We start from the raw sequence: 72,089 nt of genomic DNA, 5'->3' as shown, positions 1-72,089 counted from the left end.
ATTCTAACACTTTATACAACGATCCTTTTGTAATGTCACTGCACCAAAGTCTCAAAGACTATTGCCAATGATATTACAAAGTCCTCTATCGGAGATTGTTACAAGACAATTCCTTAAATATGATGTCTCTCACTCAAAGTACATTCCTTTGAACATCCTTTTGCATAAAGGTTTCTAATCTAGTCATAGATTTTCAATATTTACTTCCCAATATAGACACGCTTCCATATTTTCCATATGACAACTAATTTCTTAATAGAATCTTATCTATTCGTAATGATGTCGATATTGTCCATCCAATATGGAAACATTTCCATAATTTCCAATACTATACTTCCAACTACCTACAAGCGACCAATCCTCGTCGAACTTTGGATTGTCCTTTGATAGTTGTTTAATTATTTTAGTCAAAACTGATTCTAGTCACTTTTCCCTCTAAATGCGCTAGACATTTGGAAAATTTTAGAATGGTCAAACATTAAATCATTTGCAATCGATCCTATACCCGAAGCGTATGGGACACGACGCATAATGTTTTATTTGCTATGTTCTCAAAATTCGAATTGTGAAGAGGAATACCGTAATCATAATCGAAATTTTAAGAACACACTATGTACCCTTGACTAAGTTTATTAACATTTCTCAACCTAATCCTTTAGATTTGAAATGAAGCATAATATTCTCTCCCTTAATTATAGCAAAATAACCTTTCAACTCTTACAACTTTCCAAAGTATGACTCTTGTTTTCTATAATTAATATTGCCAACTATGCAATACTTGCCTTAATAATCATACAATCATAACATTTACGCTCCCACTATCATGATGATTATTATAAAACATAACACTTATGCTCCCACTAGCTTCGACATGTATTCATAAACATGTTAACTTTCAGAAAAACAATACTTATTGAATTTCTTAAGTTCATGTTTCTAATACTTAGTGCTTTGATAATCTTTTATCAAGACTTCTTGAACTTATACACTTTTGCCTTAGATAGTTCATATGTGTGTCTTAACAATTAAGACTAATTGTCAAACCTCACAATTCAAATTATGGAAAGGGATGCCGTAACCATGATCGAATTCGAGAATGCAATTTTACAATCACTATCTTTTAAAATCTTGCTTAGTGAAAGCATTTTCTCACAATCATTTTCATGAAGGAGGAAATCTTATGACACTTAGATTTAAACGGTGTATGTGTTCCTATCCATGTGAATTTGTTAAAATCCAAAGTTTACGACAAATTCAAACTCATATGGATCGAACTTTCTTAATCTTGATTTCTTCCAAGTAGTTAAGTAGCTCACCTTTTCCTATCAATGTACTTTCCATTGATCAAGGTCCTTGCCTTTTATGCATTCAAATGAGAACTCATAGGACTCACATGCATAATTAACTCGATTGGATTGGCACAGAAACAAAATAATGTCTTCACGATAGGTTGTAAACCTCAACTCGTGTGCAAGTGATGATCGATAAGGCTTATTTGATTTGTTCTTGAAACTTTTCAAGACTATTAAGACTCCCACTGACTCCTTGACATATACGATTCTCTTATCAAAACATTTCTTGACAAACAAATATTCAAGAGTTAGTGTAGCTTATATCAAAACAAAACACTTCATAATTTTGGTCTTAGTTGGTCTTTGTCTTATCCAAGACATCACAACTTTCCACAATTGATGAATGTTATAAACCTTCTTAATACTATTCACTCAATGTCACAATCTTGACTTTAAGACTTGTTTTGGAACGAAGTATGATTGACTTCTTGATTTGACCATTTCTTCAATCTTTGATTCCTCTTCTTGGACATACAATTGTACCAAGACTCACTTAGAGGATCAATTGAGATATGGTTCTTAATCATTAAGACCTATCATAACGCATAAAAGCTACTCTCCCTTCTTCTTAGAATGGAGAAACTCTTATCTTTCTGCCTACTTGATTCTTCTTATTCGTTTTGCTATTGATCTAAACCCTTTAATCAATTCAAAATTACACTTAATCTTGTAAGTGTAATCATATTTACTAAGCCTTTAGTAAATCATGACGAATATCTTTGTTACTCTTATGGTGAACTTGATCAACGCACAACTTCGTGTACTCGATCTCCTAGTCCTTCACTTGACACTTTGTCAATGAGTTAGTCTAATTTCCAAATACGTAATTTCTCATTCATCGTGCATCCACGTTGCATGATTCCAAGTTTCTGTCCAATTGAAACTTGGGCGATGAGAAACTCTCCCTATTTGGTAAATTCTCGACATTTCCATAAATAACATAACTAAGAATCATATCCATTCATTGTAGAAATATGCAAACATCAATTTTCACATAACGATTTCATTGCAAGGAAGTAAACAAACAAAATTTATTTTATTTATAAAAGCAGCGGAAAAGCATTTGTCCTTACAATGCACAATCTATTGAAAACTATGTAAAAACATTTCTAACAACTCTATCATAACTATCTAAGCTCAAAATCCAATCTTCAAGTCCATGCGATCAAGATCCATCTCTTGTGATTAGATTCATCTTGCTCTCTTATCAAGCTTCCTTTCTTTTCACCGATCCTTCAAAACATTCAAATGCAATCTTATCACATCATGTATTAAGAATCAATGAATAGGAACTTAATGGAGTTAGATAGTGGATTCTTACCTAAAGCGTAGTCATACTTTTGACTCTCCCATCTCTTAGATCTCTTAGGTAAATAGGGCAACTTCGTCTCCAATGCCCCTTCTCTTGGCAATAAAAGCAAATTGACTCCTTTGGAACAACACATGGAACTACTTCAGACATCTCCTTTCTCTTATGATCAAACTTTTCGATCATTGCATGTCTTTCATTGCCATTGTCTATATCCATAGAGGTCTTGAAGGCAGATTCACCAATCAACTTTGCTTTTCTATTGCGCCAAACCATTGTTGATTCAGCAGCAATAAGCATGTAGGTGAGATCTATAAGTGTTACGTCATGGTTCATCATATAGTACTCTCTTACGAACTCACTATACGAGTTAGGAAGTGACTGAAGAACCCAATCAACAGCCATCGCTTCACCGACAACGAATCCCATCATTCTTAATCTATCAATGTGTGACTTCATCCCTAAGACGTATGCACACACCGACTTGCCCTCTTTATGTTCACTTGCCAAAAGGGCTTTGAGTGATATTGAACCTTTCAATTTTACAATCTTGTGGGTTAGGGAGAATAATTAGGGAAGGAGGAGGAAGTGAAGCATGATTTCTTGTTCCTCGATCGAATCGTGGAATATCATCTTCATGTGGAATGCTTGTTCCACAGGACTTGAGAAGACCATAGTTGTCGAACTTTGACATCGGGAGAAAAACGAATTCAAGTTAGTTGATTGATTGAGTCCTTGGTAAATCACCCAAATGAAATTCCAAGGCTAGGACCCAACACAATATCCTACAACTCGGGAGAGGGATGCCGTAACCCAAATTGCAGAACATTTGAAGGTAAGTGAATGACGATTCACTAGTTTCCACCATGAAAAACGAAAAAGAAATTTAAGTTTTAAATCTATGAAAACTCCTAGATCCTTTGAGATTCATTGAACATTTCAATGGCATGTTTAAATCTCGATATGCCCCTCTAGTTTGCGACTGGGATGCCGAGGATCACAAAGCGGGTGTGAATAACCATGCAAACTACATGGTGCCCTCACATGTTACAATCACCTATTCGATGTGCCGGTAAACCACACACACTCCACCGAACTATGACAAACATTGAGTCACCCTTTTCTACCTTTGCTTAGAACCATTTAATGTGCCGGTAAACCACACACGCTCCACTAACTTTTTCGCAAGGGCACAAAGTGTAATTTCATGGAATTGCATCAATTCACTTTTGCCTAAGTAACTAAGATTGGGAATTTGAAAAACATTTAGTTACTTTGTATTTCATTATACTTATAATGGAAGGTTTCGTCCTATCCTACCCGTTCGGCTAACGACCCTCCACTAGTCAAGAGTGCGGTAGGTAAGAGTGGATACCCATTCAATCGCCATTTTATAGGCAATTTCCTTAAACACCCCTTATAGACCAGCTTCGTGAATGAGGCCTACTAACGGTAAGACTGACTTTTACTCATATATATATATATATATATATATATATATATATATATATATATATATATATAATGTTAGACCTTTAATGTTATATATATAGTATAGGGTGTATTTCACACTTTTAAAATACTATATGGTTAACTTTAACAATTACACTTTTAATTCAATTAAATGGTTAACCTAAACTTTTATGGATTTATTAAACCTCTTTTAATTATGCTCCTTAATTAATTAATAAAACCATAAGGGTGTGATTTGAACTTTTCAAAACATTACTAGAGTTTTAGAATTTAACATTTCTAATTAAACCTTTTAATCAACCTTTAAATTCCAAAACTTGAGGGCAGGTTTTGAAACCTTTTTCAAAACATTAGGGTTTTAACTATTTAAATTTCAAAACTCCAAAACTTTTGGGTTCAAATTTAAACTATAAAACCTAAAGGGGAAAATATGAAACTTTTCATAACAACAAGGATCAAATAACAAATAATCTAAACTAACATTTAGTTACATAATTATCCATATTTGATTTGTTTAATGATTTCTTGCAAAACAATTTATCAATTTACTCAAAATAATTAATCAATTATCTTATAAGGAAACAATTATCTTGTTAATTGCTAATTATCTTTAATTAGATCAAGAATATATTCATATATATCATAAAATCGGATTTATATTGATCTAACATGATAAGGTAACTATCCATATGCAAAAACAGCAAGAAATCCCGAGATAAGCATTATCTGACGAGTTGACTCGTCGAGTCAGGCATGGACTCGTCGAGTCTGCATGGACTCGGCGAGTCCAGCCTCCACAATCCAAAAAATCGAATTTTCCAGTTATACAATGCATCAATACAATTGAAACCAAGCTAGGCTCTGATACCACTGATGGGTTTCGGTCATAAGAAATCCTATGTGCTCACACAAACCCTAATGCTTGGATCTAGGTTTCTCTATTGTACATGATTTGAATCCAAGACTATAAACCCTAATTCTAACATATGGAAATCGGCATTAACATATAATTAGGTTTAAGAACATACCTTGATTGTTATATAGCAATAACAATCACAACTCCACCTTGGATTGACTTTGGAATGCTTAAAGTCACAAGTATCACTCCTCTAATGGTTTACAAACACCATAAGCAAATGGTGAAGGTATAAAGAGAGAGGTGAGAGGTTAGAATTTGTATCTAGGACCTCTTGGGAAGGGATACACGAATTCATGACCCTAGGGCTGTTTATATAGGTGTAGAGATAGGGTTTCAGTCATTATCCTTATCTAGTTGATTATCCATTAAGCAACCAATAAGATAATCCTTGAATCCTTATCATACTCGAATTCTAAGGCATTTCAACCTTAAATTCGTCCACCATATAAATAAGATAATCCTTACCTTATTTTGTAACTATCAAATAATTATAAATCAGCCCCTCTAGTTTAATTAATTACATTTGATCACAAAACTAATTCTTAATTAATTATTGACCAATATTAATTAAACAAATATGATTTCTCCTTTAATATATTATTCTTATAACATATTAATAAATCATATTATCCTCTCTCTCTTTATTCCTTTCTCCAATCAAGTTGCTTTGGTGAAGGCAACCCAAAAGGACCATGCACCATCGGGTCAAGTACATACCAAAATAGTTATAGACTTAGACACTAATCCAACATCAAAAACATAAGGAGTTATATTTACAAGGATAAAAATATTAGGCAAATGAAATATGTAAAATACCTATCTATAAACATTATTTTCAAAGTAAATCATACTAACAAAATAATTTTGCAACAAAGATGGATATGATTCCGTAAAGAAATATTTTCTTCATTATGTGGATTTTTGTTTCCCAGTAAAAATAAATCTAGGAGTAGTTATTATTTAAACTTTTTTTTGTATAATTGATATCTCGGTATATGTTCGTATTATAATCCACTAAAAAGTTATGTTGTTTTGAGGAAATTAGTGGACAGGGTACCAATAAGATGTTAGCGAGTAACTGATGTTTGAGACTATAAATGGACTTAGTGGAATCAAAATGACTAATTCTTCCTGTCGGAATGCAGTCATTCAAATAGACTGAATGAGTCACAGGCTCACCCAAAATGGACTCTATATGGAAAAAGATATGCATGTTTAAATTTGGATGTTGAAATAAGCATTAGTTAAGGAAAGTACATTGCTTTACTGTGCATTTTAAAAGTAAAACACGAATTTGTACTTATAAGATTTATTTTTATAATAACAATAATAGACTTATTTATCACATTGGATAAGCTTTTAAGGGTGTATGTATACCAACATAGTTGTAACACCTATCACCCGAAGACATACGAATAGAGTGATGGGAAAGATTCAATCCGTTAAAAGAAATGTTTCAAGCATATGCTTTAGATTTTTTTGGTCAACTAGGATGTTTTTCATAGTTGGTTAAACTTACTTGTGGATCGAAATATAAGAAATATATGCATATTTAGAGTTGAAGTTGAACTACGTTGAATTTACTAAAAGTCTATAGCTTTAATGTGCATTTTAAAAGGAAAAACAAGATCATGTAAAGTTAGTCACCATCATATTTTCTCGTAAAAATCAATTATTCGTACATATAAATACATAAAATTTCTTCTTTGAAATAAAATTTTCGTATAAGATAATTAATTATTATGTCCTTCGTCATCACATTGAAAATAAATATTTTGATCTACTTTGGGTCGATCCAGTTCAAAGTGTCTCCATAATAATACCTATTAAAACATCGACATGAATGAACAAACCATTTCGAAAAATATTCGTTTCACAAATATCAAATACGTCATAAATGCAAAGTTTTATGTTTTGAAAGATTAGGAATATATACATATATATATATATATATATATATATATATATATATATATATATATATATATATATATAGATATAGATATAGATATACACACACTACTTTCATAGTAATTCTAATTAAAATACATTTGCTAGCATAGATGGAGAATATTTTGAAGAAAACGACTTTCGTCATTATGTTGATTTATGCTTCTGGTTAATTTCTCTTTTCTTGAAATAATAATCCTGAACACATACACACACATGCACACATACACACACACACAGATATATGTATGTATATATATATATATATACGTGTGTGTGTGTGTTTGTGTGTGTGTGGATATATTGTTTATCAATACTAAATTTTTGAGATGTTAATTACATGATATTGTCTTTGTTATAATAGGTATGATGACCTTCCCACAAGTAGTGTATGGTTGTAGTAGAGATTTTGATTGTGACTTTATGGATCCTCCTTGTCCATTTGATACACATGTTGTATGCATTTGGAAAAGTTGTTATTGTATTGGGTTTGCTCAAGTGAGACCATCGTCTATTCCTACTGAAGAGCATATCGTTGTTAAATCCGAGGACGTACCGTATTAATCCTAGGGTTTATGCTTTGCCACTTTATGAATTTCAGGAATACCACATATCTAAATGTGTTGAGGTGTTGAAGTGATGTATGAATATAATAGATGCATGATATTGTTTAATATCAAATAAAACCAATCCTACCTTCTTACATTACATGTTATGTAAGATTGATACTTAGTCTGTAATAACAAACTTCATTGATCCTGATAGACGAATACCTTATTATAAATATAACCACTTTAGTAATATTATAAATATAACCACTTTAGTAACAATACATCCAATATTGATTATAAAATTTGTCCAAATATACAGGATACATTTGCAGATGTTACACCCCCAAACGATCTTTATCAATTCATCGGAGTCACGTAACTTTATTTCTATCCCTAAACATACCACCTTGGAATCAACTAAGTTAACACATAAGGATATAAAGAGTGAGATGGACATTTGAAAAAATAAAAATGGCTACTCTTTTTAATTAATTATGTATAACACGTAATATGATGGTCTTAGTTACTTTTAGTTATTTGAATGAAGTTTCATAACTAAGACTATTACCATGATTTAATAACTTTCGATCATATAAGACCATCACATTTTGAAACACACATCTATTGATTTAATGAATTTAGACCATTTTAAACACTTTTAAAATAAACAAAAATACTATTTTGTATAATTCATTCCGAAAGTTTCAATTTTGTTCCAAATAATTAATGTTTCAAAATATTATAATAGGAGGTTGACAAGTATAATATCATCACAAAAGATAAGAAAGGCCTACATGATAGTGGTATAGTGATGTTAAAATTTTAATATGATCACTACTTGCGCTAGAATACATGTCGAGATAATGGTTAGACATTGATAATGTCTAGTGAGTAAAATTAACACTTCCACGTCTAAAAGATCATGAACAATCATAATCTTTCAAAATAATCATAATCTTTCAAAATCAAGCTCTTTAAAGCACTTTGAAATGTTTTAACTCTTGGAAAATAATCATAATCTTTCAAAATCAAGTCCTTTAAAGCACACATGCTCTTTTATTCAAAGTAATTTACTTGACTTAGTGAACCACATATAACTGTATGGCATGTCTAGTACACCATACAAAACTTTGCTCACTTTATTCACATTGACATGGACATTGTAGCACGGATGCAAGTCATTTTTCGTCCTACATGGATGCACAAATTATTCAGGAAAAACCTCTAGTACTTATATATATATATATATATATATATATATATATATATATATATATATATATCTATACACACACACACACACATACATGCGCGCGCACGCATACACTAATGCATTACAATATGTTATTTGAAATAAAATATTCTTATATCATAATAAGTTGTTATCTTAGTCACCATATTAAAGAAAAGATATGTTACTATGTACTTTAACATAATCATGCTCAATGTTTCTATATAATAACTATTTATTAGTACATCAAAAATAATAGAAGAACTGTTTCTAGAAACCTTCATTTTACAATTAGCAAATAGGTCAAAAACATAAGGAGTTATATTTACAAGGATAAAAATATTAGGCAAATGAAATATGTAAAATACCTATCTATAAACATTATTTTCAAAGTAAATCATACTAACAAAATAATTTTGCAACAAAGATGGATATGATTCCGTAAAGAAATATTTTCTTCATTATGTGGATTTTTGTTTCCCAGTAAAAATAAATCTAGGAGTATTTATTATTTAAACCTTTTTTTTATAATTGATATCTCCGTATATGTTTGTATTATAATCCACTACAAAGTTCTGTTCTTTTGAGGAAATTAGTTGACATGGTACCAATAAGATGTTAGCGAGTAACTAATGTTTGAGACTATAAATGGACTTAGTGGAATCAAAATGACTAATTCTTCCTGTCGGAATGCAGCCATTCAAATAGACCGAATGAGTCACAGGCTCACCCAAAATGGACTCTATATGGAAAAAGATATGCATGTTTAAATTTGGATGTTGAAATAAGCATTAGTTAAGGAAAGTACATTGCTTTAATGTGCATTTTAAAAGTAAAACACGAATTTGTACTCATAAGATTTATTTTTATAATAACAATAATAGACTTATTTATCACATTGGATAAGCTTTTAAGGGTGTATGTGTACCAACATAGTTGTAACACCTATCACCCGAAGACATACGAATAGAGTGAAGGGAAAGATTCAAACCGTTAAAAGAAATGTTTCGTGCATATGCTGTAGATTTTTTTGGACAACTAGGATGTTTTTCATAGTTGGTTAAACTTACTTGTGGATCGAAATATAAGAAATATATGCATATTTAGAGTTGAAGTTGAACTACGTTGAATTTACTAAAAGTCTATAGCTTTAATGTGCATTTTAAAAGGAAAAACAAGATCATGTAAAGTTAGTCACCATCATATTTTGCTCGTAAAAATCAATTATTCGTACATATAAATACATAAAATTTCTTCTTTGAAATAAAATTTTCGTATAAGATAATTAATTATTATGTCCTTCATCATCACATTGAAAATAAATATTTTGATCTACTTTGGGTCGATCCAGTTCAAAGTGTCTCCATAATAATACCTATTAAAACATCGACATGAATGAAAGAACCGTTTCGAGAAATATTCGTTTCACAAATATCAAATACGTCATAAATGCAAAGTTTTATGTTTTGAAAGATTAGGAATATATATATATATATATATATATATATATATATATATATATATATATATACACACACACACACGCGCTACTTTCATAGTAATTCTCATTAAAATACATTTGCTAGCATAGATGGAGAATATTTTGAAGAAAACGACTTTCATCATTATGTTGATTTATGTTTCTGGTTAATTTCTCTTTTCTTGAAATAATAATCCTGAACACACACACACACACACACACAAACACACATGCACACATACACACAAACACACACACACACACACATATATATATATATATATATATATATATATATATGTGTGTGTGTGTGTGTGTGGATATATTGTTTATCAATACTAAATTTCTGAGATGTTAATTACATGATATTGTCTTTGTTATAATAGGTATGATGACCTTCCCACAAGTAGTGTATGGTTGTAGTAGAGATTTTGATTGTGACTTTATGGATCCTCCTTGTCCGTTTGATACACATGCTGTATGCATTTGGAAAAGTTGTTATTGTATTGGGTTTGCTCAAGCGAGACCACCGTCTATTCCTACTGAAGAGCATATCGTTGTTAAATCCGAGGACGTACCGTATTAATCCTAGGGTTTATGCTTTGCCACTTTATGAATTTCAGGAATACCACATATCTAAATGTGTTGAAGTGTTGAAGTGATGTATGAATATAATAGATGCATGATATTGTTTAATATCAAATAAAACCTATCCTACCTTCTTACATTACATGTTATGTAAGATTGATACTTAGTCTGTAATAACAAACTTCATTGATCCTGATAGACGAACACCTTATTATAAATATAACCACTTTAGTAACAATACATCCAATATTGATTATAAAATTTGTCCAAATATATCGGATACATTTGCAGATGTTACACCCCCAAACGATCTTTATCAATTCATCGGAGTCACGTAACTTTATTTCTATCCCTAAACATACCACCTTGGAATCAACTAAGTTAACACATAAGGATATAAAGAGTGAGATGGACATTTGAAAAAATAAAAATGTCTTCTCTTTTTAATTAATTATGTATAACACGTAATATGATGGTCTTAGTTACTTTTAGTTATTTGAATGAAGTTTCATAACTAAGACTATTACCATGATTTAATAACTTTCGATCATATAAGACCATCACATTTTGAAACACACATCTATTGATTTAATGAATTTAGACCATTTTAAACACTTTTAAAATAAACAAAAATACTATTCGCATGGCAGCACGATCACTCGTAGTCTTGGGCAGTCTCCGTCTTGGAGTTCATTGTAGAACCCATACCAGGTTCATCAATCACAGTCTTGGGTGTACAAGTCGTATATAAATAAGCTTGAAACTATGGTCTTTGGACTGAACTTGACGTACTGCACGAGTGGTACTTCGGGGCGGTTTGCTGAGTTTTTCTTCGAAAAGGATGAGAAACATGAGGTGCTCTATGCACGACTACTTTGGTGTTCTTGAATGACGGCTTTGCTGGAAAGACGATTTCGGAGGAAGAGATGTACGTATGAAGTTGTTTTTGTGAGGATCAAATTGAATCAAGTCGTATGATAATGTTGGAATCATAAGGAAACTTAAAGACATTAGGTTTGAACATAAGTTGTTAGTGCACTCATTCTCACCGGTAACCGTCTTGACGGTAAATGTTTCATTTATTAGGCGAGGGCTATGTTTACAAAGATATTTGAATGAATGACTAATAAAACTTTCTTGACACTAGATTCGAAAAGGATGCGAGCATAAGAATTGTCGGGAAGAAATGTACCCGCGACGATGGTGGGATCAGCTGCTGCCTCCTCTTGCTTCATAGCTAAAACCATCTCGGTGTTGTTGACGTTGTTGGTGGTTGTTGCTTTTGGGCAGTTTCGCTTGAAATGCCCGATTTCTCCACAACCAAAACAGGCCCGATCAGTACTCGATCCGGAAGCTTGGTTGATTAGTTGAACTGGTGTTTTGCAGTTTCGAGCGGTGTGGCCCTTTTTTCACATCTTTTGCAGATCTTCTTGAGGCACGGGCCAGGGGTATAATGGTGATATCTGCACTTGTTGCACCAAGGGATATTACCAGCATACCTAGTGGTAGGTGCTTGAGCTGTAGACGCAGCAACAAGAGTAGTTGTAGCTTGAACTGCCACAGTTTCATGCCTCTTGGAGGGTCCTTGGGAACTCTGACCCTTTTGCTTTTACCAAATAACCTTCTTACTCTTATCACCTTCATTTTGATGCTCCTGAACATTTCCATGGTTTTGGGGGTAGGTGTTACTTCTTGGTCCACCGAACCTGCAAGGGTATAATAGCGTCATTGTAGTCGTCACTACGGCAGAGACAGCCAACTGGAACATCACAGGGTCGAATTGAGAAGGAGGTGGCGACGGGGGGTTGTTGTTACTTGAACTGTGTTCTTTCCTTGAAGACATTTCGATCTAAAATGATTAGGAATATAAAGGATGGTAAGTCCTCTGCATTAAATCAATAGATATGAAACAAGGGATATCTCTTTAAGACAGGCATATAATTCTATTAAGCGATAAAGCAGAAATGAATTATCAAGGCAGATAAACTTTCGCTAAAGGAATGATCGAGGGGCAATGCCTGAATGAGGATTTTCTACAACAAAGTTAAATCTAGAAATACTCCCATAGTATTTCATGATTCGCTGCGATGACGACTTGTTGTTTGGGATATTTGGGTAAGTTTTAGGCATGTTGAACACCACCGTCACTCCCAGGCACATGTTGGCCGTCTCTCGGATGAATATAGTTGATCAGGCTATATTGACCCTAGACACGACTACACAACTGCCCAGGTTTAACTGCAGCATACAACACCTGTTTACTTATGTTTTGTTCTACTTGTACTTACAGATCTCGACGGTTAGGTATACTTGTATGTTTTTGAAAATACTTATATTTTGAAGTATACTTTTAGTTCAGAGCACTTAGGCCCCTTAATGTTTATAGTCTTATACCATGTAAGGTTTGGTATACTTAGTTCACTATAAATAAGGGCTCTGATACCAATCTGTCAGACCCCGAAACCTAGGGCGGAAACGTTCCAGGGCGGAGGTGACTTCATGTGAATTTCATAACCAATGTACATAGTAAGCGAAGTAAAACACAAAACATTACATTACATAGATTCATTACATCAGTTTGAAAGTAAAGTAATACAAGTTTCATAGATACATAAGTTTAAACAAAAGAAAGACGTGACTTCCATACGCTCCGTCTTCAAAAGAACGTGGGATACCTGTCTAAGGAGAACCTGAGAATACAAGCATTTTAAAAATCAACATAAAGCTGGTGAGTTTATAAGCGGTTTGTTTTATGAAAATGAACTAGATTCCTTTTTGTTTTCTGAAAAGGTGGTTATCCAAGAAAATCTCATATTTTCTTAAAAGTAATGTTTAGTTTTCTGTTATGTTACACAATTCTGAGAATTTAGACCAAATGGTTGATTGTTCATCATCTCTGGACCCTATCCCATGTTTATCTTTTATTTCCAAAAAAAATTTCCCATCTAAATCAAGGCCTATAAACTATTACTGATAAAGCTAAACTCCAAACACCACCAAAATCGCTAACAAATACAAGTGGAACAACCTTTCAACACCACCTAACAACCCAATAGCTTTTATGGCTTGAACTTCATGGGATCATCCCTAACCTTTGGATCCACACCCATCTTAGCCACCATGGATTTAATGGTGGCACCCTCTAGAATTGTAAACCCTAAAAGTTTAGGTTCCGAGAAAAATCGAGGAATTTTTTGTTTTTAAAGGTGAAACAGATTGAAAGGTCCCTATAGTTTGTAAAATTACATGAAAGGTCCTCCTGCCGTTAAATCTAACATTTCAATTGTTAGATTTTTATGAAAAAGACTATATTGCCCTTGTACCAATATTGCAATACACTACAAACCTCAATAACCATTCGTGTAATTTTATAAATTTGAAATTTTATGTATATATAATTATACATATAAATTCCGAATATATATAAATTATATATATATATATATATATATATATATATATATATATATATATATATATATTCAACAACTTGATAATTTTTTTTTATCTTTTTGGCATTTTATTTTCTATTTTTGTTTTATTTTTAGTTATTTATGGTTTTTAAATGTTTTTATTTATTTTTATTCAAGTAAATAAACTTAAGTTTGATAAACCATGTTGAAACCTTTTTTTTCTTAATTATGAAATGAAATGTTAATGTTTTTTTTTTCTTTTTTTTGCTATTACGTTTTTTTTTTTTTTTTTACTTTAATGTTCTATAATTAATATCATTATCAAGTTTATGTTTGCATTTATCATTATCATTATTTCACCTTTTGTTGTTTTTTTATATATATTTAGTTATTTATTATTCTTCTTATTTTTATTTTTTTTATTCAAGTAATGAAAAATAGAAAAACAAAAAAACAAAAACTCAAACCCAAAGTTGTAAAATACTCTAATATATTAATACATTTTACACTTTTCATATTTTTTGGTTATTTTCGTATTTTTTTTATTAATTTTGGTTATTTATAGTTTTCGTAACTTTTTATTATTTTGATTTATGTAAATAAAAAAGTTATGTTTATTTTGTTTATTTATATTTGTAAATATAACTATTTTATTCACGCGAATCAAAATAAAAAAATTTAAAAAAAAAAATTTACAAAATCCATAAATAACCAAATTTATAAATAAATAAATAAATAAATAAATAAAACTCAAACTCAAACACCAAAATTGTAATATACTCTAATATATTCATTCATTTTACACTTTTTGGAAAATATTAAAAAAAAAATTATCAAGTTGATGAAAAATAAAACGACACAACGAAAAAAAATAAAAATATGAAATAATTAAAAAATAATATGAAAAAAATTAAAAAAATAATACTAAAAAATTATAAAAATTTACGAAAAAACCAAAAAAAGATGAAAATGTAAAATGTATTAATATATTATAGTATATTAGAATTTGGTTTTTGAGTTTTTGTTTTTTGTTTTTCTATTATTCATTACTTGAATCAACATAAATAAAAACAAAAACAATAGAAGAATAATAAATAATTAAAATTATATTAAAAATAGAAAAAAAAAATCAAATAATGATAATGATAAATGCAAACATAAAGTTGCTAACGATATTAACTATTAAGCGTAAAAAAAACATAAACATTAATGGAATAAAATTAAAAAATAAAAAATAAAAAAAAAATAAAAAAAACATTTACGCTTCAATTCACAATAAGAAAAATTAAAGAATAAATAATTTCGACATGGTTTATCTAATTTAAGTTTATTTTCTTGATTCAAAATAAATAAAAATATAACAAAAACCATAAATAACTAAAACTATAAAATAAAAATAGAAAATAAAATGTCAAAAAGATAAATAAATAAATAAATATATATATATATATATATATATATATATATATATATATATATATTAAAACCCATCGTGCCTAAAAACAGTACACTTTATCCGTTTCAGATTTTAACCACATTAATTTGTATCCATTACCTCTTTTCGTCCTTCTAGATTTCGAACATCCGTCTTCCCCAATCGTATATTCCCACCGCCAACGGTTTTCATATGTTTCACCAAATCTTCGAACTCATCTACCAAGATGTGGCAACCAGACACCTTCTCACCACCGCCATCATCGATCGTCACTCATACCATCGTCGCCGCCGACCCATCTCCAGTGCGTCAATTGAAAACCCTTGTCGGCTTCCAATTTCCTGATGCGCAGTGCTGACAAATGAAGTTTTTTTTTGCTTATATAACCCTCGAGATTTTGTTTCCCACATATTCAACCACATCGGAGAAGTACAATCGATGAAAAGTTTTCTAAAGACTTTCTGGTATCTCATTTTCCGTTCATCTGTCTTGCGTCGTATGTGACTTTCAATTTGATTTTGAAATTCCTCTCTATTTTTTAGCCCCTTCAGCTTATGTCGATTAATTTATCCACATATGTTTGATTCATCTGTTCACAAATACAAAGGATTAGAAGGTAGTATTGACGCTCATGTTTATTTAGTTTCTAATGAAATTTGAATGCATCATGATTTATTCAAATTGTATTGGCAGATCAATTCTATTAGTCAAATTATTGGGATTCATTCAATTATGCATTCATCATATCATGTAATCAAGTAAATTTCTCATCTTTACATACCTTCTTAGTTTTCTTTCTTCAATAGTGTTTTTATACTATTAAACCAATTTATGTATCTATTTATAATGGATTTAAAATTCGAAGTTATATAATGGTTTAGAGTTGATGTTTCCAAAAATCACATACATTTCCTGTTTTTATGTTTATCACAAAACAATCTCCATTTAATGGTAATATATTACCTCAAACAATAATAAATTAAATTTGAACTTCGGTCTTTAAACTATTTTAAATCTTTTTTCACTGAATTTGCTTTATTATGTATTCAGTCGTACAATGAGAAAGCCAACTTATGCCTTTTGTTTTTGTATGAAGTTAAAAAAATGGTGTTTTAAGTGTATGTAATCCATCCTTTCGATTAGCAAACATTTAGGATTTGGAATCCCTATTTTTGTATGTGATTTTATAAAGGAATTTTTAAATTTCGTTTGAATATGAACAAAACTAGGAACGAAACTCAAACGAGTGGATGAAACCGTAAATGAAGGAATGAAATTGAACAATCGAGGGTGAAATTATTTGGTGGATCATGGATTATAGAATTTAGAATTTGAAGAACCTACCTTAATGATAATCTAAGTTCAAGATGCAGGTCTGTCCAAGTTCAAACACTATAGACTTGAAAATGATGGTGGTTTGTTGAAGAGATTACAACTCTCGCATTTATGGAAGCACATATGCTTTGTATGAGATTGTGTGGATGCCATTGTGGACCCTCTCTGTATGGTATACCAATGAAATGGATAGAAAAAGTTTTTGTTTATGGGTATGTTTTATAATTCATTTTTTTTTTACTTCGGATATGATGATGCTATCACTAATTAATTTTGTTTTTATTAATGTATTTAAAATTCATCATTTGGTGGCTACTAGGATCTTTCTACATATGTTCACGGGAAGTTACTACAAAGGGAAAGGTAATTCTTCAGTTTCTACATGCTTAATGACTTGATAAGGCTTCAACACATGAACATGTGTTAAATTTTTGTTGGTTTTGAGTTATAAATGGCCTGATTATTGTTGGTGACAATGTGCAGGGTGGTGCCAAAAAGATGCTAATTTCAACTTCATTAGTTGGTACCCATATGTTTTTGTAGGAGTAAATGAGACTACATACAAGCTTTAGTATTTTGTAACCTCATCTCCCTACCTTAAAATAAGAACACTAGGCTGAATGTAAAATTGATGGTAAATTACATCAATACCCTCCTACAAAGTGATTTCTATTACAACAAAACCAATATCTATGATCGTAATTTTTTGTTGGGCACTATTATCTGTTTATTTTCCAGATTAGCAACTTATTGCTACCCCCATACCTATCTTCAATGGTTTTCTCAACACTTGATAGGTCTTACGCACACGAGCAGGTAAAGTTTCAAATTATGTTGATTTTTAGGTGTAAATGTCGTTTGTGCCCTTTTACCACTTTTTGTTGTTGGCAATGTGCAGGTTGTGTGAATATTTTTTTTTTCTTTCAATTTTGTTGTTTTATGGAAACATTTAAAAAAGAAAAAAAGTTAAAGTTGCCGATTGAAACAACAATAGTATTGAGGTAAAAGGCATGGCTAATAGTTCTACTCTTATGTTCTATTGTAACTTTTGTTTCTGCATGTTTACTTATATTTTATTTAGTTTTATTTGTATTTTGTAGGATCGAGTTGAGCCAGAGTAAACTCCAGAATCTAAAAGGGGTATCAAGTCATATGCAATTCTTTCCCGACCTGTTAATGAAATTGTTATAGAACAGGTTCTTACTTCTACCCAATTATACACGAATAATTGCTTTTAAAATCTATCCAGTTATAAAATTGTACATTTACTTTTTCCATTAATGCTACACTTTGCTTTGGAAAATCTCCCAAATTATAGCACTGGACTTTTTATTTTTTGTTTTTTTTATTATAAACACATTGGACTTTGGAAACCCGATTATAATATTATGCTTTCCGTTTTTATTCCCTCTTATTATTGGGTCATTGGGCTTTGGAAAAACTACCAAATGGTAGCATTGTGATATTAATTTTATATTATGAAAGACATTCTGCTTTGAAAAATCTACCCAACCATAGCAACGTACTTCCATTTTTTACAAGTTAAGTCATTTTTCTTTGAAAATAATTATCTAATTATAGCATTGTACTTCCATCTTTTTTCTTATTAGCTCATTGTACTTCAAAAATCTACGAAATTGCTTTGATGAAAATTCTTTTGTTATTAGATAACATTGACATAATTAAACATATTTATTTGAAGTACAATCCTCTAATAAGATGGAAAGTAGGTTGCTATGATAAACAAATCAATATAACAAATTCCCTTTCTTGCATTTAACATTTAAACCAATTTTAGAATTGTTGGAGATTTTTTAAAGAAACAATTTTTTTTTTAATTTTTTTATATTAACATACCTTTACAATTTCATGTTTACCGGATAATCAAGTTGAGTCTCGGGCAGTTGGCGATGTTTCATAAGGCAACATCTAATAAGCTTTTGCTTCAACAAAAGCAATATGTAATTTATAGAAGCATTTATTAGCATAAAAAAGTTAACATGAATTTAATTTTATAGAAAGCACTGGCTGAGTCCTTCAATTCAATTGAATTTTGTGGTTTTGGTTTCAAAAAGAGTTAGCGTTGCAATTTTACTCATTGTTTTAAAGTTTATTAAAAATTTTGAACCCTGTTACAAATATAACAAATGTGTTTGGGGGTGTGGGTATGTGGTCATTAGGACCAAAAGTGATTAGGACCAAAAGTGTTAGGAAACTTCAAAAGAACTAAAATGGCCGCACAAAACTTTTTCGAACCAAAACCCTTCGGACTAAACAAATACGTCTTCTAAAAAAATTGATCTTAAACTTATAGATTAAAAAAACTCTATACGAAAACAAAACAAACGTCGTCATCCGGTACCTTTGTCCCATGCATAGCATGATTCAACTACTAGTTAAATATAAAATGCGAAATTTATAATTTATATGTATACATAAAGTTTCAAATTTATAAAATTACATGAATGGTCTTTGAGGTTTGTAATGTGTTACAATATTGGTACAAGGGTAAAATAATCTTTTCCATTAAAATCTAACAGCTAAAAAATTAGATTTAACGGTAGGAGGACCTTTCATGTAATTTTACAAACCACAAGGACCAATCGCGTAACTTTTTACTAGAAAATCCTCGAAGTGCGATATTTTGTAAACCACGGGAACCAATTGTGATATTTTGTCTTATTTGTTTTACCATAGATATTTAAATTAAATTAAATGTTTAAGAAATTAGGAAAAAAAAAACAAAAAACAAATTAAAACCACATATTAATCTTTTCAAGTTTAGCAGAAAATAATTTTATAATGAAACTAGCAACGCATCAAAAAAATATCCTGTTTTGACCCTGGAAAAAATACATACAGGACCATTTTTGTAGTTTTGTTTTTTTCTTTTATAATTTATTGATTTTTTAAGAAAACCAATAAATCAATAAAGATTTTTTTTTTTTTTTTTTAAATCAATAAATCAATTATAGATCTTTGAATACGATATTATAACATTTTAGAATAAAATTTAACGAATTGATCTGCTGACAATCTCAACGTCTACAGACGTTCACAAATCACAAATTTTTCCCCCAAAATCCTCCAACACGTCGCCACCGGATCACCACCGTAGTCAAACCCTAGCCACTGCGCCGCAATTCCAACCCTCACCACTTCCACCACATCACCAGAAAGACGTAGAGACAAAGCATTTGCACAAGCACGCAGTTTTGAAAAACAAACATGAGGCCACCGAAGAAGACGATCCACGTGATATCGTCATGGATACAGCGGCAACCGCCAAAGGTGAAAGCTTTTCTCGCCGTAGTCGCAGGCATGGTGGCCTTGGTGTTGCTACGCGCGATTGTGCACGATCACGACAATCTCTTTATTGCTGCCGAAGCTGTTCACTCCATTGGAATCACCGTCCTTATATATAAACTCTCTAAGGAAAAAACTTGTGCTGGTTAGTTATTTAACAAATTGATCTAAGCATCGTTTACTTGTTTAATGCAATTCCGTATAATTCCCTCCTTTCTTAGTTCTCCATATCAATGACATTATGGAATTACCTCGGTTTTCGTTTCATCATAAATTATTGCTTTTGTATTTCAAAATTGAAGTGGATTCCAAAAACTCCTGGATAATAATTTAACACTTACATTCCCCTTTGTAAGTTGCAACTAACTATCCCTACAAATTGAATGCCATTGTTTTATGTCTTCGATTTTTCATAACGATAATAATAGTCTAAAATATATGATAAATTGACACACGATTGCAGGCATATCACTGAAAACACAAGAGCTAACAGCAATGTTTTTAGCTGTTAGACTTTATTGTAGTTTTGTGATGGAATATGACATACACACCCTGCTTGATTTGTCAACATTTGCTGCAACTTTGTGGGTTATCTTTATGATCCGTTTTAGACTCAAATCAAGCTACATGGAGGACAAAGACAACTTTGCAATGTACTATGTGGTAAGCCCTTAATTAAATTCTTTGGGGAAAATTACCTATTTGCCCATTACCTTTATATACCAAATTTCTTTTGTAGGCTGTTCCTTGCGCCATATTAGCTTTGTTAATTCATCCATCAACATCACATCATATCATAAACCGGATATTTTGGGCATTTTGTGTTTATCTTGAAGCTGTTTCTGTTCTACCTCAACTTAGAGTCATGCAAAACACAAAGGTTTATAATCATAATTCATAATATATATAACAATATAACATCTTCCCTTTTTTTCTTATTTTTATATGACTCTTTTTGGCAGATTGTTGAACCATTCACTGCTCATTATGTATTCGCTCTTGGTGTCGCAAGGTTCTTAAGCTGTGCTCATTGGGTTCTCCAGGTTTGACTTTGACTTTTTTTTTATTATTGTTTTTCATTTGATTTACATTATTTTTTTTTTTTTTTTTTTTTTTTTTTTTTTTTTTTTTTTTTTTTTTTTCCATTTGACAGGTTTTGGATAGTCGTGGGCATCTGCTTACTGCCTTAGGTTATGGTTTATGGCCTTCAATGGTTTTAATATCAGAAATTGTCCAAACTTTTATATTAGCCGACTTCTGTTACTACTATGTGCAAAGGTACATGTATACTTCATGCTTATTAGGGGTAAATACGTCAAAACAATTTATTACCATGTGATAACGTTTGTGTTTGTTTTTGTTATGTTTTTCAGTGTTTTTGGTGGACAACTTGTTTTACGTCTACCTTCTGGAGTTGTGTAGGCCAAGAATCGTATTGTTGATCTGTTTTTTAAAGATTTTTATTTTTTCACTTTTTCATTTTCATTTTTATATATGTTTAAATTTTGTGATTAGGGTTTTTGTTTTTGTGAATTGGTGGATGTTGTAAATTTGGTGACGTGGATGTGGTCGTGGTTTAAATTATAACTCCTGCGATTTTAACTAAATTATATGGTGTTTGACTAGTCAACAAAAAATGAATATAAGTTTGTTGCTATTATCAGTAAAAAAAAAATTAAATATAAAGAAAGATGTGTATGAAAGACTATTTCTTTAACACCAAGTGTGAAGTATTTTTATATTAACTATCATTTTGTATGTATATATGGCAACATTTCAAGTAAAAGAACTGTTTTGACTTTCAATTTCCAAACGATACTTTATTTATTTTTATTGGAATTGAACTCAAAACCTTTGAGTTTGAGGCTCAAAACAAAGAGCGTTATTAAACGGTCAAGTTCTTTGTAAGAATACCTTCAAAAGTAACACCAGGCCCAAAAGCCAAAATAAGGCCCAAATCAGGCCCACCATCTTTCCCTTCTTTCTTCCTCTTCAAACCCTCTTCAATCAAATACTCCAACACATACACAATCGTATTACTACTTGCATTTCCATAATCCGCCAAAGCCTTTCTACTTGCATTCAATTTATCCGGCAATAAATCAAGTTTTTTCTCTAACTTGTTCAATATAGCCGGCCCACCAGGATGCACGGCCCAAAACAAATCATTATATGCCATCTCATTAGGCCCATAATAGCCCATTAACTTGTCACAAAACCCCTTCACATTATCCTCAATGATTTCAGGAAGATCTCTATCTAATCTAAAGCTAATCCCCTCTTCACTTAGCCTCCCATCAATAACCTTTTCGGTGTCGGGCAGGAAATTCTGTATCGCAGTATGCAACTCAAACAACGGGCTTTCCGGCCCAGTGGGGTCAGACCCGATCAACATCGCACCCGCACCATCTCCAAAAAGTGCAACCCCAACTAGGTCATACGGGCGGTTCACATTTGGTGGTTTGTACCCGACAATAGTAGTTTCAGCTGTTGCAAGCAGGACCCGACTTCCCGGGTTGTTTTCGGCTATATCTTTAGCAACTCGTAGTCCTGCTACACCGCCTGAGCAGCCCGAGAAGTAAAGTAGGACCCGGTTGGTGTTTGGGCTTAGCCCAAGCCCTTTGGCTAAGTAAATATCGCCACCTGGGAGTCGGGCCTCGCTAGAGGAAACATACACCAAGTGGGTGATATCAGAAATGGGTCGGGCCCATTTTTTGATGCATGCTTGTGAGGCTTCGATTGCCATTTGTGTAACCGCCTTGTTGGCAATCTCTAGTCTTTGTCTGACTGTCGGTAAGCCTTCGAGTGCTAACTCGGGGTATTTCTCGAGTATCTCTTGTGACATAACCACATATCTTGTTTTCACACATGTAGTTTTACCTATTAAAAAAAAAAACACAAAATGAAGATAGTTTATTTAAAAAACAAAAAGGGAAAGAACGAAGTTTATTACATAGTCGAGAGAGCTTCTGTTTGAGTTCCGGGTCATCACAATTGGTATCCTTAAAATAGCCTTCAACAAGTAGATCTTGCATAACAAGTTGGTGAGGGAATGCTTTCCCAAGAGCCAAGATGTTGGCTTTTCCGACACTTGATTTGGTTGTCATCTCCACTTTTTTTTGTATTTAAGCAAAAGGATGAGATGAAAAGTTTATTATTGATGTTGGTTTATATACACACATTGGTTGCGTGTTTTATGGCAAGAATCTTGACAAAATCACTCAAAGGGAGAGCAAGAAGGGAAGTTATGGTTTTCTTTTTAGGAGATGTAAAAGGGTTAGTTGAAGTGCAAGAAAGTCATGAAAAAAATGCACTAAAGAAGTAAGTATTTAGCGGGTGGCTTGTTATTAGGATCTAGTTTCAAGGAGTGTCTTTGGTGTGAACTCTAGCCACTAGTCACTTTTTACAGACAAATCAACATCAGTAACTATCTGTCAGTGTCTCAGTGTCAGTCTCAGTCCCAATCAGATGCACGACAAACATTATACAATACAAGATTCATAAGCGAAAACTTAAAAGCATAAATAAAGGTTACAAGGTCGACAAAAACTTATAGAAAGTTGTATTTTTTCCAAGTATTTGATTTATGGAATATTGTCTTGAAAGACAATTCCTATACGCATTTGCCAACATCAATGTGGACACATGTCGTCATATCATTCGTTCAATACAAATCAATTGTGTTACAAAAAGTCGATTTTACCCCATCCAAACATGATGGTGAAGACGGTTTCAAAGTTCTGAGATGGATTTTCCGCTGATGTAATCAACCACTCGAGCCACTGATTCACCGAGTGCGACCGTGACAGCTGTCAAATTTTGCAAAAATTCTTCGGAAGTTGGTTTATCTCCATCAACAATATCAGTGACAGCTTTTATAAAAATTGCAGGAACTTTTAGAAGATCTGCCACGTAAGCAACAGCAGCACCCTGAAAACACCCAAATAGTTTGTTTTCATAAATACTAAACATCATTTATTCAGACAACACTTTATCTCAAAAAAAAAAAAAGGTTACCTCCATGTCTTTGACTGTTGCATCATTTGCAATTATGGAAGATTCATCCATTGGAGTCATATCCAAGGAATCTCCAGTTGACAGTTTGCCAACCTGGAATTTACAAGAAATATTATCTCAGATATTTCAAAATGTCAAAAAAAATGTTGTTTGATAATTTTATTTTTTTAATGTCTACCTTAAGGTTGAGGTCCTTTAACAGATTTGGTGTTGAGCAACCTTTTCGCAAACCAACTCCATACAGATCAAAAACCTGCATTATTACACAGAAATTATCAAAATAAAACAAAAGGCAAAAGGATTTTTCTAGAATAATTATATCTTATGAAATTGTTAGATGAAAAATACAAAAAAAGGGTGAGTCATATAAGTGAATATTACTGGGATTGGTATCCTTCTATCATGAAAGGCAACTGCTGATGCAGCATACACATCACCAATACATGCTCCTTTTGCCTGAAATTTTTATAAAGTCAAATAATAATCTCAAAAATAAATTAGGAAAAAGAAAAAAAAAATACTTACTTTAAAGCCACCAGCAGTGCCAGCATTTATAATAAGGTCTGGCTTTAAGGCTTGAATAGCAGCGTAAGTCACAAGAGATGCAGAAACAGTGCCAACACTGTCAACTCCTGAGAAATAATAATAATAATAATAAATTAATAAAATTTATTTACATTCAGACATTTATAAAGACTGACTGAACAACAAAAACTCACCTAAAGTAGCATCTTTCCCTGGCCATATGATGTTTACATTCAGACCTTTGTAAGAGCCATGAAAGCGGACCCAAGGTGTTCCTTTTGGGAACCTGTGTGATTAAATTTGATAATTAAACTTCTCATTTCAATTAATCGAATCAAGCTTTCTGCCCCATGTCATTCAACCCTGACATATTTTCATCAGATGCAGAACTGATTGGCCTTTTGATTTTTTAGGGCCAAAATAATCAGACACTAGGATACTGTGTTGCTACAACAAATCTGGATAAATGTAAAATTAGGTATAGTTCGTTGAAGGTCACAAGGATCAATTCGATCACGCATCCAAAATTGATTAAGGCGTCTTAGCAGAACTGGTCGTTGAACGTCGCGAAACCCATGCCCCTTAATCACAGCATGATAACTTAAAGCAACTAACCTCATAAACTAGAATAAGCATTTCTCCTTTTCTTGAGAGACATAATCGACTACTTACAGGAACGCAAAACATGATTCTACATATAATGAATAAGTAATCGAGAATTGAAAAGAAGGAGCAAAAACTCACGGAGAATTTAGGTCCTCCGTCAGCTTAAAAGTGTCCACAAGAGGAAGTGCTTCCGTTTGCATAGCTGCTCGAGTTTCCATTTAACAAAATCATAATCATGACCTACTACTTCACACAGACACAACAAGTACATAAATATATGTGTAGAGAGAAAGGTAAAGTACCGATGATGATAACGATAGTAGAAATATGGTTATCGGAGGAGGAGATAGCTGAAATGGTCTCCTGGTTGCTGCCCTTCTCATTTTCAGCATGATTAAGATCCATCGTCGTCGTCGGCAGCGGCGGCTCGGCGGTTATTTTCTCTCCCTAATAATCCGACAGAGGAGAGAGAGAGAGGAAATTGGAGGAGCGAATCGGGTAGAGACGTCTTGTATAAAAAGATTACATTATAAATGGCAAATTGAACAGGTTATTCCATTCATATTTGTTTAGTAAAAAAAATGTCAATTTTAAAGTTTAATGTGAAAGCATCTTCAATTTTTTTCTTTTTTTCTAGCTTAAAAGAGAAAGAAAGCTCGTTTATCATTTATTATTAACAAAATTATATAAATGGTGTTGGAAAATAGTAAGTTGACTAGTATTCTTGTCGTTTGTTCAATGTAGGCTCGAAAAGAACATTATGTGACTTTATAAGGTTGTTAAAAAAATGTGTTAAGCTTACATGTGTATCTAAAAATGCTGGTGGACGTGAGGTTTCACAAAATGGCACGATTCATGTCACTTTCCACTTCACATGCTACATTGAGTTGTCTTGGTTGGAGTTGATTATGTGTTAACTTGGTAGATAAGCCTCAAGGATCTTTTAAAAACCCCGGAAAACGATGCCTTATACTATGGTTTTTATCCGATCAACCGCATGACACATGTGCCAAGCCAACAAATGGTTGTTGTCATCACAGTTTCACATTTTGGGAGGCTCCTAGGTCTAGGAGTATAAATACGGCCTTCAAAGAGTTGTATTCCACACACCAAAAATCGAGATCTCATTTTTTTTTTTTTTTTTTTTACAAATTTGCAAGCAGGCTATTTCAAAATCTCAAAATATATATATATATATATATATATATATATATATATATATATATATATATATATATATATATATATATATATATATATATATATATATATATATATATAGGGTCGGTCCAAGTCGATTTAAACTCGTGTCAAAATTAAAAATGACGCCCTTTTTTTGACCTTCAAATTGGATGGAATACATTATGACAATTTAAAAAAACGAGCAAATAATCCCAATTTTTCTTTCATTATTAAACCACACGGTGTAAGTTTAAACCCCGTTGTATAAAAAGGACTATATTCAACCACATTTTTCATGTTTTACACCAATTTTTTTTTTATCTATAATACCCAAAATCCCCATTTTGACTTTTACAACCAATATAAGTAGATCATAATATGAGAATATATAAACCAAGTGAAAGTGGACACAATTGTTATGAAAATGTACAAATGTAGTGAAAGTGGACAAACACAAGCCACATCATGTGCCAAATGGAGTAAAGCGTATTATCGTATGCATGTATAAAAAACATGGTTCTAAAAAACATATTATGGCGCGCCTCCAGGCGTGTCATGACGCGAGGTGTGGTGTAGCCATTACGAAAACGTCCATGGCGAGTTTGTGAAGTGTGGCGTCCAAATAACGTGTCAAGACGCGCCTTATCGCGTTATGGCACGAGCTTTTTTCAAGGCGCGGGATTTTTTTGTTTTTTGTTTTTTTTTTGTTTTTTTTTATCGGGCCTAAAATAAATGAGTTTTTGTTAACCTTTTTCTATTAGATATTAGTATAACACTTCTAAAAACTTCATATATTTGATAAAATTCAATAATTATATGATTTATATCTTTTAATGTATATAATATAGTCCCGCCTTGAAAAACGTCATTGCTCGCCAAGCCTTGTCATGGCTTAACTTTTACCTTGCCGTCAAGGCACATCTTACATTATTTAGAACCTTGATAAAAACCCGCCAGTCAGAGTCAACAGCAAACCAAAATTAAATAGCATGAAACGATTAAACTTTAATCAATGAAGCACCCTCCAAACAAATAGAAAAACAATGCGACAGTTTTCCGGCTTCGTGCTAACCCATTTAAGCTTCTGTTTTCTTGAAAATGGTTGTGAAGCCATGTATTAGAAGGAGACAACAAATATTCATGATTGTTTACGGAAAACTAAAGTGTCCTCTCTTGAAAGGTGTTGACATCATCTATTAAGAGGCAAAAAAAAAATCTCTAACTACGATGTTGGGCCTTTAGTAGCATTCTATTAGATTAATAAGTAAAATTTATAAAAATGAAAAGTACAAAAAAATCCATAACTATAATGTTGGGGGTTTAGCCTTCTATTAGATTAATGAGTAAAATTTATAGAAAAATTTTAAAGGTATAAAATCAAAGGTTCGAACACGAGACCTTACACATCTCAACTAAGACGCATCAATAATTTCAATCAAAGTTACTTTTGGTTATGTGTTGTACATTATATATTATATTATATTATATATATACACACACTGATCGTAATTTGCACGAGCTCAAGATTTGGCGAGGCCAAGGGCACCCATCCAGTTTGCCTTGACTCCATGGCCAGCCCTGTTTCTATAGTTGTTAAAACGAAAGAAAAAATGTATTAATCCTAAGATTTTACTGTGAAACATACATCCACATAGGTCATGTCAACATAAAACCAAAATTATGCATAGAACCACAGAACCACCTTATGAACCTTTAGATCAAATTAAGAGAAATAAGAGTAGGATGGTAAAATAATAATTTTATTAAAAAAGGAAAGGGTCAATTATATCATTTGTCCCGCATGCATGTGTCAAAATGCACGTTTAGTCCTATTTTCAAAACTTAACTTAGATCGTCCTTTGTTTGATTTAACCTTGCATGCCTCATCCTTAAAAGACAGTTTTGTTGGGAACTTAGTCTGTGCCAAATTTTAAATGACCATAATACCCTTATGTTTTTATTTTTCAATTAATTTAATGTTTATATTATGATATTCAATTAAGAAAAATAATAAATGCCTCCTCCCCCTTCACACCCATTTCACTATGTTGGGTAAACTGTGACATCCTAAATTTCACGGCTATATAAGACCGATTTGTTTATGTTTTATTTTAAAATTAAGGTATTCTTTTGAAGAATAATATTACGGAATTTGTTCCCAGAAAAACATGATAAATATATTATCAAATCATTTCCGAAGAAATGTATTTTATTTGTATTAAAAGATTGAGATGTCATCGTCAATACCGAAACATAAGCATAAACAGACCTTACATTCATTTAAGCTAATGATTCACATCTCCTTTACTCTCTCAGTGTAATGTATCTTCGCATCGATACCTATGATACAAATAAGTTGAGTGAAAACCTGGTGAGTACACATAGATTTCATCAATCCCACAATGTTGTATCATATATATATATATATATATATATATATATATATATATATATATATATATATTAGAACTCGTAATATACAATTTCACCTCATATAAACAATTTTACCACACCCCGTTGATCCTCATAATGACACGATTCATACTCCCCGATCTAAATTTAATAACTTTACCTAATGCATACTCTCGGATCAGGTTTGTGTTAATCCATGCTCTCGGATCAATGACAAATGACTATGTCCACTACATGCTCTCGGACTAGGGACAAATGATAATGTCTAATCCATAGTCTCTGATTAATAACAAATAATTATGTCCTCCCATACTCTCGGACTAAGGACGAATGACTATATCTAATTTGTGCTCTCGGATTAATGACAAATTTTAAAGTTCGACCCTCCGTGTATATCTCACCCGTACTCATAAGGAGATATTACCCGATATTCATCCCAATTAATTTAGATTTATTCTGTATCCTAAATCATCATGTATTATCATATATGCAAACGACTCAACAAGTTATGGACAATAGTCTACGCCTTAAAGTTTCTATTGAAGCCATTCAATGGCTCACGTTTCAGGGATGTGCTTTAAGAGGTCATGATGAACAACCTAACTCAAGAAATCAGGGAATTTCCTTGAATTAATAAAGTTCCTTGCTTCTTATAACAAGACTGTTGTTGATGTTGTGTTAGAAAATGCTTCTCAAAATGCAAAGTACACATCACCAGATATCCAAAAAGAAATATTACATGTTTTAGCTACAAATGTACAAAAAGCAATTCGTGATGAAATCGGGATGTCAAAATTTTGTTTAATAGTTGACGAGTCTCAAGATGAATCTAAGAAATAGCAAATGGCTATTGTTGTGAGATTTGTCGACCAAGATGGGCATGTCAAAAAAAGATTTTTGGACTTAATTCATGTTCCTTGAAAAATGAGATATTATGTTCTTTATCTTATCATAAACTTAGTGTTCAAGATATTCGGGGTCAAGGATATGATGGGGCTAGTAACATGCATGGAGAATGGAATGGGTTGCAAGCTTTATTATTAAAGGAATGTGCATACGCTTATTATATACATTGTTTTGCCCATCAACTACAATTGGCTCTACTTGCAGCATCTAAAGATGCGACTGAGGTACATAACTTCTTTAAGACCTTAAACTTTGTAGTTAATGTCATATCTTCTTCTTCCAAACGTAATGATCAATTGCAAGATGCTCAAATTGCTGAAATTTCTCATTTAACTGAAGCTGGAGAAATTAAGAGTGGAAAAGGCATAAATCAAATACAAACATTGCAGAGGCCTGGAGATACTAGGTGGAGTTCTCATTTCAAATCAATTTACAGTTTGATAAGATTGTTTGGTCCGTCTTTTGTAGTATTGAATGATATTGCTATAAAAGGTTCTACATTTTCTCAAAGAGGTGATGCGGTATATGCACTTACACATGCAATATCATTCAATTTTGTCATTGTTATACACATGATGAAAGAAATAATGGGGATAACTGACAAGCTTTGCCAAACTTTACAACAAAAATCTATTGATATTGTTAATGCTCTATCCTTGGTTTCTACAGCAAAAAAATTTATTCAAAAGTTGAGAGATGAAGGTTGGCAATCGCTTTTGGACCAAGTGGTTTGTTTTTGTGAGAAAAATAGCATTCCTGTCCCTAACATGAATGAAACTTATAGATATGTAATTCATTAACGTCGTGACAAAGACAATACGACTACAGAACATCACTATCGGGTTGAACTATTCATTGCTGGTATTGATAGTCAGTTGCAAGAGTTGAATTCTAGATTTAATGAGTCTGAAACAGAGCTTCTCCGTCTTAGTGTTATGCTAGATCCAAGAAAATCCTTAAATGTTGAGGATATATGTAAATTGGCAACATCATATTATCCAATGGACTTTACGGAGCATGAAAGGAAGTTGTTGAAACTTGAGTTACAACATTATGAACTAGATGTCCAAAATCACCCACAATTGAAAAAAATTTCTACAATTTCTGAGTTGTGTAGAGGCCTACATGAAACAGGAAAGTCAGGTACTTATCCTTTGCTTGATAGATTGATTCGTCTTATATTGACTCTCCCTGTTTCTACCGTGACATCTGAAAGAGCATTTTCAGCAATGAAAATTGTGAAAACATGACTCCGAAATACCATGAATGATAATTTTCTTAAAAGTTGTTTGCTTGTTAACATCGAGAGAGAGATTGCTCATACATTTCCTACAAATGATATTATAGACGATTTTTATTCCATTAAACAAAGACGAGCACAACTTAAAGTGCCTAAGGTACTATTTCCTATGTTTATATATTTTTTTAATTTTCTAAAATGAACCATATATATCTATGTTAAAATGACTTATTTCAATACTTGCAGGTTAATAGATGAATATAAGTCGCTGCATTGAAGATTGAGGTTAATGGAGACAAATTTTAGTTAGTTGAAATATTTGAAGATTGAGGTTAATGGAAACAAATTTTTAATTCTTTGTGTTTTTTTTTTTTTTTTAAATTTAGACCTATTATTTTATTCGGGTATAACATTATACTTTAATATATTATTACATTGTGAGCCCCCCTTAATCTTAAATCCTGGCTCCGCCCCGTGGAAAGTGGACGTGTTCTTCATTTGTGACTCGTGAAAATAACAACATGTATTTTTTTTATCTGATTAACGAACCACAAATGCAGATTAGTCACATATGAATACGGAAGGAATACAATAATACAGATATTACGAATACGGATGGAAATCAAATTTCATTAATAATAAAATATCATTATATATATATATATATATATATATATATATATATATATATATATATATATATATATATATATATATAAGGGTTGGCGGGTTGACCCGCGAATCCAAACAGATAACCCAACCCAAAACCATCTATTTGCGGGTTGGATCAGTGTCGGGTTATGAGTTGGATCGAAAGTTGTCACCCCTTGACACAACGTGGGAGGATCCCAGTGGCAGAGACACTTGGAAATAGAAGGATCGTTATTCAATTTGTTGGGCGTGTTGGGTGTGGCTGTTTTTCTCGTGTGACTTAGTTTGTGGAACATGCTCTAGTAGGGTGTAATATGGTGTTAAGGTTAGAGATTTAGTGTTAAACTTTGTTCGAACCGAAGAAATTAATAAAAAGATATGCATTACCATCCACAAAGATGATTGTTTTAGATGATGTTATGTGAGATATTCATTACCATAAGCTATTATCTACTATAGTGTTTATGAATGAAAAGAAAAACAAGGTGTTCAACAATATCTGCCACAGTTTAGATAAATGTTATCTCACAACCTTCACTTTGTATAAACATAGGATAATAAAGGGTATTATAAAGGGTATACATAAGTGTTTATGCACTTATTCCAGCTTTTGCTAGTTATAATATTTTTATTTGTTTATATATTTCGTTATTTCCAAAAAATATAATGATTATGTTTGTACTAGTGTTTGTTTGGTTAAGAAATTGTGGTCGAATCAAATTTAAAATGATATTCCTTAGGAAATTTAATTTAAAATGATATTCCCTTAGGAAATTTATGAGAAAATTGCAAATTTAATAAAAAAACACTAATTACTTGGTAGAAAATAACCAAAAAAATTGAAATTGCAAATATAACCATCAAAATTGCAGATTAGAATGCTCCATCTACGATTTGACCATCTCATCTGCGAATGTACAAGTGGTTAAAACGCAAATTTGTTTTAGCCACTTGTATATTCTCAGATATATATATATTTTTAATTTTATTTATTTATATATATATATATATATATATATATATATATATATATATATATATATATATATATTGTGTATATATAAGGAAGAATCAGGCTAAAATTTGTCACACCCCAAAACCGGAACGGCGGAAACGTTCTGGGGTGGATGACGTCATGTCAAGTATCACAACATATGCAGTATAGTAATCAAAGTACAACAACCATTGCATTAATAATAATAGTTTTACATAGCTTACATTACAATACATCAAAGTAATACAGGTAATGATATAAATGCAGCTTGGTACTAAATTGCCTTCATCAAAAGCTCCGGGGATGTACCTATCTAATGGTGACCTGAGAATACAAGTTATTTGAAAAGCGAGTATCAGCATTTTTACAAATGCTGGTGAGTTCATAAGTATTTAGTGTCATTTTATCTAAATAACTTTATAAAAGTAGTAGTTTTAGAATATACAGTGTATTAGAGTCATTTCCAGAAAATCCTATATTTTCTTTATTAAAAGCAATCTTCTACCAAGACTGGACGGAGTTATGTGGTAAAAAGTAGTTTTCCCTTAAACATTATCCTTATCAAAATACATAATTTGATTATTAAAGAAAGCAGGAGAAATCAGGGAAAATAACATATGCCTCAGCAGTGAAGACTGCTGACTAAGGCAATAGAATTCATAGACTCCAAGAGAGTATAGAACAAACGACACGCCTGGCTCAGTCTAACAAAAGGAGACACAGACCCCAGACGGTACCAAATGAAATGTACAACTAACAAGGTCTAAAACAGAGAATACAAACCCCAGACATTATTAAATGAAAGATGCAACTACTAAGGTCTAAAATAGAGAATACAGACCCCAGGCGGTATCAAATGAAAGATATAACTAGTAAGGTCTAAAACAGAGAATACAGACCCCAGATAGTATCAAATGAAAGATACAGTGTAACGCCCGTAGATCCGGGCTAGTCAATTTAGAGATAATAGGGGTCGAAAATGACTTTTCGACAAGATATTATTTAGAATAAATAATTTGAACCAAGTTGTAGTATATGTCACAAGGTGTCCGTACATATAAAGAACGCCGAAATCCGAGTTATAACGAAGAAGTTATGACTCATCGAAGTTTCGCGACGGAACCGGCACGACACCGGGAAGCGTAAAAAGTGAATTTATGATAGAGTGAGATTTAGACTTAGTGATCTAAACAAAATTCGTAGAATATGTTAAACCGAGAAAATCCATAAAAAGAACACCCAAATCTGACTTTGTATGAAGAAGTTATGATTTTTCGAAGTTTCGGATTAGCAGTGTACAGCCCGAAACTCGAATTTTAGTTCGAGCAGCTTTTGGCTTATTCGACCTAAATAAGAGTTGAAGATCTCATTAATAGGAACTCAACGGTAAAAAGACAGACGAAAACGGAGTCCGTATGAAGGAGTTACGGATTCTTCGCGGTCATTTAACAATCTAAACGCCTCGTACTGTTAAATTTAAGATCGGTTGAGAATTAGCCAATGGAGTCAAAATGAAAGTTGTAGATATTATTTTTACCTACGCGTGGATATAAAGACCGTCAAAAATGGAGGTCGTATGTGAAAGTTACGGATTTTAGAAGTCGGAAGTGTGCTGTGCGAAAATGGGTGATGTGGCACAATCTTGGCCATTGCTTTCTCCCCAAGTCTTGTCACTAGATGGTGACATGTGGCACCAAGTTTAGCCATTTTCACCCTATAAATACCACCTCTCCCACCCTCATTTTCTTCACACATTTCCCATTCTTTCTTTTCTTTACTCTCTCTCTCTCTCTCTATAACCTCTCTCTAGCCCCGAAATCCCCCGAAAAAGCCTAGGGAACCTCCCTAGCACGAGGCGGAAGCCCCGGAGTGCTCGACGGCTCCGAGAAGAAGAGCTTTTCTGCTCGGAAACGCTGCTCCAAGCAAAGCCTGGTTTTCTATAAAACCCGCTGTAAGTGAGCTACGCCTACGCTATTTTTAATATAGTTTTTATTTAATTTTATTAACGTTATTAAGAACATATAATAAATACTTGGGTTATTATTATGGGTTATATAAGTATTTTTTAACGCTTATATAATAGTAATAATAGCTAGACTATTAATTAGTCTCGGTGAATAATAGACTAAAATCTATTGGTGATAATACTAGGTTTCGTCGAAGGAAATTATTTTAAAGTAAACGAAGCGCTGTCCGAGTACCGAGTCACCACCTTCTCAGGTGAGTGCATGGTCCCTTTCATCTTACACATAGATATGAAGTATTTATTATATAATTTACGTGTTGTGAGTGCATGGTCCCTTTTATCTTACATATAGATATGAAGTATTTATTATATAATTTACGTGTTGTGAGTGCATAGTCTCTTTCATCTTACACATAGATATGAAGTATTTTAATATAAATTACGTGCTATGTGTACATATTGTCTGAATACTTGCTGTCTATGCTGAGTGATAGATTTTTATACATGTTTTAAATGATTTAAACTGTATACGTATTTTATATCTACAAAACGTGTTAGGAAAAACATGGGTAGATGAAATAGTTGTTTTGTGATAACACGATGGGAGACATCAGTGTTGTCAGTGATCCAGTCATCAAGTGGAGTATAGATGACGACTATGGATGATACTAGACGGTCCAGTGGAACGATAGCAGTTTCGTAACATGTAGGTATTTTTGAAGTAGGTGCTCATTAGGTATTTTTGAACTGAGTGTGTTCACTACGTATCTTTGAACTGAGTGTGTTCACTAGGTATTTTGAACTAAGTGTGTTCACTAGTTACTTTTGAACTAAGTGTTTACCAGATGTTTCGGACTACGTGTTCACCATATATATTCTATAAGCCTTGGTAATGATGGACTTCGTGTCGATTCCTTAGGATGATCCTTAGGACTAAATAAACGAGGAATAACTGATTCTTAGGGTGGATCCTTAAGACTAAAGAAGATAATGGGGATGGGTAATTGGGTTGATTGTTTGATTGTTTAAACATAATAATTATATTATTGTGGGTTGAAAACCCTATGTACTCACCAGGTTTCCCAACCTGACCCACTCAGTTTATTTATATCACAGGTGTTGATACGAAGTCACTTTACACTGAGAGATTTAAAGAGATGTAGATCACTAGTGTAAATAAATGTAAGTTCTGTTTATGCTTATGTTCCTGTATTGACGATGACATCCCAAACGTTTTAAAATGAATAAAGTACGTTTCTTCGGAAATGTTTTAATAACGTATTTATCATGTTTTTCTGGGAACAAATTCCGCAACATTTTTATTAAAAGAAGAACTCTGATTTTTAAGCATAAACAAAAATCGGTCTTTTATGGCCGTGAAAATGGGGATGTCACATACAGCTAGCAAGGTCTAAAAACATTGTGACTCTAAGAGTGGGTTTTCCAACATACAATGTAAAATACCGTTACCTTAAGGCCATGTATTATAAGGTAACCTGGGATACTCGTAACCATACTAACCGACACTAGAGTACTTGACGCCCTGCAAGCATCTATATAAAATATGACATTTGTCACCCCTTTGCTTGGTAGGCCGTGGACTGTAGCTAGCAGTCAGGGTGCGGGGGTGTCAATCCCGTATAGATCTATACACACAATGTCCGCTCTCCCTACAGGAGACTCTGGTTACCAACTAGACGATGGAGAAGGTCGTGTCCCGAAGATGCATCCTAAATAGTGGGTAGTGAATTTCCAATATAAGCGCTGGACTAGCAGTAGAGACTCATAACTGAACTGACTAATGTAACCCTATATGTCTATGTTTGTACACATAATATATAACTAATGATCAAATGACATTCGGACGGACATCCGATCCCACCAGACCACATCTCAACGAAGAAAAGGAAATAGGGCGAACAAGCCTTCCTAAGTCCTCCAACCATTGTTTATATGCATCTATACAAGCATAGACATACATCTAACTACGTTTGAGTGTGTAATAAGTGGAAACGTATCGTAAAGTATAACTGAATCATGATGTATAAGCGAATCGTGAAGTATAAGTGAATCGTGATGTATAACCGAATCATGAAGTATAACCGAATCGTGAAGTATAAGTGAGTCGTGTTGTAACATCCGAAAAATACAACCAATTTAAATTTTTCAAAACAACCTGATTTTCATTAAAATGTTTACAAAAAGGTTTTCAATACAAGTCATTAGAGTATTCCCAGAATCACATTGCTACAAAATCATGAGGAGCGGTACGATCGCGCCTTCGCCTTGCCACAGTCTCCTGAAGAACCTGAAAAACATTAAACCACAACTGTAAGCCCGAAAGCTTAGTGAGATACCCCCAAAATACCAACCACGTATACGCCCTTCCAGGCTACGACCTTCCGGTCCAAAACATATAAAACATACATAACATAACAGAACATAGAACAACCATGCATATCGGGTCTACCGTGTGACTGGTCCGCCGTATCGGGCCTTCAGTCCAACGGATCCATCCTCCGGGTCTAGTCATGTCCTTCGAGTCTACAGTGGGGTTGGTCCGCCCGCATCGGGCCTTCAACCCACCTGGTCCACTCTCTGAGTCTACAGTGTGACTGGTCCGCCCGCATCGGGCCTTCAGTCGGCCTGGTCCACTCTCCGAGCCTCGGCACGTCTGGTCCGCCCTCGTGGGGCCTACAGCCTATCCGGACCGCTCGCTGGGCCTTCGGAACAACCGGTCCGCCCTGGGTATCTTGGCCTACAGCACAAAGCAGGACCCGCCTCAACCCATCTCCAGTCCAAACAACCATGTGCACAAAACATACACTCATATAACAGTCATAGTCAACAAACCGAACAAGCAGATCACATAGCATATCATTACCCTAACCGGGTTACCGACCTAACCGGTCACTAGCATAGCATCACTTTGTATATCGGGAACACTGACCTTAGCAAGGCCTCCTAGCATGTACCATCCTAGCTACCAGGATGCAGACACATCAAACAATAACATAATAACCATAACCGAATCTCAATACAATAAAGGGCCGGCCTTGGTGCCTTAGACCCTGTTGATATAGTGAGGATAACTCACCTCGAAACTGCCGGCTGAAAAGAGAAGATCCCGCTGCTCCGAACTCTGGCACGAACTCCTCCACTAAACATCAAAACATACAACTCAATAAATACCCTTGGAAGACAACTGGTCAACCTTGGACGAGCCAAAGTCAACCCCTGACTGACCCTACTCGCCGAGTCATCCCGATGACTCGCCGAGTCCGTATGCTCAGAACTTCCCTCAATTAGCGACTCAACTCGCCGAGTCACCCCAAGACTCGTCGAGTCCAACAACTCTGAGTCCACTTGCACCCAACTCACCGAGTCATCCCTTGACTCACCGATTCATCGACTCAACCAGAAACATTGGGACTTCCTCGACAAGACTCGCCGAGTCCAAATGGACTCGTCGAGTCCAAGGCCATCTTCAACCTACTCGCCAAGTTGTTCTTCCAACTCGTCGAGTCCCAGGCCATCTTCAAGCAACTCGTCGAGTCCACCCATGTGACTCGTCGAGTACCACCGTTCTGAATCCATACAGAAGCATCTCAGGCCATGCAATTGATCCAAAACATAGATCCAACCTCCTACAATCCATCCATCACGTAAAGTGGCAAACTTTACGTGAATCTAACGAGATCTAAGCCATATTCACCTTAAAACCAAGGTTTGGGACATGGTGGCTTCACTAAGCACTCAAATACAGGAACTTTAATGCACTCTAGGCCTTCAATATTCCAGATCTGAGGTAGCAACCTCAGATCTACCCTCCAAACTCCAAAACATTCCAAGACATACTCCCCACAAACCCCAAAATGATGAAACTAGGAATGCACAGCCTAAGGACGAAGATATTACCTCCAAAAGGTGCCTCAATAGCAGCCAAACTCGAATCCAAGCAAAGCCCTTTGATCCAAGCCACTTCTCCTTAAAGATCTCTTCAAACAACACCTCTCCAAGCTCTAATTTGCTCCACAATGATCTCTCCACGAATTTAGGGTTTCTGGAACTCAAGGGGGGAATAAGGGAGGCTGTAGAGGAGTATAATGCTCTTTATATAGGGCTCAACCCCGAAAATTAGGGTTTTCTCCATACAGCACCTACTCGCCGAGTCCATCTAGGGACTCGCCGAGTAGGCCACTTGACACGCGACCATGACCGCGACCTGACTCGCCGAGTCATCCATGGACTCGCCGAGTCATCCTCTAAAACTTACACTTTCAGCCCTTCAACTCTACTCTTGCGATTCCGGGATGTTACAATTCTCCCCCACTTAAATTAGGCTTCGTCCTCGAAGCCTTCGGCATCTCATCTTCAAATTACTTCCCACGACGCACCACTTGACCTTGACCGAACCAAGTCCCTCAAGGTACAACCATAGAACCAGAAGCTCACTTCTCTTCCCCTACGGTGCCCCCATCACCTACTCAAACCGGGCACCAGCTGAATCCCTCCGATAACCACACTCAACAACCGAGAATTACCCATGATGCTTTACTGCTCCAATTCTCGTCCTTCACTTGACTCATGTGGCTATAATGCCTCGAACCATCGGATCCCCGATTCGAATTCCACTCTATCCATCCCATGACGACCGAAAGACCCATTCTTCCATTTTGGAGCAACTCCCCCGAGTTCTCCTCTCGCAATCACACACTCATGCTGATCTAGCTCTAGCACCCTCAGGTTTGGAAAAACTGATACACTGATGATATCCTCGAACATCCTTCCAGGATGAACCGCTAAAACGTAGCCAAAACCCTGATCAGAATCACATTGAGAGTCCAAGACTCTTTCTCTGTATCCCTTCCGAATCCCTCTCCCTGGCTCTACATCGCGGTATTCCCTCCGCGCCCAAAGCAACATATCAAGTCGAATGAGCTTTTATTCCACCGCCGCAACACACTACTCAAGGACCATCGACGGACCACTCCAATCATAACTCTACACTGCCGCTTTCACTTCCGTGAATTCGCACTCCCTTTTGGGATTTCATTCCTCCCTCTTTCCTTACCAAGGAACCGCTTGTCCGCCCAGTCACCATGGTGCTCATCCCACGCTACATTACCTCTTTAAAGCGTACCCAACATCTATGCATCACCACTACTCTGACTCTCATCACAGGGACTCTCAAGCCCATGCACTACCTTCACTGCTCAAGATTGCTACCTGGGGCCAGACCTCCCAATGTAATCACACTGCAACATACGCAACCCATAACCTTAATCCGATCCAACAATACTCGCAGAGTCTTCAGCATGACTGGACCGCCTCCCCAGGCCTTCAGCCAATCTGGACCACTCTCAGAACCTTCAGCCAATCTGACTGGATCGTCCTCCGAGCCTTCGGTCTGACTGGTACGCCTACCGGCTTACAGTCTATCCGGACCGCTCAACTAGCATTCATCACTCCGAACCATCCCTTCGGGAAATCCTCCCGCACATACCGTTCTAGCCCTCTAGGGGTTCCGAACTCTATCTCCATCATACATGCTCGAACCCGTCCTGCTCCCATGCCTTCCTCAATCAACTGCTCTAGGTCTGTATTCCGCCCCGCACGCCTGTTACTTACTCATACGAGCCTGCTCTCGACTAATAGAAATACCGCTGAATTTCCCAAGCAGCTAAACAACCTCTCAGGCCCAACAATCATCCGGAGAATTTCCAATTCTCCCCCACTTAAGACACTAACAGTTAGTCACCGGTCGCCATCACCGATCTCCCCAAGCAACCTTGCAGGAATCGACACATGCACTCAAAAATGTTTTTCACCAACACCAACAACTTTCATACAATCATGCTCCTATGCTGCACAACCTGCTCGAAAGGAACCCAATATTCAACTATCAATTCCTCAGACTACAGAATCTAACTGGCCTTCAAACCAACGCCGCATCCGCCACCAATCCTCACAAAGATAATCAACGATAGCTCGAAGTACAAATCCATAACCACAACGATCCTTCAGGGAACAAAAGATACTAAAACGAAATCTCGATCACAACTCGCCAAACCCTCAAGGAACAACGGATACCACACGAAAACCCGAAACGCAATTCAACGAAACCAACAGATAACAATACTCCACAACAATCATAAATAATCAAACATCAGAAAGAAACATACCCGCAGCAGCAAGCTGAAAAACACGACCCTAAGCCCTTGGGGGCTCAGCTCCACCCTGATCTCCACCTGTGATCCTCAACGTAGCCGGTGCTGGAGCCTGCATCGGTCCTGTAGCAAGCCGTGGACAGTTGACCTTCAAATGTCCAACCTGATGACAATGATAGCATATCCTCAAATCCCGAACCGGCACTGAATGCCGACAATCCCTCGCATAGTGTCCCTCCTTTCCGCACTTGCGGCACGCTCCACCGGACCGACAAACCCTGGCGTGACCCCTTCCACACTTTCCACAGACGTGGCTACCCTGATCTCCCATCCTGGAATCAACGGTCTTAGACCGTTTCGTTGCCGGCTGCGACTGAACCGGAGCTTGCCTCAGCTCACGCATTTGTAACTCAATCTCTAACTCACGCTGCCTGGCGGCCTCCTGCAACTCCAGCAAAGTCTCGCACCTCTGCGTAGACACAAACTGTCTGATGTCTCTCTTTAGCATACTCAGATATCGGGACATCTGAGCCTGCTCTGAAGCGAACTCAGGGCAAAACATCTCCCTCTCAGTAAACATCCTGGTGATTTCCGTCACCGATTCCGAATCCTGTTTCAGCTCCAAGAACTCCTGAGCCAACCTCTCCCTCTCGACCTGCGGAACATAACGAGTGCTGAACATCTCCCTGAACCGATCCCATGAAATCGCAGCCCTCTGCGCATCCGAGTACGACCTTGTGGTCAGTCTCCACCAATCCTTTGCTCCGAGCCTCAACAGGTTCAAAGCACACCTCACCCTCTGATCAGCAGGGCATGAACACGTGAAGAAACATCCCTCCACATCTGATAACCATCTCATAGCAACGATCGGATCCTGAACTCCATCAAAAGTGGGAGGCTTCGTATTATCGAAGTCCCGATACTGAAAACCTCTACTGGCTCCTCCCCCTGCCGCTGCTACTGCTGCGGTAGCCGCCGCGGCAGCCGTCTCCGTGAGAGCCGCATAGCGCTCATCAAAATACTCCACCATGACGGTCTTGATCGACCCAAACAACTCTGGCAGCTCAGCCCGAAACAATGCAGCAACCTCATCATGCAAGATCTCACGAATCCTCGCATCCAACTCATGCGTACTCATCTGGCTGACAACCTCGGGTTGTACAGACCCACCCGGAACTCCCTCTCCGGCTCCTGATCCTGACCCGGATCCACTCCCAGCGTGCCCTGAAATCTCTATACTGAAAATAAAACACCAAATCTCAGACATATTCCACTATCCCGGGAACCGGCTCTCATCCCAACCCTAGAGGTCATGGTTTCCCTGATACGCGTATGAGTCCGTGCTTTCAGTAGTACGGGCCCATACTACCTTCCACACCAACCCATATTTGTATGAAGTACTCCCACAACACCCTAGCGACACACATAACATCGCTCTATCCTCACAACTAGAGGAACACTAGAAATCTCTCACAAGGAACCCTAGGCTAGCAGGCATCATAAATCAGGCAACTCATCAATAAATCATGAAGATCCCTAGCCTAGCTCTAGCATGCTGTTCTATTAAAGCTCAATAAAACAATTGTCATGTATGGTATTTTGGGGTTACTTACTGGCTCCGGCTGATCGTACCTCCGCGTCCTCCTTTACTTATTTTGAAAACCATTTTAAATTCTCTTTTTGAAAGCTCTCCTCGATTTGAGACTGGAGTCACACAAGTGTTCCTCCAATTCACTCAAACCAAGGCTCTGATACCAACTTGTAACATCCGAAAAATACAACCAATTTAAATTTTTCAAAACAACCTGATTTTCATTAAAATGTTTACAAAAAGGTTTTCAATACAAGTCATTAGAGTATTCCCAGAATCACATTGCTACAAAATCATGAGGAGCGGTACGATCGCGCCTTCGCCTTGCCACAGTCTCCTGAAGAACCTGAAAAACATTAAACCACAACTGTAAGCCCGAAAGCTTAGTGAGATACCCCCAAAATACCAACCACGTATACGCCCTTCCAGGCTACGACCTTCCGGTCCAAAACATATAAAACATACATAACATAACAGAACATAGAACAACCATGCATATCGGGTCTACCGTGTGACTGGTCCGCCGTATCGGGCCTTCAGTCCAACGGATCCATCCTCCGGGTCTAGTCATGTCCTTCGAGTCTACAGTGGGGTTGGTCCGCCCGCATCGGGCCTTCAACCCACCTGGTCCACTCTCTGAGTCTACAGTGTGACTGGTCCGCCCGCATCGGGCCTTCAGTCGGCCTGGTCCACTCTCCGAGCCTCGGCACGTTTGGTCCGCCCTCGTGGGGCCTACAGCCTATCCGGACCGCTCGCTGGGCCTTCGGAACAACCGGTCCGCCCTGGGTATCTTGGCCTACAGCACAAAGCAGGACCCGCCTCAACCCATCTCCAGTCCAAACAACCATGTGCACAAAACATACACTCATATAACAGTCATAGTCAACAAACCGAACAAGCATATCACATAGCATATCATTACCCTAATCGGGTTACCGACCTAACCGGTCACTAGCATAGCATCACTTTGTATATCGGGAACACTGACCTTAGCAAGGCCTCCTAGCATGTACCATCCTAGCTACCAGGATGCAGACACATCAAACAATAACATAATAACCATAACCGAATCTCAATACAATAAAGGGCCGGCCTTGGTGCCTTAGACCCTGTTGATATAGTGAGGATAACTCACCTCGAAACTGCCGGCTGAAAAGAGAAGATCCTGCTGCTCCGAACTCTGGCACGAACTCCTCCACTAAACATCAAAACATACAACTCAATAAATACCCTTGGAAGACAACTGGTCAACCTTGGACGAGCCAAAGTCAACCCCTGACTGACCCTACTCGTCGAGTCATCCCGATGACTCGCCGAGTCCGTATGCTCAGAACTTCCCTCAATTAGCGACCCAACTCGCTGAGTCACCCCAAGACTCGTCGAGTCCAACAACTCTGAGTCCACTTGCACCCAACTCACCGAGTCATCCCTTGACTCACCGATTCATCGACTCAACCAGAAACATTGGGACTTCCTCGACAAGACTCGCCGAGTCCAAATGGACTCGTCGAGTCCAAGGCCATCTTCAACCTACTCGCCAAGTTGTTCTTCCAACTCGTCGAGTCCCAGGCCATCTTCAAGCAACTCGTCGAGTCCACCCATGTGACTCGTCGAGTACCACCGTTCTGAATCCATACAGAAGCATCTCAGGCCATGCAATTGATCCAAAACATAGATCCAACCTCCTACAATCCATCCATCACGTAAAGTGGCAAACTTTACGTGAATCTAACGAGATCTAAGCCATATTCACCTTAAAACCAAGGTTTGGGACATGGTGGCTTCACTAAGCACTCAAATACAGGAACTTTAATGCACTCTAGGCCTTCAATATTCCAGATCTGAGGTAGCAACCTCAGATCTACCCTCCAAACTCCAAAACATTCCAAGACATACTCCCCACAAACCCCAAAATGATGAAACTAGGAATGCACAGCCTAAGGACGAAGATATTACCTCCAAAAGGTGCCTCAATAGCAGCCAAACTCGAATCCAAGCAAAGCCCTTTGATCCAAGCCACTTCTCCTTAAAGATCTCTTCAAACAACACCTCTCCAAGCTCTAATTTGCTCCACAATGATCTCTCCACGAATTTAGGGTTTCTGGAACTCAAGGGGGGAATAAGGGAGGCTGTAGAGGAGTATAATGCTCTTTATATAGGGCTCAACCCCGAAAATTAGGGTTTTCTCCATACAGCACCTACTCGCCGAGTCCATCTAGGGACTCGCCGAGTAGGCCACTTGACACGCGACCATGACCGCGACCTGACTCGCCGAGTCATCCATGGACTCGCCGAGTCATCCTCTAAAACTTACACTTTCAGCCCTTCAACTCTACTCTTGCGATTCCGGGATGTTACACGTGTGGAATAACCGAATCGTGAAGTATAAGCGAGTCATGTGGAATAACCGAATCGTGAAGTATAAGCGAGTCGTGTGGAATAACTGAATCGTAAAGTATAAGCGAGTCATGTTGAATAACCGAATCGTGAAGTATAAGCGTGAATAAGTAGGGGCGTATAATGAAGCAAAAGCGTTATCAAGTAGGAGTTTAAACTAAGTAAAAGTGAAGCAGCGGTATTTAACAAGTAAGAGTAGACGACATGAAAGAAAACTTTGATGAAAACCTTGGAAAAACCTTTATACTTAAGAAAATCACAACTTGGTATTCTTTGGTAAAATAAGTTTGAAAACCTTTAGAGATTCTTTGGAAACTTTTCATAAACCAACTTAAAATGAAACTTTGATAAAACAGTATAAGTGAGAGTTTTGGAACAAGTGAAAACATTTTAGAAAATCATGTATAGTATCTTACTTGGTAAAACAGTTTACAGTGTAGTAAATCCTTGTGCATGCGGGTTATCAATCACATGTGATTGATATGATAACTGGCATGTCTAACTTGTATCCCCCCATAAAACATGTAAAAACGTTTAAAAGGTTCATTCATGGGTATGAACTCACCTGATGTAAGTGGATCCGACGAAGGCGCTGGTTGGGTGCTCGGTGTCAAGTAAAGACTTGGACACACTTAGTGACCTATTAACATATGATAACATATGTTTACATACAATTAGTACATATAATACCAATTAAACAAGTATACGCATCCTAAAGTGCGGAAAACACTTTGATTAAGTGCTAGGGGTGTCCCGGGTAACATTTAAGGGTGTGAATGGCTTAGGAATGGAGTTTACTCTTCAAGAGTAAACTCTATATACATAGTTCATGGCCCTGGGACAACTCCCCATGAGTTTACGGCCGTAAATTCATGGTGAAGGTGTTCTAGGATGCTTAAAGGCCTTATATCAATCGTGGAGTTTTGCTAGGTCCAAATATAAAATGTATGAATGGATTTAAGGCTCTTAAATGGACCAAATGGGAGTTTACGGCCCCAACCAAGGGAGTTTACGGCCGTAAGCTCCCATGGACATATACCTTGGGTGTTTTAAGGGCTTAAGTGATAGAGAATAAATCCTATGCATTTTTCTAAGTCAAATGAAGGAGTTTGGGCACCATTTGGGCACTTATTGGGAGTTTACGGCCCATGAACCACCTCTATGGGAGTTCACAGCCGTGAACTCCTACTCCCTTAGTTTTATTGAAGCTTAAGGCTTTTACAACAATGGTATTACTTCAAAATATTCTTCCAAGGCCATAGGGGGTGTTGAGGGCATTTCTAACACTAGAAATTGAGTTTACTCCCCATGAAAGGGGAGTTTACGGCCCAATCACAATCTTGGGCAGTAAACTCATGTTTACTCCCCAAAATGCTAGTTTAAGGTGTCCTAAGTCCGATTCCATAAGCCTACAAGTCATATCTAAGCCTTAGGGACAATTTGGAGGGGTTTTGGGGCTTAAAAACCCCATTAAATGGCGTTCACGGTCCAAGAGTGTTCTTGGGCCGTGAACACATGATTTTGTCCCTATTTTATGTTTTAAACACGAATTTGCATGCTAGATAGGCTATACAACAAGTTAGGATAGTTTACCTACTCGTTTGGGGTTTGAAACAGACGATTTTTGGCTTGAAAATAAGTTGTAGAGAGAGAGAGAGAGAGTATAGAGAGAGGGTGAAAAAAGTGAAAATGAAGTTTACTCTCCCGGTGTTGGGGCTTAGTGGAAATCTACCCGATACTGCCGTTAAACGGGGCTTTTTGGTCGCACCCGATTTAGTGGTTGCAATATAATTAACTTTTTCCAAATTAATATGGAAATGTAATTTACATGCTTTTACTTTATTTTATTACGACGAATATCGACATAGAACATAAATAAATAGAACATTTATTTATTTTACGACCTCAAATTAAACGGAACTTTTATAACGTGGAATATTCCGTCAACGGAAACGGGGTAATGTAACGGAATGAACTTTGAGTTGTCACAAAATTCATCTGCAATTTCCTCTCCGTTTGATCTGCGATTTTATGGTATATTTTGTTTTTTGTTTTTTGTTTTTTGTTTTTTTTTTTTTTTTAATTTTGACTATTAAATTAATGGGTTTGACTACGTTGAAGAAATCAGAACAAAAACGTAGGGAAATTGCCTAGAGAGAAAGTTTTTGCAAGTTGAAAAGTGAAAATGAAAAAAAAAAGTTTTTATACAAAAAATTAAGGGAAATCACAGATGAAAACCCAAAATCGCAAATGAACTGGTCCATCTGCGAATGTACAAGTGTTTAAGACACAAATCTTCTTTAAACACTTGTATCTTCACAGATAGAATGGTAAATTCACAGATGGATCGTTCTCATATGTGAAATCAATAGCTATTTTTGTAATTGTTATTTTTTTGGTTAAATTTGCAAAGTAATTAGTTTTTTTTTTTTTTTTTTTTTTTTTTTTTTTTTTTTGTAATTTTCTCGACCTGCACAACTTTGGTCAAATCAACTTATATATTACGATTACGATCGTAGAATAAAACAAATTACATTGTTTACATTAATGAAATTAATTATTCTTGGTAATTTGTACAAAAGTATAATGTTTTGTTTTAGACACAAGAAGACACGGAAAGAAAAAGTCAACAGTGTTGTGAATTTTCCGTAATTGTAATTAAGAATAAATTATAGTATAAGATAGATTTGGGTTAACGAGGTCGCTATCCAATTTTACACGCAACATCAATTCACTCCCTCCCTTTTTCCCTTTCTTAACAATCACCCCCTCCCTAGTCCCTCCCCTCCCACACACAAAAACTCCTCGGCTTCATCTGTCACTCTCCGACCACCGCAGCATTCGACAACCGACTCATCATCCGTCCATCTCGCCGTAAATTCCGACAAAAAATCCATCTGTTTCTCCGAATTTCAGGTTCAAACACAATCACAAACACGCGCTGCATCTGTGTGATACAAAATTTCAGATCTGCTTATCGATCAGATACTTGGTAGTTTGGAAACGGTAATCAATTGTAAAATTGTCGAATCAGTTCTTATTTTGTGTTTTAATTTGTATTCACAACTTGTATAGTCGAGCTTTTACATTGATTGAACTAAAGTTTCTTTCATCGTAGATTTTGTGATTTCTTTGATTAAGTTTGAATCTACATCAACAAGTGACCTCGGGAAGTTGTTATGACAATGCCATGTTGGCGCTTAAAAAATTCAAGCTAATTAGGCATTTGAAGTATTCTTACCTCTGTTACTGAATTGGTTTGAGCGGGTAGTTTTCTACTACCTCATCCCAAATTGAAACTGTAATTAACAGCCAGTTTCATGGATGATCCTGATTCATGTTGACCAAAATCCAATAGCGAATCAATTTCAGATCATATACAGTGTGTTTCTGGAAAAGTAGAAATGGAAACTCTTGTCGGTTTGAAACCAATTTGTTTGGCCATAGTAGCTGGTGTAATGTTATTGGAGGATGTTTGCGTGTGGGGTCTTGTAGCACACATGTTACTTGATAAAATGACCTGACAAAAGAATGTGGCTTGAAGTTGGATCATATTACTCAGAGCCAAACATTTTTTACTTATTTTTTATACCTCTTTCTGTATTTGCAGCCATGATTTGGCGACACTGGATTCATCTTCTGGTGCAACTGTAACAACTAACAAGTAACAACCTTCTGAAGTGTTATAGATCCTTATGATGTTCAGATCCAAAATCAAATGGGTGGCACTTGGGGGCCTGGTTTTGTCATTTTTGTCTTTGTTAGTGCACATGTTTCTTGCAAATACAAGTGTGGAGCTAGTACAATACAGTGTGATGACCCGATTTATTGAGGATCTGAATATAGATGTTGTGGGGAAACAGGTAAAACTTGTACTTTAATCTGTAATTCTACATATGTGCATGACATGATATTAAATGGTATTTGTACTTCCATACCTTATATGTTTTTTTTGGTTACTACAGAGTGTCAGATCTAAAAAGTTGTGGAAAAAGGTCAAGTCTTTAGAGGTTTTGCAGCCATATGCAAACCCTAGAAGTAAATATCCTGGTAATGATAATGCCTCTATATTGTCTTACCACATGTACTTGTCTCCTCCCTGTTACTAAAACTTGTTTTTCACATTGCAGTTCCAGTTGAACAAAGTAATGGCTTCATATATGCCAAAATTTTTGGTGAATTTGAGAAAATCAGATCTTCGGTATGTTCATGTTTGGATCTGAGTTTTTCTTTAGTATTTTCATAATCTTTTTCTTAAAGCTTATATGGGCTTTGACATTTTTCTAGATTTGTGATCTTGTTGCCATATCCAGGCTTCTCAATGCTACTCTGGTCATCCCAGAGATTCAAGAAAGTACAAGTTCAAAAGGCATCAGGTATGTTTGTTAGTCTTGGAAACATAAATTAGCCAGTAATCTTTTTAATTTTATTTTGTCACTCTTAATCATTTATTTATTTCCTTTACAATTCCCTGCAGTTCTGAGTTTAAAAGCTTTTCATACCTCTATAACGAAGAACAATTCATAACCTCTCTTAATAACGATGTAATCATTGTGAAAAATCTGCCTACTAAGCTTAAGGAGGCAAGAAAACGCAAAGAATTTCCTACTTTCAAGCCCAAAACATCAGCTTCTCCTGATTATTACATTAAAGAAGTGTTGCCAGAGTTAAAAAAGTCAAAGGTTATAGGATTAGTGGTTATGGATGGAGGTTGTCTACAGGTATTCCTCTAATCATATTTTTGGAGGATTCTTTATTTAAAATAACTTGTCCAATCATATTTATTTAAGTTCTAATATCTATTTTCTTATCAGCCTATTCTCTCATCTAAATTTGTTGAATATCAAAGGCTCAGATGTCGGGTAGCATTCCACGCACTTCATTTCCGCCCTGAAATTCTAGCACTTGCACATCTCATCGTGCAAAGGTTAAAAATTATCTTACTTTTATATAATATCAAATTTAGCAAGTATTAAATTATCTTTCTGTTTGTTTTGGGAAATTGCAACATACTCTACTCTTTTTACTAATATAGCCAATGTACTTTATTTTTTACCCATAGAAACAATATACTTACATTTATTTTTCCATAATAACAACATACTTGCATTTCCTTACTGAAAATAGCAATCTGTAACAAATAAAGCACAATGCCCATATTGACTGTAAAAAGTAAGTGCATTTACTAATATAAGCAATATACATGAGGGTAGTTTAGTCATTTCCCTTTATGGGTAAAAGATAAAGTACATTGCCCATATTGGTAGCAAGAGAAAAGTATGTCGCTATTCTCCACAATTTGCCCTTTTATTTATTTATTTATTTATTTTTTCCACTAATCCACTCCTAATTACACCAGTATTTGAGCAAAACATATTCTTTGCAGGTTACGCGCTTCAGGGCAACCTTATCTTGCATATCATCCTGGTTTAGTAAGAGATAGCTTGGCTTATCAGGGGTGTGCTGAGCTTTTCCAGGTCAGCATTTGTATTTAATTTCAGTTTTAATTTTACAATTAAAATGCTGATGTCATCTATCTTTGTATAGGATATCCATACCGAACTTATTCAGTATAGAAGGGCACAAATGGTCAAACAGAAAATGATCCGTGATGATGTCAGCGTTGACTCATTTATTCGAAAACTAAATGGCTCGTGTCCTCTCATGCCTGAAGAGGTATATCCATTCATATTCATAAGGGTATTTATGTATTCTAGTGTAAATTACAAGAATGGTCCCTGAGTTTCTTAAATTTTTGCAAATTTGGGACCTAAACTTCCAATTTTGCATTTATGGTCCTAGTTGGATAGTTTCATTTCAGTTTTGTACCTTTTTCAGACGGTGTTAACTTGTGCATGTCAGCATGTGTGTTGCACATGAGGGTAGTTTTGTCATTTCCCTTTATATTATTATTTTTATCAAGTAAAGGTCTCAAAATCGACACTTTTTTGTTTTTTTGTTATTTAACTTGAATATTAATTATAATCAACTATGATTTATGGTTTCTTTTATTTAATAATAATATAAAGGTAAATGACGAAACTACCCTCATGTGCAACGCGTGTGCACAACTTCACATGTGAATCTTGACACCGTCTGAAAAAGGGCCCCAAAATTGAAATGAAACTACCGAATTAGGACCAGAATTGCAAAAATTGGAAGTTTAATTCCCAAAGTTGCAAAAAATTACAGAACTCAGGGACCATTATTGTAATTCAATGTTCAATTTATATATCATTAATTTTTCAGGTGGGGCTTCTTCTACGAGCCATGGGATACCCACCAACAACAAGAATATACTTGGCAGGCTCTGAAACATTCGGTGGTCAACGGGTCATGATTCCTCTCCGAGCCATGTACACAAACTTAGTTGACCGTTCTAATTTATGTCATAAACACGAACTAAACACTTTATTAGGAAAGGAAACCCCAATTCCTTCCAACTCTCTCAATTCCATTCCGAAAAAAACCATCAAGGATTCAACACAGGAATGGAATAAGGCGGGCCCTCGTCCCCGACCCCTTCCACCACCCCCAGACCGCCCTATCTATCAACATGAGAAAGAAGGATGGTATGGTTGGATTGCAGAAAAAGATTCCGAGCCAGACCCTTCACCAATTGATTTAAGAGATAAAGCTCATAGATTGCTTTGGGATGCCCTTGATTATATTGTATCAGTTGAATCCGATGCTTTTTTTCCCGGGTTTCATAACGATGGCAGTGGGTCCCCTGATTTTTCAAGTTTGGTCATGGGTCATCGGCTTTATGAGATGGCGTCTTCAAGAACTTATCGACCCGACAGGTGAGTAAACATTTTTTCATGGATTCCAACGGAATTGGAATCCGAGATTCCATTCCGTGGTGTTTTTACACTTTACACCCCTTTCATATCCTAATATAGGTTTCTTATTAAAACGGGCAGGATGTTTCTTGCAAAGCTGTTGAACACTACACAAGACCATCTTTATTTTCCGAAGAGAAGCTGGACATTAGCAGCACGAAAACATCTAAATGACAGCCTGGCGGAGGAAGGACTAGAACGACAGCTCCTTCACTCAAAGCCAATGTCATTCCTCTCTCACCCGCTTCCGGAATGTTCTTGTACTATTTCCAAAAAACCTGGGAAAAATACGTGTCCTAAGTGGATTGAAGACAGCTATACTAAATCCAGATTACAGGAAAGTGAGAATGAACAGCCTGATGATGATGAAGTAGATGAAGAGGAAATGAATTCTGAAAATGAAAGCAAGGTGAATGATTCGCCTTCTTTGGAAGATGATGTTGAAATGGACCCTGATGATTAGGTGTTTAAAAAAGATTTTTAGATTCTTTTATTGCGGTTGCACAGAGTGTGATACAGGTAGAGGGGAAAACGGTGAGGAAACAGAAATATAGTTTTACAATTTTTTTTTTGGGATATAGTTTATACCAATGCCATACCTCTGTTGTTTTTTATGTATTTCATCTGCATAATGTTTTAGGTTTTGAGTTTATGAGCAGTTTTTTGGATCATGAAACAATCTAAACTTTAGATCATATGTACTTGATTCGAGTTGTTTCACTTTTTGTACAACTTTACTTACCATACTCTATAAAAAGACAAAATAAGTACAAAGTTTTGATGAGTTGTTACTTATCAGGCCACGCACTCGGCAAGCCGAGCTTCGTGTGGCAACTCCCACACCTCAGTGCATTGTAGCCGATGAGATAGAGTGTGAGGTATTCGAATTTTTGAATTTTGTTAACGATTTTTTAGTTTTTTTATGATTGATTTTTCAATTGTTTTTCAAAATCTATCTTCTTTTTAACCCTATATAAATACTACCCACTACCTCATTTTAAACCATATTATCTTCACTTTTTCACTCAAGAGCTCTTATTTTTGTGAAAATGGTTTCCCCTTCAAACTCAAAAATTCCAAAAAATATCAAAAGAAACACAAACCTAATCTTGTTTTCATCACCTACTTTTATCTAAAGCAAAAATGATCGACCTAATTCACCTTCTAATTTACACTATTGTAATTTTAAATTCTATCACCTACTTTTATGTAAAGCCAAAATCATCGACTTAATTCACCTTCTAATTTACACTATTGTAATTTTAAATTCTATGTTTTTTTGGTGTGTTGTAATTTTATTTTCTAGTTTATTGAAATTTTAGGTTTTATAAAAATAATTTGTTTGAATCTTTAACTTTTAATATTAATTATTATTATTATTATTTTTAAATAGCATGACAAGTAATTGGCAAAAAAATATGAAGCAGAATCATAAATCCTAAGTAACGGTTAGGTGGACTGTGATAATTTTGACATCACTCCCCAACCTTACCCACCAACAAATACAAATGGGTTAATTATCATCCCATGAGGTAAATGGGGTTCTTTTTATTTATTTATTTATTTATTTTTAAAATAGAATAATATATGTATTTATAACTACAAATTGCTTTTATTCATAATATATGTCTTTTCACGTAAAGCAACAACGATAAATAGATTTTTTGGATAACAGTTTCTTACGCGGAAATAATTATTAGAGTTCATTATTAGTTGTTATGTAATAAAAAATTATCACTTTTAAAAAAAATATTTATGTTTATACATTGTATTTATATTGTCTGTTTATATTATTGATATAAATTAATTAATATTGGTGTCTAAATTAAGAAATGTATTTTAGATAAAGTTACGTACATGAATTAAATATTTTTAATTTTTTTTGCTCCAAATTGAATTTCTTAATTACTTTTCTTAATTAAAGTCTACAAAATTTTGGCAAGTATTAATGAATTATTTATGCATAATTGATTTTTATAAAAAAAAAACTTTATAACTTATACCTCTTAAAATTCAAAATATGACTAATATGTTTTATATTATAGTATAAGATACATAATGTTTTTCAGTTTTATCGGATGTCCCCGAAGGGACATAAGATAATCTTCAATAATATTGATCTTTCAAAATTTTAAAAATAATTGATCTTTCAAAATTTTCAAAACTTCAATTAAATAATTTTTTATTTTCTAAATATATATTTTATTATAATTATATATTAAGATTTCATTATATTTTATATAACTTCTTATATCATAGGATTTCTTTTTTAATTATTTGTAAAACATATAACCAACTCATTAAACAATATCTTTATTTAGTTAAGAGTTTATTATTAACACTTTTTTGCACTATATATTTATCAGTTTTAATTTGCTCGTATTTTTGTTAAAAAACAACATTTTTGAATGATTCAATATGTTCTTCTAAATCGATCAAACATGAAACAGAATGTAATGATTCATTCCATTATTTTGTTTTAAATCTTACTTAGGTCCGTTTGATAATTTCTGTCTGGAAAAGTGCTGTCTGGGAAAGTTTTCTAACTGGAAAAGAAACCATGCTGTTTGATTGTACATCTGATTGACTGTACTAAATGATGAAAAAAAGTAATAATTCAGTAAAAAATAAATTTAAAAAAAGTTATTTAAAAAAATTAATAATCCAATAAAGAAAGAAAGAGGCGGGGTTTGATGTATAATTGTCTTTCCAGCCCATTCAGCCAGAAATATATGATTTTGGGGCTTTCTGGGAAAGACATATCTTACCGGGAAAGATCCATTCTTTTGTGCAAATCAAATAGTCTTTTCGATCCATTCAACCATAAATATATGTTTAGATCTGGAAAGATACGTATCAAACGGGGTCTTAGTCATTCCGTTCGTTCTATCGTACCAAACAAATATTCGTAATTTTTTTTAATTTATTTTATGTAACTTAGTTTTATGTTTTCTATAATGATATTGTATTTTCTATTAAAACAATGTATTTAGAAAAATATATATTTAGTTTTTTTAAAACAAAGAATAGATATTTTATTATGACTAGCAAGTACCTAGCGACACGGACGAACACACTTAGTGTCCAGGGATGTCGGACGAATATTCAATTTCATCCTAAGAGTTTAAAAATTTGTAAATTCATTACAAATCTATTGGAAATCTATCAAAAATCCATACCAAATACATCGAAATCATGAATCTTTTGGAAATCTCTCATACAGTTCGATAAGTGTAAATCCATCGGTAAAACACTTAGTGACTGATTTTGTGACTGATATTGCTTTCGGAAATGTTTTTTTTTCTTTTTTTTTTGTTAATTTTTTTTTTTGCGTCCGCCAATGGTAGGGAGATAAGCTAAAAAAAGAGCTATTACATGTTACATTATACAAGAACATGGGAGATTAAATTGGGGACAAACACCATGAATTCCAATTCAACTAAGAAAAAATTGCCCCCATTTTTATTTGCTCTTTGGCAATAATGTCCAACTGACCATATCCAGATGCGATTATCACACTAAATTACGACATTCTATTTATTTGAGCATAAGAGAGTGTTCTGCATAAAAGTAAGTAGTTTTTATTGAAATTAATGTAGAAAAGAATTGTATATTCTATATTTTATTTGAATTAAATAATTAACAGATATTTGAAAGATATCCGATGCTTCCATATGCGTAGTTATGACATTCAGAAGCTGCAGTATATATGAACATGGTGAATTGGAACATATATACAGGACATTGCCACTATATACTGTCTACAAAACCGTGCATCAAAAATCTTGAGAGGATGACAATCCTTTGGCCTCAAAGTAACTATGAAATAGTGCGTAACTGGGTAGTGAGATGGACGAAAGCTTCTTCATGGCAAGGAATGGTAAGTCCTCCCATTGGATGGTGGAACCCGAACTCCTCCTCTGACCTACGCAACAAGTCTTGAAACAATGGTTGATCCAAGAACGATAAAGGAACCAAAAACCGTTTCCTTTGAATTTCTCCAACGTACACAGCTAAATATCCTTTGGGAGCATCTCGCTGAAGGTGCTTGTTGTTGTTCAGTTTAATAAGTTGTTTCGCATTTGCAACTAATGAATGCAACCTGAAAACACCCATACTTGTAAAATAATATTTTTGATAGAATGAATTGATTGATAGAAGTGGAAATTAGATTGAAGCTGTTGTGATGTGATGAAGCTAGGTATCGGGTTTAACGTTTATATTTATAGTGTATATATATACTAGCAAGTTGCAACTAACAACCCAAATGGATTTGGGAAATATTTTAGTGGGTTTAGTTTCCCTCTTGAAGGGCCTACACATGTGAAGCTTCACATGGCTTTGCACAGTTTAGCACACTATACTAACAAGAAACTTTCTCTAAGTCATTGATCAGTCAATATTCAGGAACTTGCATGGCCTACTTGTTTCTCTTAGGTCATGATCATGAGGACTCAGGTATCAAACTTTAATGTCTGAATCAGCATCATTTTCTGAATTACGATACATGATGATGAGCTGCCCAACTTGGAATGATGATAAATATACGCCAACTGTTTCAGTTCTTATTGCTATAATTTTTTTGTCAATTGCAATATGGATGCACTTTAGGTGTTTTGGAGATAAGTGTCAGGTACATGTGCGATCCAAGTGCCGAGGGTACGACAGATTCAACCCTGACAATATATAGAATAAAAAATGGAAAGAAACCATCAGCGATTTCCATGATTACGGATCAAGCTCATTCAAATTCAAATTATTTAATTCCTAGGGGCTCACTGATCTGGTTTTGAACTCTTGGGCCTATAATGTCGATTGCATTAAACCTATGTCGTTGTTTTGAAAACACTTCAAAGATTCAAAGCAGCCAATCCAAATTGGAGATCTAGAAAGCCTCCTTCATCTATCTGATTCCTAAACGATTACCGACCATTAAACTTAATCGGATGTATGTAAAAAATCCTTTCTAAGACCTTTACCTTGTGACTCAAGAAAGTAATTGACAAGATGATTGGCCCGGAGCAATACACATACATCAAGGGTAGGAGTATCATGGATTGTCCTCTCATTTTAAATGAAGTAGTTTAGTAGGCTAAGAAGATTAATAAGCAAATCCTTATCTTCAAAGTAGACTATTTATTCTCTAAATGGGGGCTTTCTAGACTCTATAATGGAGCAAATGAATTTTGGCTTAAAATGGAGGAAATGGATTAATGGTTGTTTATCTTCTAGTAGGGTGTAAAATCCCAAAATTAAGATCAAAATTTTCATTTTTAATTTAATAATTATAAAACCAATTGTCTGAAAACATCCGTAGTGTCAACCCATATCAAAACTAATAAGCCAATAGTCAAAATATGTCATGATAAAACACCATCAGAGAATAACTCCCAAAGATCTCATTTGCGGAAATCATAATGTGATGTGCTGCAATAATGCCGGCTCCTTTCCTTTCGAAGAAGAAGTACCTGAAACCAAAACTGAAAATCATAAGTACAAAGCTTAGTGAGTTCCCCCATCATACCACATACCATACAATAAACATACTGTTAGACATATCTGGGTGTCTGACCTACCCTGCTAAGCATATCTGGGTGCTCAACCTACCAATGTCAGGCATACCGGGCTGCGCAACCTACCCCTGCCAGGCATATCTGGGTGCCCAACCTACCTTGCCAGACATATCTGGGTGCCCGACCTACCCTCCGGTTTATCTCAACCGGTTATAGGGTCTATTTTACCCCTACCACTACCACATAATAACATACCATAACCATACTGTCAGGCATATCTGGGTTCCCGACCTACCCTCCGACTTATCTCAACCGGTTACGGGGTCTAATCCACCCCTCCTACCGCTATCACATATTATCATAGCATACTAGCAATAAAGCATAACAGATAGTGGCATACCAGATAATTATGACACAGACAATAATCTCTAAAATAAACAACTACTAGTGGGCTGATATTGGTGCCTTCGACCCACTCATACAGGGAAGGTAACTCACCTCAAATACTGGAATGTAGATGAAAATCCTCGGCTCCAAAAATCAACCCAACTCAAGCTCCTTTACATAAATGATTTCCTTAATCACCCTTTCATACTCATAGCCCCTTAAGGGTCATCTTTGGTCCAAGTCCAAGTCAAATTCATAGTCAACGCTCTAAGTTGACTCGATTCGTCGAGTTCACTCCTCAACTCGCCAAGTTCCCATAAATCACAAAATCGTGAAATCGCGACCCAACTCTTCGATTTTTCCTCCAACTTGCCAAGTTCCTCCTTCTCAACAGAATCAAGACTTTTTAGTACAACTCGCTGAGTCCCCTTGTGGACTCGTCGAGTTCCTTCTGTCTTCGGAAAACCGAGAAAACCCTACCCACCTCTCCTGAATCAGTATGAAATGAGCGCTCTTGGTCAACCGATCTACGATGACCCATATCGCGTCAACTCCATGCGCCGTCTGAGGCAACTTCGTAATGAAGTCCATGGTAATATCCTCCTATTTCCACACAGGGATATCTAATGGTTGCGTCTTGCCGTGAGGTCTCTGGTGTTCGGCCTTGACCTTCCTCTAAGTCAAGCACCTCTCGACGTACTAGGCTACATCCTGCTTTATGCATGGCCACCGTTAATCAGGACGCAGATCTTTATACATCTTCGTCGCCCCAAGATGGTTGGAAAATCTGGATTTGTGCGCCTCCTCCAACAAGATTCTATTGGATTAGGTGTCTAAGCCCATAACTATAACTGATATGTACTTGACCCGATAGTAACATGGTCCTTTTGGGTTGCCTTCACTAGAGCAATTTGATAGGATGGACTTTTGAGAGAAAGGTTATTTGTGATTTATTAATATATTATAAGTATAATATATTAGATGAGAAATCATATTATGTAATTAGTATTGATAAAGAGTTAATTTGGAATTACTTTAGTGATCAAAAGAGTCTGATTAAATATACGGGGACTGATTAAGTAAATCAATTATTCTTATAGTGTGGGCCAATGATCCATGGTTGATTAGGATGGGCTAAACCAATATGATAGTCCATGGAGGTTTAACTCATGGAGCCTAAGAAATATGAAGGGTCATGGTGCATTAGGGTTTGCATGGATGAAACCTTAGCCTTTGTAACACTATAAAAGCAACCCCATAGCCCTAAAATCGGTTGCCCATTCATTCTAAGAGAGTGATAACTGATTTTGAATTAACTAGCCTACTCTCTCAAGCCTCCTTTTGCATTTGGTATTTGTGACACATTAGAGGCATAACACTTGAGTTGCTAAAGCTTTCTAAGGCCAAGACCTACAAACTACATCAATAGGTATTCATCTAACTTGGTTTTTATGTTGTATTCTATTGTATGCTAGTTAGGATGTATGCTTAGGAAATTTGAAATTGCATGTATAATTAGAGAAAACGTAGATACAAAGCATCTAGGGTTGCATGTGCACCATAGGAGTTTTATAGTGCTTATAACCCAATAGTGGTATTAGAGCTTGGTTTGTTTTCTATTATATTTGATGCTTGGTTATTTTACAAAGCTGAAAAAAAATCGATTTTCAAGCCTCTGACTGATGAACTCTCTGAGTCCAATGTTCTGACTCGACGAGTTCACTCGCTAAAAGGGTAACTCGACGAGTCCAGTTTATGTACTAGTCGAGTAGAGGCTTCTGTGTGCAGAATTTTGAGTTTTTGGCCAGAATTGAATTATGATCATTACCACACACTGGTTTGTATCATAAAAATTATATTTTCTGATTTGGTAATGATGATCCTAATCCAATTAAAAGATAATTGTAAAAGTCTTAAGATAATTGTTGGTTATATGATAAACAAAGTTACTTAAAAACTGTTGATTTGATATTATTTTGCCTCATGAGTTTAGTTAGATCAATCATGAATTATATGATAATTTTATTTGTTGAAATTGATCTAAATGTTTTAATGATTTCCATAACTTGTCCTCAAGTTATAGAACATGAAAAGTCTCACCCATTAAAATAACATTAAACTCATAAGTTATGGAAATGAAGAGTTTTGAAGAGTTTCAAAACTTGCCCTCAAGTTTTGGAATTTGTAAGGTCTCACTAATGAAACATTTAATTCCAAACCTTAGAGTTTTAAATGTTAAAATTCAACCCTTAAACTATTATAATATTAAAAGTTAATACTTATATATATATATATATATATATATATATATATATATATATATATATATATATATATATATATATATATATATATATATATATATATATATATATATATATATATATATATATAAGACAAGTTAGTCTTACCGTTAGTAGGCCTCATCCACGAAGCCGGTCTATAAAGGGGGGGGGGTATTAGGTTACTGCCTATAAAATGATGGTTTAATGGGTGTCCACTCTCACCCACCGCTTCCTTAACTGGTAGAGGGTCGTTAGCCGAACGGGTAGGATATGACATTAATCTTCATTAATAAGTATAATGAAATTATAAAGTAACTAAATCTTATTAAATTCCTAATCTTAGTTACTTTAGGAAAATTGTGAAAATGGTGCTATTCCATAAAATTGCACTTTGCACATTGCTAAGCGTTAGTGGAGCGTGTGTGGTTATCCGACACACTAAGTTCGGACTAGCAAGGGTGGCAAAGGGTAGCTTCATGTTAATCATATATCAACGGAGCGTGTGTGGTTAACTGACACATTGATTAGGTGATTTGTAACATTAAGAGTACCAAGCACACTTGCATGGTTATTCACACATTGTTTGTGATCCTTGGCATCCCAGTCACAAACTTGAAGGGTCCAATCAAGATTTAAACATGCCATTTAAAATTTCAATGAATCTTAAAAGAATCTAGGAATTTCAATCCAATTTAAAACTTCATCATCAAATTTGTTTTTCATGGTGGAAATTGGTAAATCTTAATTTACCTAACTTCAAATATTTTGCAATTGGATTAAGACATCGCTCTTCTGAATTGTAAAATATTGTGTTGGGTCCTAGCCTTAATATTTCATTTGGTTGTTATATTAAGGATTCTCATCTAATCTAAAATTTGTTCTTCTTCTTTTTCAGATGTCTATCTGAAACAATGCTTCAGGCTCTAACCCTTCTAGCTCATTCTCCCTCATGAACTTGGTTGGGAGAACTATCTTCGTTGGGTCAAACTTTAATGATTGGATTAGAAACGTTTGTATGGCCCTTCACTAAGAGGACAAAGAATATGTCCTGGATAAAGAGATGAAGGATATTGATGAACAAACTGCTACTCTCGAGCAAATCAAGGAATACAAGGTTCATGAGAGGGATGCGACAAAGGTGTCGTGCATTATGATGGCTATCATGACTGTTGAGCTTCAAAAGTCCCATAAGAACTTCTGGCCCTTCGAAATGCACCAATATTTGATGAAAGGATACCATCAAAGTGCTCAACAGAAGAGGTATGATATTATTTCCTCCATGATCACAACTAAAATGAAGGATGGAGAGTCCATCATTACCCACTTGCAAAAGATGCAGCGATATGTGGACCGCTTGTTGAAGTTAAATGTAAACTTCGATGAAGAGTTGACCATTGACATCATCCTACATTTGTTGCCTTCTTGTTATGATTAGTTTCATATGACCTATCATATGAACAAGGAGGAGGTCACTCTTAGCAAGCTTCAAGGCCTTCTAAGAACTGCAGAAAGCAATTTAAAAGGCAAGTAGGTTGTATCTACTCCTACTGCTGCTGCCCTATTCTGACAATTAGACATAGGAAAGGGAAAAAGAGGAAGGATCCTTCTAAGAGCCGCATAGGAAAGTCTCTTGATGGATCCTATTCCAAATAGCCCCCCCTCTACAAATTCTTTTCAAATGAAGTCCATATGTTACCATTCAACCCCTTAGCCTCCAAAACCTCTTCAAATTAAGTCTCAATAATTTACCAAGTAGTCCTTGCCTTCACAAATATTTATAAAACCAATTCGGAACTTACACTTTTAACCCCAACCTTTAAATTATGACAATTAACTCCTCGAAACCAACACCTTGCTATACAATTATTGATTTTAGGGCTACTATTCACTCATTAATTTGTCTATATATTTATTTAAGAAATGGGGTGTTACTGTTGGACTGTAGAAAAAGATTCCGAGCCAGATCCTTCACCAATTGATTTAAGGGGTAAAGCTCATAGATTACTATGGGATGCCCTTGATTATGTTGTATCAGTTGAAGCTGATGCGTTTTTCCCTGGGTTTCATAATGATGGTAGTTGGTCCCCTGATTTTTCAAGTTTGGTTATGGGTCATCGGCTTTATGAGTTGACATATTCTAGAACTTATCGACCCGATAGGTGAGTAAACATTTTTTCTTGGATTCCAACGGAATTGGAATCCGAGATTCCATTATGTGGTTTGTTTACACTTTACACCCCTTTCATATCCTTGTATAGGTTTCTTATTAAAATGTACAAGATGTATCTTTCAAATCTGTTAAATACTACACAAGATCATCTTTATTTTCTGAAGAGAAGTTGGACGCCAGCAGCACGAAAACATCTAAATGACAGCCTAGCAGAGGAAGGACTAGAACGATAACTCCTTCACTCAAAGCCAATGTCATTCCTCTCTCCCCCACTCCCGGAATGTTCTTGTACTATTTCCAAGAAACTCGGGAAAAATACGTGTCCTAAGTGGATTGAAGACAACTTCACTATATCAAGATTACAAGAAAGTGAGCATGAACATCCTGATGATGATGAAGTAGATGAAAAGGAAATGAATTCTTAAAATGAAAGAAACATAAATGATTCTCCTTCTTTGGAAGAAGATGTTGAAATGGATCCTGATGACTAGGTGTTTAAAAAAGATTTATAGATTCTTTTATTGCGGTTGCACAGTGTGTGATACAGGTCGAGGGGAAAACATTGAGGAAACAAAATTATAGTTTTTTATTTATTTTTGGGTTTTGTTACGATATAGTTTATACCGATTCCATAACTCTGTTGTTTTTATGTGTTTCATCTGCACAATGTTTTAGGTTTTGAGTTTATGAATACCTGGAGAAGTTTTTCGGATCATGAAACAATGTAAAATTTAGATCATATGTACTTGATTTGAGTTGTTGCCTTTTTTTGTAAGAATTTACTTACTATACTCTATAAAAAAGACAAAATAAGTACAAAGTTTTGATGAGTCGTTACTTACCACGCCATGTACTCGGCAAGCCGAGCTTGGTGTGGAAACTCGGTGCACAATAGCCGATGAGATAGAGTGTGAGGTATTCAAAAGTTTGAATTTTGTTATCATTTTTTGAGCTTTTTTATGACCAATTTTTTCAAATTTTTCTTCAAAATTTACCTTCTTTTTAACCCTATATAAATACTACTCACTATCACATTTGTACCACATTGTCTTCTTCACTTTTCCACTAATAAAGTTGTATTTTTGTGAAAAGTAGCTTCCCATTCATCCCAAAAAATATCCAAAGAAACACCGAAAACAGAAACCTAATCTCATTTTCATCACCAGTTAAAACGACCGACCTATTTATTCACCTCCTAATTTACAGTATGGTGGTGCTTACTACACATATCATGTCCAAACCAACCACAATTCCTAAAACCAACCTCCAATGAACTTCTCATCTCCAATCCAGCCGAAAATGGAAAATGTATTCAACCCATTTGACCATCTTTGTGGCTCGCCAATCCAAATCCAAACCCAATTCCAAACACAATCACAACCCGAAGTCATACCCGAAACGGATACAGAGACGAAAGCAATTCGACCACAACCCTCGGAAACAAGAAAGGCAACTCAACTACCATGGATCATAAAGGAAGAAACGAAGTTTGCTCATACTTGTCTAGATCTTTTTGAAGATCCTAAGGTCGGGAAAAAACCAAGACTCGCTCACTTTTTCCGGAAAATTAATAGGCGTTTTCTCATGAAAATGAATCGTGGAGACTATAGGAAAAATGATCAGATTTACTCGAAGTGGAGAAATGTCAACAAAGTTGTGCTGGAGTTTAATGCTTTGTTTTTGAATGTGAAGCAAAAATTACATTGGTACAAAGGAAGAATCTATTTTGCAAAAAACTCAAACACTTTTCCGGAGACAAAAAGGGACACCTTTCAAACTTTTTCATGTGTGGAATATCATGAAGATGTCAAAAAAACGACAAGATATTTAAAGTTCGGAAACGTTCACGGATGGTTATTATTTATGTTTTAAATTTTTAGGTTTTGTAATTTTGAATTCTATGTTGTTATTTCTGGTGTGTTGTAATTTTAATTTTCTAATTTAAGGAAATTTTAGGTTTTATAAAAACGATTAGTTTGAATCTTTTATTTTTAATATTAATTATTATTATTATATTAAAAAAAGCATGACAAACATGAAAATCTACGCCCTGTAATTGGCAAAAAATATGAAGCAATGTGGAAAATCCTAAGTGACGCTTACATGGACTGTGATAATTTTAACACCACTCCCTTGAGGCTTACCAACAAAAAAATACAAATGGGTTAATTATCATCACATGATGTAAGTGTTTTTTTTAATAGAATTATATATATATATATATATATATATATATATATATATATATATATATATATATATATATATATATATATATATATATATAGACACACACACGCGCACACACACACACACAAATTGCTTTTATTCATATTAGACGCCTATCCGTGTAAAACGACAACGATAAATAGATTTTTTTGCGAATAGTTTCTTTCTGGGAAATAATTATTACAATTTATTATTAGTTATTATGTAATTAAATTTATCACTTTTAACAAAATATTTATGTTTATACCTTGTATTTATATTGTCTGTTTACATTATTGATGTAAATTAATTAATATTGGTGTCTAATTTAAAAAAATGTATTTTAAATAAAGTTATATACAAGAATTTAAAATATTTTTTTTGCTCCAAATTGAATTTCTTAATTAGTTTCCTTAATTCAAGTCTTTAAACTTTTGGTAAGTATTAATGAATTATTTATGTATAATTGATTTGTATAAACAGGTTTGTAACTTATACTCTTAAAATTCAAGATATAACTAATATGCTTTATAAGATAGTATAAGATAATCTTCAATTTTATCGGATGTTCCTAAAGGGACATAAGATAATCTTCAATAATATTGATCTTTCAAAATTTTTAAAATTTTGAAAAATATTGATCTTTCAAAAATTTCAAAACTTCAATTAAATAGTTTTTTTAAAATATATTTTTGGTATAATTATATTTTAAGATTTCATTATATTTTATATAATTTCTTATATCATAGATGATTTCCTTTTTCAGTTATTTGTAAAACATATAACCAAACTCATTGAAGAATATCTTTATTTATTTAAGAGTTTATTATTAACATTTTTTTGCACTATATATTTATCAGTTTTACTTTGCTTGTATTTTTGTTAAAAAGCAACATTTTGAATTATTCAGTTTATTCTTTTAAGTCAATCAAACATGAAAACAGAACGTAATGATTCATTTCATTGTTTTGCTGTGTATTTTATTTACTTAGTCATTCCGTTATCAAACAAATCTGTGTATTTTTATTTTATTTTATATAACTTAGTTTTATGTTTTCTATAACGATATTGTATTTTCTATTAAAACAATGTATTTAGAAAATATATATTTAGTTTTTTAGAACAAAGAAGAGATACTTTATTATGATTAGCAAGTACCTAGCGACACGGGCGGACAAACTTAGTGTCCAGGGATGTCACGGACGAATATTCGATTTCATCCTAATAATTTAAAATTTTGTAAATTCGTTACAATTTCGTTAGAAATCTGACAAAAATCCGTACCAAACACATCGGAATCATGAATCTGTTGAAAATCTCTCATATTATTCGATAAGTGTAACTTCATTGTAAATCCATCGGTAAAACCCTTAGTAACTGATTTTGTGACTGACACTGGAAATGAATTTTTTTCTAGCAGTGCAACTCCTAAAGTTTTTGTGAAACTCCTTTTTTTTTTTTTTTTTTTTTTTTTTTTTTTTTTTTCGCTAATGCTAGCAAGATAAGCTAAAAAAAAGCTCACATGTTACATTATAGAAGAACATGGGAGATTAAAATTTTGTAAATTCGTTACAAATCCGTTAGAAATCTGTCAAAAATCTGTACCAAATACATCGGAATCATGAATCTGTTGAAAATCTCTCATACTGTCCGATAAGTGTAAATTCATTGTAAATCCATCGGTAAAACCCTTAGTAACTGATTTTGTGGCTGACACTGGAAATGAATTTTTTTTTCTAGTAGTGCAACTCCTAAAGTTTTTGTGAAACTCCTGAATTTTTTTATTTCTGTTTCCGCCAATGCTAGCAAGATAAGCTTAAAAAAGAGCTATTACATGTTACATTATAGAAGAACATGGGAGATTAAATTGGGGACAAACACCATGAATTCCAATTCAACTAAGAAAAAATTTCCCCCGTTTTTATTTGCTCTTTGGCAATAATGTCCAACTGGTCATATCCAGATGCGATTATCACACTAAATTACGACATTCTATTTATTTGAGCATAAGAGAGTGTTCTGCATAAAAGTAAGTAGTTTTTATTGAAATTAATGTATAAAAGAATTGTATATTCTATATTTTATTTGAATGAAATAATTAACAAATATTTGAAAGATATCCGATGCTTCCATATGTGTAGTTATGACATTCAGAAGCTGCAGTATATATGAACATGGTGAATTGGAACATATATACACGACATTACACTATATACTGTCTACAAAACCGTTCATCAAAAATCTTGAGAGGATGACAATTCTTTGGCCTCAAAGTAACTATGAAATAGTGCGTAACTGGGTAGTGAGATGGACGAAAGCTTCTTCATGGCAAGGAATGGTAAGTCCTCCCATTGGATGGTTGAACCCGAACTCCTCCTCTGACCTACGTAACAAGTCTTGAAACAATGGTTGATCCAAGAACGATAAAGGAACCAAAAACCGTTTCCTTTGAATTTCTCCAACGTACACAGCTAAATATCCTTTGGGAGCATCTCGCTGAAGGTGCTTGTTGTTGTTCAGTTTAATAAGCTGTTTCGCATTTGCAACTATTGAATGCAACCTGAAAACACCCATACTTCTAAAATAATATTTTTGATAGAATGAATTGATTGATAGAAGTGGAAATTAGATTGAAGCTGTTGTGATGTGATGAAGCTAGGTTTCGGGTTTAACGTTTATATTTATAGTGTATATACTTGCAAGTTGCAACTAACAACCCAAATGGATTTGGGAAATATTTTAGTGGGTTTACTTTTCTTCTTGAAGGGCCTACACATGTGAAGCTTCACATGGCTTTTTCTAATTAAGCCATTGATCAGTCAATATTCAGGAACTTGCATGGCCTACTTGTTTCTCTGAGGTCATGATCATGAGGACTCAGGGATCAAACTTTAATGTTTGAATCAGCATCTTTTTCTGAATTACGATACATGATCATGAGCTGCCCAACTTGGAATGATGATAAATATACGCCGACTGTTTCAGTTCTTATTGCTATAATTTTTTTGTCAATTGCAAAGATCATACGTACCCATGTGATATGGATGCACTTTAGGTGTTTTGTAGATAAGTGTCAGGTACATGTGGGATCCAAGTCCCAAGTGTACGACAGATTCAACCCTGACAATATATAGAATAAAAAATGGAAAGAAACCATCAGCGATTTCCATGATTACGGATCAAGCTCATTCAAATTCAAATTTTTTAATTCCTGGCATTTATTAGACGGGCTCACTGATCTGGTTTTGACTGTTGAACTCTTGGGCCTATAGTGTCGATTGCAATAAACCTATGTCGTTCTTTTGAAAAAACTTCAAAGACTCAAATTAAGCAGCCATTCGAAATTGGAGATCTGAATTAGAATCTAAAGAGACTGAAGAGTATCTATGCTCTCTAAATTGATTGATAGTTTGGAAATATTAGCAGTCTAGGCTGCTTACTTCTCGTGAACGACAGTTGCGGAAGGAGTGGAGGAACAGATTAATGGAGATCTGACACTCTAAAAACACTAGACTTAAAACAGAAGGCCAGAGCTAAGCGGGATGTTGAAGGAGAAAAAAATAGTAAATTCTTTCATGGCCTCATAAATGGAAAAAGGGAAAAAATGCATAATTAACAGGCTAACTATTGAGGGTAAGAGCATCTACAACTGTGAGTTCAATGGAAGGGTTGAATGAGATGACAAGTCTAGTTGTCATTTAATGGATGAAACTCTACCATAGTGAAATGTCACATTAACATTCAATGGATTTGAAGTTCAATGGCCATTGAACTCTTTAATGGGAAAAAGAAAAGTTTTTTAATCTTAAATACATACCATAAATTAGCTATTGTAACTTTCTATTAAATTTTGTAGAGTTCAATACATTGTAAGAAAAAAAATAATTGAGTTGTATAGAATGTAGAAAAATAATGTGACAATCCATTGAACTCCATGAAGTTTAATGTATTGTGGATGTCCTATGTGGAATACTAATCCTGCCTGTATAAAAAATGAAATATGGAATTTCTTGAAACTGTTAGTTGGAATACTACTCCCATTAGACCAAAATTTGTTAGTCTGGAATTCTTGAAATTGTCACAATTTGATCGTGACTTCCTTGAAGGCCATTTCTCGATGGAAGAAATTAAGATGGCTGTGTAGTGTTGTGGAACACATAAAAACCGGGTCCGGATGGCTTCACCTTCAAATATTTGAAGGAGTATTGGAAGGTTCTTAAAAGTGATAAGGATCTGAAATACTTAAGAGGTTTCAATTTTTAAGGTGGTTTGAATTTTTAACATACTGTCTGGTTAAAACTTTTGAATTGTTGTACTGAATTATAAAAATGATCATTTTACCCTTTTGTCTTAATTTTTGCTAATTAATTATAAAAATCATACAAAATCCAAATTAACATAAATCAAAATTTATCTTCAATAACTTATAATGATTTTTTGAGATATATTTACAAAAATAACATCATTTTTATATCCCAAGGATTTCAAAGTTATAAAGCAACATATTTGACATTGAATGTTGAGACATAAATGACAACCAAATTGCAACATAACTATTGATGATCAATTTGTACTCATTCTCCATCATTACATCAAACACGTTAACAGGATAGCCCTTCAAAATTTTCTTTCAAAACTTTCAACTTGTAAATCATTCAACAAAGAAACAAATAAGCTTAATGGAAAGTTATATAATCATTAACTTAAAATTGAATGAATGATCTTTATCAAAATTTATCATCTTCTATCTTAATATAAAAAATTTGTGACATAAATCTTGAAACAAATACATGTATCATAGGACAATCCATTGCGGGATCGTGCCCGAAATACAAAGAACATCAAAAATCGAGGACTAATAACCGAGGACTAATAATCGAGTTCTAGGAAAAAAAAAAAAAGAAAAAATCAATGTATTTATAAGAATTGGTTTTTAGGGGAAAAAAAGAAGAAAAATCAATCTATTTACAGAGAATCTATTTTTAGGAAAAAAACTTACTTGCAACATGAGGTCATTGTCGTTGCGGTGCTAGCAGAGGCCTACAGAGGCGACAAAGTCCTTGACAGAGGGAGCTCGACGACGGGAAGTGATCAGCGCTCGAGATGGTTGGAGGCGTGAGGAGACAGAAGAGACGATATGAAGGTGGGTGTGTTGTTTTGGAGGCGGGCATATCAGCAACACATGAGGGTAAAAGAGGGAAGAACAGATGATTTTTTTCAAATACAAGCCCAAGTCTGAAACTTTAAGAGGCTTTTACAAAATTATGAAACTTTTATTCCTATGCTACCAAATGCTCTTAATCTGAAAAATTAAGAGCTCGCCTCTTAATTTGACGATTAAGAGACTACCAAATAGTCCTTTCCTTTGTTAAAAATTTTGAGATGACTGGAATGATTAACAAGGACTGCAATGCCTCCATCTATTTTTCATCTATCTTTCATCTATATGATTCCTAAATCCAACGACCCTCTATTTTTAAAAGATTATCGACCAGTAAACTTAATTGGATGTATGCACAAAATCCTTTCTAAGACCCTTACCTTGAGGCTCAAGAAAGTAATTCACAATATTATTGGCCCGGAGCAATAAACATACATAAAGGGTAGAAGTATCCTTGATGGTCCTCTCATTTTAAATGAAGTAGTTTCGTAGGCTAAGAAGATTTAAAAAAATCCTTATCTTCAAAGTAGACTTCAACAAGGCATTTGATTCTTTAAACTTAATGGTTGTTTATCTTCTAGTAGGGCTTCTATACTCGTCAACGTTTTGGCCACGAAAGAATTTGATATAAGGCATGGGGTACGACAAGGCAACCCCCTTTCATCTTTCCTTTTTGTTATTGCTATGGAGTGCCCTGGCATTTCTCTAAAAGAAGCTTGTGAGCAACACTTATCTCAAGTTATTTCCCTCCCTAACAACGACCCTTTATTATCTCACATTCTTTATGCAGATGACATGACATTTTATTGGAGAGTGGTCGGAAAGTAACTTAATTGGCCTAAATAGATTCCTTTGATGTTTTCATAATGATTCCGTTTTAAAGGTAAATATTCACAAAAGAAAAAGTTTTTGGAGTGAATGTTGAAAATCTTGAGCTTACTTGACTTGCTGGCATTCTCTGTTATGAACCCGCTAGCTTCCCCTTCACTTACCTTGGACCCCCCATTGGAGCCGGTATAAAACATTCTAAAAATTGGAACCCATTGTTAAGAAGTTCAAATCGAAGCTTTCTAAGTGAAAAGTGAACACCTTATCTTTTGGTGGGATACTTACGCTTGTCAATTTAACTTAATTTATTTCTCATTGTTTAAATCCCCGAAAAAAATAATTGACAATTTAGAATGCATTAGACAGAAGTTTCTTTAGGAGGCAAATATAAAAAGCAAAAAAATCCAATGGGTGGCTTGAAGACTATTGTCAATCAAAAAGCAAAGATGATTTTGGCATCAGACGTCTTAAAATGTAACATCCCAAAATACCCTTAAGATTTTTTTTTTTTGAAATCAAACATGTTTCTTTAAATAATAGTTGTAACCATGTCAAATACCAACCAAGTGATCACAAAAACATTATAAAATACGAAAACTGTTTTTTAGTTTTGAAACTTATAACACAAAATAACATAGATAAATGCTGCCCTTGAGAATGCCTTGATCCGCCAAGTCAAGTCAGATCCTTGCCCTTCATTTACCGGAAGTACCTATGACTAAACATAAGATAGCAACTATAAACCTACAGCTTATTGAGTAATCACAACACTTATCTACTATATAAAATATATGCAATTTGAATCTTACACATAATCACATAACTAGTCACACAAACATAGTAGTTACAACATAATCCTATTTAGCATGCTTAACATATCCACCCATCGTTTACTAAATTCCCTCTAAGAGGTCTATCTCCAGTAGATTAGGTAGTAGATTAGGTATTGAGCACTTCCCTCCAAGAGGTCTATCATGGTCCTCGACCTACTAGATTCCCTTCAAAGGCCCATCTCTAGTTGTCTAACATATACATATGATCTATATAGTAAGTAAGTTTGCGAGAACTTGCCTCAAAGACTGATACGACAAATCCTCATTATAAGCTAAGTGGTACCAATGCTGTCTTGAACCACTACATAGAGAACTAACCTAATTGAATACTTTCGGAATAAAATCTAATAAACTCATTTAACAAGTTTTCCTTCTTTAATCCATCCCTTAGGGAAAAAGACTATTTTGTGATTATCTAGATGGTCTAAAATGCCCTTTTACTAAATATTAACAAAAGACAAACTTGGTCCAAAGTCAAAGGTCAACGGTCAGCAGCCGCCACGATGTGACAGGAAATTGACCATGCCATTGTCCAGTTCATACCACATTCATTGCGATGAACCTTCCAACCGCGTCGTGGGCTGCCTAATAGATTCAAGTTCTTATTATGCTCTTAATCCATTAAGACCGTTCTTAATACTTTTCAGGGAGCTTCTTTGTATCCTAAAAGACCATAAAAATCATAACTTTATGGACATGCATGTCTGGCATGCATGTCCGCCTCCAAACACAGGTCAAAATGACGAAAATGGAGCCAAAATCCCATGCATGGCATCAAACAAGTGATCAAGTTCAGATCTAGAGCATATGATGCATTAGGGATGTTAGAGAGTGATAAAGTTGCAAATTGTCACACCCCCAAA

General features: G+C 34.8%; 5 protein-coding genes across 6 annotated transcripts; 3 read left to right on the top strand and 2 right to left on the bottom strand.

Moving 5' to 3' along the window:
* The first annotated feature begins 20,047 nt into the window (after positions 1-20,047).
* On the top strand, positions 20,048-21,949 carry LOC145035900 (uncharacterized). The gene is made up of 6 exons (XM_078984402.1): positions 20,048-20,487; positions 20,806-21,005; positions 21,082-21,222; positions 21,305-21,385; positions 21,496-21,620; positions 21,716-21,949. The coding sequence occupies exons 1-6, from the start codon at positions 20,265-20,267 to the stop codon at positions 21,762-21,764; spliced, it is 819 nt and encodes a 272-aa protein (XP_078840528.1). The 5' UTR covers positions 20,048-20,264; the 3' UTR covers positions 21,765-21,949.
* LAP5 (Chalcone and stilbene synthase family protein) lies at positions 21,800-23,560 on the bottom strand. The gene is made up of 2 exons (XM_078984401.1): positions 23,296-23,560; positions 21,800-23,222 (listed from the first exon to the last, which is right to left on the bottom strand). Exons 1-2 carry the CDS (start codon positions 23,447-23,449, stop codon positions 22,228-22,230), a joined length of 1,149 nt encoding a protein of 382 aa, XP_078840527.1. The 5' UTR covers positions 23,450-23,560; the 3' UTR covers positions 21,800-22,227.
* A 332-nt stretch (positions 23,561-23,892) lies between these two features.
* On the bottom strand, positions 23,893-26,013 carry LOC145035901 (Phosphorylase superfamily protein). The gene is made up of 8 exons (XM_078984403.1): positions 25,793-26,013; positions 25,629-25,692; positions 25,079-25,170; positions 24,885-24,991; positions 24,741-24,815; positions 24,538-24,612; positions 24,360-24,452; positions 23,893-24,272 (listed from the first exon to the last, which is right to left on the bottom strand). Exons 1-8 carry the CDS (start codon positions 25,893-25,895, stop codon positions 24,075-24,077), a joined length of 807 nt encoding a protein of 268 aa, XP_078840529.1. The 5' UTR covers positions 25,896-26,013; the 3' UTR covers positions 23,893-24,074.
* Positions 26,014-29,927: 3,914 nt separating this feature from the next.
* On the top strand, positions 29,928-30,790 carry LOC145035412 (uncharacterized). Its single transcript, XM_078983956.1, has 2 exons — positions 29,928-29,962; positions 30,046-30,790. Exons 1-2 carry the CDS (start codon positions 29,928-29,930, stop codon positions 30,788-30,790), a joined length of 780 nt encoding a protein of 259 aa, XP_078840082.1.
* A 16,939-nt stretch (positions 30,791-47,729) lies between these two features.
* LOC145035891 (protein EMBRYO SAC DEVELOPMENT ARREST 30-like) lies at positions 47,730-52,464 on the top strand. Of its 2 annotated transcripts, XM_078984394.1 has the most exons (11): positions 47,730-48,005; positions 48,610-48,862; positions 48,965-49,049; positions 49,130-49,200; positions 49,287-49,375; positions 49,477-49,720; positions 49,814-49,926; positions 50,386-50,476; positions 50,547-50,675; positions 51,249-51,802; positions 51,923-52,464. In XM_078984394.1, exons 2-11 carry the CDS (start codon positions 48,695-48,697, stop codon positions 52,302-52,304), a joined length of 1,926 nt encoding a protein of 641 aa, XP_078840520.1. In that variant the 5' UTR covers positions 47,730-48,005; positions 48,610-48,694; the 3' UTR covers positions 52,305-52,464. The 2 variants fall into 2 exon arrangements, with proteins under 2 accessions (XP_078840520.1, XP_078840521.1); XM_078984395.1 differs by lacking the exon at positions 47,730-48,005 and having other exon boundaries at positions 48,723-48,862; positions 49,313-49,375.
* The last annotated feature ends 19,625 nt before the right edge of the window (positions 52,465-72,089 follow it).

Source organism: Lactuca saligna, chromosome 3 (assembly GCF_052625555.1).
Source record: "Lactuca saligna cultivar CGN05327 chromosome 3, ASM5262555v1, whole genome shotgun sequence".
NCBI lineage: Eukaryota > Viridiplantae > Streptophyta > Magnoliopsida > Asterales > Asteraceae > Lactuca > Lactuca saligna.
Note: the sequence above shows the minus strand (reverse complement) of the source record. Positions and strands in the feature narration are given on the sequence as shown.

What these genes read in the sequence shown, in the direction of transcription:
- LAP5 (XM_078984401.1), bottom strand. Translation starts at nt 23,449, where the DNA reads ATGACAACCAAATCAAGTGTCGGAAAAGCCAACATCTTGGCTCTTGGG. An exon ending in ACAGAAGCTCTCTCGACTAT is followed by an intron (nt 23,223 to 23,295) that starts GTAATAAACTTC and finishes TTTTTTTAATAG; the next exon opens with GTAAAACTACATGTGTGAAA.
- LOC145035901 (XM_078984403.1), bottom strand. Translation starts at nt 25,895, where the DNA reads ATGGATCTTAATCATGCTGAAAATGAGAAGGGCAGCAACCAGGAGACC. An exon ending in ACGGAGGACCTAAATTCTCC is followed by an intron (nt 25,171 to 25,628) that starts GTGAGTTTTTGC and finishes TTAATCACACAG; the next exon opens with GTTCCCAAAAGGAACACCTT. An exon ending in CAACAGTCAAAGACATGGAG is followed by an intron (nt 24,273 to 24,359) that starts GTAACCTTTTTT and finishes GGGTGTTTTCAG; the next exon opens with GGTGCTGCTGTTGCTTACGT.
- LOC145035900 (XM_078984402.1), top strand. Translation starts at nt 20,265, where the DNA reads ATGAGGCCACCGAAGAAGACGATCCACGTGATATCGTCATGGATACAG. An exon ending in GTGCTCATTGGGTTCTCCAG is followed by an intron (nt 21,386 to 21,495) that starts GTTTGACTTTGA and finishes TCCATTTGACAG; the next exon opens with GTTTTGGATAGTCGTGGGCA. An exon ending in TGTTACTACTATGTGCAAAG is followed by an intron (nt 21,621 to 21,715) that starts GTACATGTATAC and finishes TATGTTTTTCAG; the next exon opens with TGTTTTTGGTGGACAACTTG.
- LOC145035412 (XM_078983956.1), top strand. Translation starts at nt 29,928, where the DNA reads ATGGCTATTGTTGTGAGATTTGTCGACCAAGATGG. An exon ending in AGATTTGTCGACCAAGATGG is followed by an intron (nt 29,963 to 30,045) that starts GCATGTCAAAAA and finishes TCATAAACTTAG; the next exon opens with TGTTCAAGATATTCGGGGTC.
- LOC145035891 (XM_078984394.1), top strand. Translation starts at nt 48,695, where the DNA reads ATGATGTTCAGATCCAAAATCAAATGGGTGGCACTTGGGGGCCTGGTT. An exon ending in TTGAGAAAATCAGATCTTCG is followed by an intron (nt 49,201 to 49,286) that starts GTATGTTCATGT and finishes ACATTTTTCTAG; the next exon opens with ATTTGTGATCTTGTTGCCAT. An exon ending in GCACATCTCATCGTGCAAAG is followed by an intron (nt 49,927 to 50,385) that starts GTTAAAAATTAT and finishes TATTCTTTGCAG; the next exon opens with GTTACGCGCTTCAGGGCAAC.